General features: G+C 39.6%; 1 protein-coding gene across 3 annotated transcripts; it reads left to right on the top strand.

The window, feature by feature from the left end:
* Positions 1–13,960: 13,960 nt before the first annotated feature.
* On the top strand, positions 13,961–59,991 carry LOC132823744 (glucose-fructose oxidoreductase domain-containing protein 2-like). 3 transcript variants are annotated; one of them, XM_060837743.1, is made up of 3 exons: positions 13,961–14,209; positions 27,426–27,759; positions 58,984–59,991. In XM_060837743.1, exons 2-3 carry the CDS (start codon positions 27,507–27,509, stop codon positions 59,883–59,885), a joined length of 1,155 nt encoding a protein of 384 aa, XP_060693726.1. In that variant the 5' UTR covers positions 13,961–14,209; positions 27,426–27,506; the 3' UTR covers positions 59,886–59,991. The 3 variants fall into 3 exon arrangements, with proteins under 3 accessions (XP_060693726.1, XP_060693727.1, XP_060693728.1); XM_060837744.1 differs by lacking the exon at positions 13,961–14,209 and adding an exon at positions 24,860–25,011; XM_060837745.1 differs by lacking the exons at positions 13,961–14,209; positions 27,426–27,759 and adding an exon at positions 35,138–35,167.
* Positions 59,992–62,324: the final 2,333 nt, after the last annotated feature.

Raw genomic sequence — 62,324 nt, 5'->3', positions numbered from 1 at the left:
TTTCATCACAACTAAGACTGAGTCTATTAATAACTATTTCTTCTTGCTTTTAGTAATGTCATACATACACATTAAAAATAAGAGATGAGTCCAAGAGGATAAAAGATGGGGAAAAAATGCATTTAGATCAATCTCTGATTTGTTCTTTAAGAGCAGACAGTTGAATGTTGCGGACTCTACAGTGGAGATTACCAGTAGAATTGATATTGTTGGTTAGACGGTCAATTCTTGCTTTTGTTGACTATTGACATTCCTTGTACTGATTCCTTTTTATTAACTTGTTTGTGGCAGTCAGAGTGAAAGACGGTCTCCCATTTCTTGCCCCAATAGCTAACTGACTCTTAGCACCCAGAATGAGGAAACATCTCTACCTGCAACACAAGAATGATTCAAAGTAGCTTTTTTGTACAGCACACTAATGCTCCAGAGCAGGCTGGTACAACACCCTGGTGCCCTTTGTTATCTTAGAGTTCTAAGAAATCAGTCCACTTTAATTGATTACCATAATTCTATTAGGTTTGAAATAGTGATGGAAAAGGATAGACCAGATCTAAATGTTGAAGTTCTAAATTGGAGGAAGGCTAATTTTGACGGTATTAGGCATGAACTTTCAAAAGCTGATTGTGGGCAGATGTTCGCAGGTAAAGGGATGACTGGAAAATAGGAAACCTTCAAAAATGAGATAACAAGAGTCCAGAGACAGGATATTCTTGTTAGGGTGAAAGGAAAGAGCTGAAAAATGTGTTGCTGGAAAAGCGCAGCAGGTCAGGCAGCATCCAAGAAGCAGGAGAATCGACATTTCGGGCATAAGTCCTTCTTCAGGAAACGGTGAAAGGAAAGGCTGGTATGTATAGGGAAAGCTGGATGACTAGAACATTGAACATTACAGCACAGTACAGTCCCTTCGGCCCTCGATGTTGTGCTAACCTATGGAACCAATCTGAAACCTATCTATCCTACACTATTCCATTTTCATCCATATGTTTATTCATAGAGAAATTGAGACTTTGGTTAAGAAAAAGAAAGAAGCATATTTCAGGTTCAGACAGCAGAGATCGAGTGACTCCTTAGAAGAGTATAAAGGCAGTAGGAGTACAGGGGAACCTTGATTATCCGAAGGAGATCTCTAGGTCCTGACATAAACATTACATCAAAGGCGTGAGTCCTACACTGATTGCGTCTTTTGTTTACAGTGATTAAAACAGAACAGTACTGGACTGATGGGAGTGCAGGCAATGTCTCTAAATGACTAACCTCCCACCCCCCCTCTCTCCCCACACTTTCCCTTGCGGTCTACACAAGGGTGTACCCTAAACCCCCTTCCCCAGATAATCTCCCTAACATTGTCCTGTAGAGGGTAGAGGTGGAACTTGTCAAAAAGGTGTGTGTGTGTGTGTGCGCGCGCATGCGTGCACATGCGCTATTTGTAGACTCACCTCCCAAAAGGCAGTAACAGCAACTTTGTTGGTATCCAGTCCAGTTGCCCTGGAGAGTAGGTGGGTTTGGGGGCGGGGTTGGATGGGGTTTGCAGGCGCAGGGGCGGGGTTGGATGGAGTTTGGGGTGAGGCCTCGCACGTTCTGTGCTGCCGCTAGTCTCCAGAATGGGGTGCAGATTTAATAGAAAACTCCGAGACCCAGAGGAAAGGCATTGAATCGATTAACTGAATAATCAATTATCTGAACGAAATAGTGCCCCCCCATCTCGTTTGGATAATCGAGGTTTCTCTGTATACTTAAGAGGGAAATCAGGAGGGGAAAAAAAGGGACATGAGATAGCTTTGGCAAGTAGGGTTCAGGAGAATCCAAAGGGTTTTTATAAATACATTAAGGACAAAAGGGTAACTATGGTGACAATACAGCCTTTCAAAGATCAGCAAGGCAGCCTATGTGGGGAGCCGCAGGAGGTGGAGGAGATACTAAACAAGTATTTTGCATCAGTGTTTACTGTGGAGAAGGACACGGAAGATATAGAATGTGGGGACGTTGACTGTAACATCTTGAAAAATGTCCACATTACAGAGAAGGAAGTGCTGGATGTCTTGAAATATATAAAAATGGATAAATCCTCAGGAACTGATCAGGTGTACCCTAAAAGTCTGTGGGAAGCGAGGGAAGTGATTGATGGACCCCTTGCTAAGATATTGGTATCATCGACAGTCACAGGTAAGGTGCCAGAAGACTGGAGATTGGCTAACGTGGTGCCACTATTTACGAAAGCCACTATTTAAGGAACTATACACCGGTGAGCCTGACATCGGTGGTGGGCATGTTTAGATTAGATTAGATTAGATTACTTACAGTGTCGAAACAGGCCCTTCGGCCCAACAAGTCCACACCGACCCGCCGAAGCGCAACCCACCCATACCCCTACATATACCCCTTACCTAACACTACAGGCAATTTAGCATAGCCAATTCACCTGACCCGCACATCTTTGGACTGTGGGAGGAAACCGGAGCACCCGGAGGAAACCCACGCAGACACGGGGAGAACGTGCAAACTCCACACAGTCAGTCGCCTGAGGCGGGAATTGAACCCAGGTCCCTGGTGCTGTGAGGCAGCATGCTAACCACTATGCCACCGTGCCGCCCAATGTTGTTGGAGGGCATCCTGAGGAACAGAATGTACATTTATTTGGAAAGGCAAGGACTGATTAGGAATAGTCAGCATGGCTTTGTGTGTGGGAAATCATGCCTCACGAACTTGATTGTGTTTTTTGAAGAAGTAACAAAGAGATTTGATGAGGGCAGAGTGTAGATGTGATCTCTATGGACTTCAGTAAGGCATTCACAAGGTTCCACATGGGATACTGGTTAGCAAGGTTAGATCTCATGGAATACAGGGAGAACTAGCCATTTGGATACAGAACTGGTTCAAAGGTAGAAGACAGAGTGTGGTGGTGGAGGATTGCTTTTCAGACTGGAGCCGTGGTGTGCCATAAGGATCGGTGCTAGGTCCACTGCTTTTTGTTTTTTATATAAATGATTTGGAAATGAACATAGGAGGTATAGTTAGTAAGCTTGCAGATGACATTGAAATTGGAGGTGTAGTGGACAACGAAGAAAGTTACCTCAGAGTACAACGGGATCTTGATCAGATGGACCAATGGGCTGAGGAGTGGCAGATGGAGTTTAATTTAGATAAATGCCAGGTGCTGCATTTTGGAAAAGCAAATCTTATTAGGACTTATACACTTAATGTTAAGGTCTTGGGGTGAGTTGCTGAACAAACAGACCTTAAAGTGCAGGTTCATAGTTTCTTGAATGTAGAGTCTCCGGTAGATAAGATAGTGAAGAAGCCATTTGGTATGCTTTCTTTTATTGGTCAGAGCATTGAGTATAGGAGTTGGGAGATCATGTTGTGGCTGTACAGGACATTGGTTAGGCCACTTTTGGAATTGCGTGCAGTTCTGTTCTCCTTCCTATCGGAAGGATGTTGTAAAACTTGAAAGGGTTCAGAATTGATTTACGATGATGTTGTTAGGGTTGAAGGATTTGAGCTATAGGGAGAGGCTGAACAGGCTGAGACTGTTTTCCCTGGAGCATCGGAGGCTGAGGGGTGACCTTATAGAGGTTTCTAAAATCACGAGGGGCATGAAAAGGATACATAGACAACATCTTTTCTCTGAGGTAGGAGAGTTCAGAACGAGAGAGCATAGGTTTAGGTTGAGAGGGAAAAGATATAAAAGGGACCTAAGGGGCAATATTTTCTCACAGAGGGTGGTACTTGTATGAAATGAGCTTCCAGAGAAAGTGGTGGAGGCTGGTACAATTACAGCATAAGAGGCATCTGGATGAGTATATGAATAGGAAGAGTTTGAAGGGATATGGGCTGGCAGATGGGACTAGATTGGGTTAGGATATCTGGGTTTAGAGAGAAATTGCCAAGTGCTGGCAAATGGGACTAGACTTATTTAGGATATCTGGTCAGCTTGGACAAGTTGGACCAAAGGGTCTTTTTCTGTGCTATACATCTCTATAACTGAGTTTGTTTAAAACATTTGTTGTATCCCATTGTTCGAACACACAGGAGCTTTTAAAAACTTAAACTATGGATGCTGTAAATGAGAGACAAAAATGGAAAGTGCTGGAAAAGCTCAACAGGTCTGGTATCATATGTGGAGAGAAATCTGCGTGAATGTTTTGGGTCAGGCGACCCTTCCTCAGAACACCTTTTACCTGGTTGTTATTTTGTCTCTGCAGCAGAAGCAATCTCATTTCATTACAAAGGTTGAAAAGCAGTTGAATATATGAAACAGACACACATACACATGTACATTCTTTGTCTTAGCTTTGGTCAATGTTACATTTTCAATTCTAACTGTTAGGTTCTGGGCGAGCCATTTGCCAACTATATTTGAATTTACTGGCAGGTTGGGTCATTTTTAAGTGGTCTACTTGAAGGAATAATTTTCAATGGAATAATCTGGTGCTCTGGGTATAATTTGTTTTCTGTAGAAGTTAATAGATTGTGGTCAATATAGATTTTCATCTCTGTGTCTTTTAGGTCATATATCTCAAACTGTTTGAGAGCCGCTAATAATTTAAGAGTGCCTTTGTCTGTTGTGGAATACCAGTTTGGATGTTTACTTAAATTATTTGGATAAGTATCAGATGTCACTCAGACTGGTTTCTTATATAAAAATCACACAACACCAGGTTATAGTCCATCAGGTTTAATTGGAAGCACACTAGCTTTCGGAGCGACGCTCCTTCATCAGGTGATAGTGGAGGGCTCGATCGTAATGCAGAATTTATAGCAAAAATTTGCAGTGTGATGTAACTGAAGTTATACATTGAAAAACTGATTGTCTATTAAGTCTTTCATCTGTTAGAATACAGATGAAAAAAAGGTTTTGTGATGTACACATGAAAGAAGTGAAACTATCACTGTATTCTAACAGATGAAAGGCTTAACAGACAATCAGTTTTTCAATGTAAAACTTCAGTTACATCACACTGCAAATTTTTGCTATAAATTCTGCATTACGATCGAGCCCTCCACTATCACCTGATGAAGGAGCGTCGCTCCGAAAGCTAGTGTGCTTCCAATTAAACCTGATGGACTATAACTTGGTGTTGTGTGATTTTTAACTTTGTACACCCCAGTCCAACACCGACATCTCCAAATCATGGTTACTTATAGTACTTGTTTAAGGTTTGAAGTTGCATGCTTGTTAAAATGGACTTCAGCTTTTATGAAGCAGTGTAGCATTTCTCAGACTACGTTTTGTTTTCTGTAGTAGGTCTGTCAGCCATGGAGTTACTGTACTGAATTTTTGGTCAAATTTTCGGTAGAACCCACACATTCCCAAGAACCTCACAATTTCCTGTTTTATTGTGGGTAGGAGGAAGTGGACTACTGCTTCTATCTTCGCAACCTTAGGTACTGCTAGTCCTTAAACCACTCTATCCCAGACAGACTACTTGGACCTTAGAACAAGATTGCCATGTCAACTGACTGCATGTTACAGAATAGGGCATTTTTCATATTGCTGTACAATTGGAACTAGCTACCACTAGATGCATCAGCCTTTGAAAGGTAACTGACATTTCAGGGTCTGAATGGCATGATGCAACTCAAAGCCTACCCAAGTTTCTCATTGGTCCCACTAAAGTAAATCTTTTTGTCCTGATATAGGGCTGTACAATCCTTAGAAGAGATGAAATCCTCTTGAGGAATCCTTGTGATATCTAGCAACTCTTGCTGTAGAGGTGAAGACTGTTCAGCAATAAAAGATATGAATTGATCACAGTAATGTTAAAGTCTTGACAGCCGAAACATTCAGTCTTCTCATTATTCAGTTACACATGAAATAAGTCTGTCTGTATCACAGATATTTATAGTCTGTCACAAGCTAACTGCAAACTCTCTGTCTTCTAATGCCTAATTGAGAAGACAAAGATGTGCCAGTTATTTCCATAGCACCATCTGTGTCCTGAAGTGGAGTATTTGTGTGTGTGTGTGAGAGCTTCCAGGTCACACTTGCACCTTATGTTTTGCACTCTTTATAAGAGGCAGACAAAAAAAGGAATAACAAATTCTCTATTCATCTGATGGATGCAGTGCATTTGAAGAAAATGACTTAGAACAAATGTGTCACCCCTTATAAAGAGAGGAGTGGGCAACAGTAGTACATGAAGAAATGGGGAGGTGGTAAAGTGTATTAAACTGAAATTGGATGCTGCTTACAGATGAATGGATATGAGGAGGCATGTGGACAGAGTATCTTAGCAGGGCAGAGCGAAAGAAGTGGTGAGCATGAACAACAGTGAATCAGCATATGCTCTCACTTTTTTAACCCAGGGAGGTTACTAAAGCTCTTCCAAGTCTGGATCACAATGTTCCTGTTGCTTACTTCAACAGCAAAGCTTTCTTAGAAGACGCTTATGTTTATTTCTCTTTTGCTGGGGGAAAGGAATGTTTATTTGAATCTGACTGTAGTTAACAATAATTCCAATGTTACATCATTTACTCTAGATGCTACCCTTACTCTCTGTGCATTCATTTTAAACACCACCCCAGTCCTCCAAATTCCATTTCTCCAATTTCCCTTTTAAATGGGATTGAGAACACCTTAGGACCTGGAGAACTTGGGGATGTGAAACTCAGAAATCAAAAGTTATTGCCTCAAATAAACTGAAATTTAAGACATCATCTTCATTTTAGTTTCTGGGGAAAATGTTTTATATTTTAGCAAAATTATCCAAATCAAAGCCTCCCTGGATCTTAAGGGTTTCACAATCAAACAAACATTGTTAGACACAAACCGAAAATGCTGAAGAACTCGGCTGGTCTGGCAGCATCTGTGGAGAGAAAAAAAATAGTAACATTTCAAATCCAGTATGATGATTGTTCAGATCTGTAGGTTACGAAGAAGTTGCATGAGACTTGTAATGTTAACTTTAAATTGTAGAGTTAAGAAGATGTAGACATAGGTACAGCTGCAGATCACTCAGCCCTTGATTCTGCTTTGCTATTTAATCATGGCTGATTTGATCATCTTTAACTCCACTTTCCTGACTCTTCATCATAATCTTTTACTTTCTCTACTGATTAAACTCTGGCTGCTTTGAATATACTCAGTCTTGACAGCCCTCTGCAGTAAAGAATTCCACAGATTAATACCCTCGGTGAGAAGAGATTCCTTCTTAGTTCTGTCCTAACTAAGCAACCCTTTTTTCTGAGATTGTGCTCTCTGTTTCTAGACTCTCACACAAGAAGAAACCTCTCTGCATCCACCTTGTAAATCCTCCAAAGAATTTTGCATGTTTTGATAAGTTAACCTGTTGTTCTTCTAAACTTCAATGAGTACTGACCCAACATACTCAACCTTCCCTCATCAAATCGTCCCTCCGTCCCCAGGATCAGCCTATTAATTTTCTCTGCACTGCCTCCAATGCCAATATATACCTTTCCTTACATAGTTAAAAATCACACAACACCAGGTTATAGTCCAACAGGTTTAATTGGAAGCACACTAGTACCTGCCATGTACAAGGTGGGAGGTGTTTCCATGCGTAATAGTGGTATCTATGTCCACAATCTGACACATCTTGCAGCGACCACTGTGACAGGGTTGTATGAAGTTGTCCTGAGAGCCAGGCAGTTTGCTACGAACAATGATCTGTTTGAGGTTTGGCGGTTGTTTAAAGGCAAGTAGTGGAGGTGTGGGGAGGTCTTGGTGAGATGCTTATCCTTATTGATAATGTGTTGCAGGTCTCGAAGAACATGGCATAATTTTTCAGCCCCTGGGAAGTATTGAACAACGAAGGGTACCCTGTCCGTTGCAGCAGGTGTCTGTCTCCTGAGGAGGTCATTACGGTTCCTTGCTGTGGCACATCGGAACTGGCAGTTGCAACTTTTTTTAAAAAAAGGGTTTTGTGATTTACACATGAAAGAAGTGAAACTATCACTGTATTCTAACAGATGAAAGGCTTAACAGACAATCAAGTTTTCAATGTATAATTTCAGTTACATTACACTGCAAATTTTTGCTATAAATTCTGTGTTACGATCGAGCTCTCCACAATCACCTGATGAAGGAGCGCCACTCCAAAAGCTAGTGTGCTTCCAAATAAACCTGTTGGACTATAACCTGGTGTTGTGTGATTTTTAACTTTGTACACCCCAGTGCAACACCGGCATCTCCAAATCATTTCCTTACATAAGAGGATCAAACCTCTTCAGTCTTTTACTTGCGGTACAACTAGTACCTTATACTTTTAGAAGGATGTCCCTATTTTGACACTCCATTCCATTTGAAATAAAGCCAACATTCTATTTGCCTTCCCTATTCCCTGCTGAATTTGAATGTTAGCTTTTTATGATTTATGCATGAGGACTCTCAAATCTGTCTGTGCTGTAGCCTTTCTCAATTTAAATAATATTTAGCTCCCCTGTTGTTCCTGCCAAAGTGTGCAGCCTCTCATTTTCCACAATCTTCCGATTTTAAATATGATAATGCTACCAACCAAGCCAGGCTGAGCTAAGGCTGAAACTTACATTTAGTTTTCAGTCAACTCATTTTCTCTCATCACATAAATTATCAGTTTATCAGTTCGCTGAAACAGCTTTAAAAATCCTGTAGAAATGGAAGGTGGACATTTAAACAGCAATGTTTACCCACAAAAAGGGAAGCTGACAACACATAATGTTATTAGTATGTGTTATTAATAATAAAGCCATATTTGTAAAAATAAAAACCTTTGACTCTCATCCCAAATATTCTCTGGCAGTGTTTCACTTTACATTTTATTGTCATAGTAAACTATATTCTTTCCGGTTCTCTAGAGTTCCTATGTGTGCAACATTCCTCAAGACTGAAGAGAGGGAAAGAGGATGTCCTGACATGACATGGCAATACCTCCATTAATGTTAACTATTTAGTTAGATATTAGCTAATGCTCTGGAGTGAGTTACCTGTTAATATTGCCTCAAGAAGTTTCTTAGCTTCACTAAGAAAGTTTCACTATTGCTAAATCATCAGTGTGTGCTCAATCCTATTCAATGTTTTTTTATTATACTAACCTACTACATCACCAAACAGTCTTTCAGTCTGTTAATCCTTATCTGTATGTTTTTAGGTCATGATATGTCACCTGTGATTTGTCAATCAATGCAACATGAAGGACAATTGTAACGTGGTTCTTGGATCTGTTGTCTGAAAGAATGTGGGAGTTGTCTGCATTGCTTTCCAATGTTAATCGAACTCCCTCACCCCACTTACACTTGTCTCCCTCAGGACAGCCCATTTATTCAATTGTAAAATTAAAACTCACAACTTGCCATAAATCTAAGGAGCAATCCATTTTGTTGGCTTGTACTGTACATACAATGAGGTAATGCCATGGACTTTGATAGTACAAAGTACAATTTAATTCAGTGTACAAAACCTTTCTGAATTTATTGAATATTTCTGACTAGAACATCATAAATAGCCAGGATATTTACATTTTAGCTCAAGTTTGGACACATGGCTCATTGTCGTGCACCATATCATATACCTCAATTATTTTCAACCCTAATCGATTTATTCCAACTTTTTTTTGATTGCTTTGCTTTTAACTTCAATTAAATTGAGAAAAGATGGAGGTGTGGAAGTAGGCCATTCAGCCCATCAAGTTTGCTCTGATTTCTAGGAGATCATGGCTGACCTGATAATCTTCAACTCCATTTTCCTGCCTTTTCCCCATAACCCTTTAATCAATAAGGGAATCATAATCTGTCAATCTTGGTCTTTAATATACGTAATAACCCGGCCTCAACAGACCACTGTGGTAAAGAATACCACAACTTCACTACTCAAATAATTGTGATACAGACAGACTTATTTCATGCGTAACTAATTCTGAGATGATGCCCTCTGGTCCTTGATTCTGCTGCAAATTGGGCCCGGGACAAGTGTCAAAGAAAGATCAGGATGTCAGAATGAAATGGTTGGTCACTCAAAGATGCTCTCAGATATCTCTAGCATACAGTGCAGAGCAAAGATGGCAGGGAACACTATTCCTGATAACCATGGCATTGTGGCTCAGTGGTTAGCACTGCTGCCTCACAGCGCCAGGGCCTGGGTTCAATTCCAGCCTCAGGTGACTGTCTGTATGGAGTTTGCACATTCTCACCGTGTCTGCGTGGGTTTCCTTCCCACGGACCAGGTTGGGTGAATTGGCCATGTTAAATTGCCCATAGTGTTGGGTAAATGTAGGGGAATGGGTCTAGGTGGTATGTGCTTCGGCGGGTCGGTGTGGACTTGTTGGACCGAAGAGCCTGTTTCCACACTGTAAGTAATCTAAATCTAACCTTTCTATATCTACCCTTGAGTTCCCTAAGAAACTTGAATATTTCAATAACGTTGCCACTAACTGCTGCTTTTGATTTTACTTCTCTGCTTTTTTTATTCCAGCGAGGGACAGCATAACAGTAGAAATAAAACTTCAACACATCAATCAACTCTCTATCACTGCACCAAAGACCAGTCTGGAGCATACACTTTACAACTGAACACTTGATACCAGTGAATGAATTACACAGTGCTCCATACTCCAAAGGAATTTAAATAAGTGTTGCAGTAACACTTTATGGTGAGGTGTTATATTACTACTACTGTGCTCATTGTAATACCTTTGTTTTTACAAATGTAGGGAATGACAAATTCCAATGTTTGTTTGTTTTAGATTAGATTCCTTACATTAAGGAAACAGGCCATTTGGCCCAAAAGGTCCACGCTAACTCTCTAAACCCCCCTATATTACCCCCGCCTAATGCACCCAGCACTATGGGCAATTTAGCATGGCCAATTCACCAGACCTGCACATCTTTAGATTGTGGGAGGAAACCCATGCAGACACAGGGAGAATGTGCAAACTCCACACAGACAATTGCCCAAGGCAGGAATTGAACCCAGGTCCCTGGTACTGTTAGGCAGCAGTGCCAACCACTGAGCCACCATGCCGTACCTGTGCATGTGCATAGGGTATTTTTATGAAAAAGTATATTTTTACAATAAAAAAGCACAATAGTTGCAATGACATAATTATTCTGTTACTCACTTTGTGTATTCAGGAACAAACATTTCCAATAAATGATTGTTTTCAAGGGAGATCTACTTCATTCTTTGTTCAAAGATGCATTTGTTGACATCCTGGGACATCTTTTACTTAATTTAACAGTGAAAACAGGGCATGTTTAAAATAATCAGAAGGGCAGTCAGCAGAAGTGGAGAAACAGAATCAACATTTCAAATTGAGGACCTTTCATTCAGAACTGAGAAACTTTGAAGATGTAATGGGTTTTGAAGAAGGTGTGGATAGGACAATGACAAGGAAAATATTAGAGTGGAAGAAGGAACAATTGAAATACAGAAGTTAGTCGTATAGAACCAAAAGGAATGATACAAGCAAAGAGAAATGAAGATGTAGCATGAGTACGTCTGCTGGGGTCTGAATAAGCATTAATCAGGGAAAATTTGAAATGGAGTAATTCACACAAACACAAAGATAGTCATCAAAATTGCCATTCTCAGAAGCACAAATGAATACAGTGAGTCAGTTACTGGTGGCAAATGTTTCCTTGACTGAAAAATCTGGAGGGGCGCGGCTGGCAACACCATGTTATCCATATAATAATGTCAGGCCGACTCCACAGGTGCAGATGGCCTGATTGAGGCTAAAATTCTAAGAGCAGTGACGAAGTAGCATTGACCACTTAACTGGGCAGCTTCTCACAGTGGAGGTGAGGGAGAGCGATTTGGGCAGAATTTGGACTTAGTGCAAATGCTGACAGCTTTGTGGTCTTTTCCCATCTTGACAGTCAGCAGTCAACGCTTCACTGAATGCCATTTGGAAGTCATCTATGTCCATCGCTTGTCAGCGGTGCCAGTTCTGCCTGATAAGAGTTTTTGTGCCAGAGGTGCAGTTCCAATGAATTCCAATGGTGGGAGGGGGTAACACTTCCTCACATACTATATCATGTAGAGACCCATTCTATTCGCTAGTATCCTCCATCTTTCGCACATCTGTTCTCAAGTTGCAACCTTACTCGCCAGCATTACTGACATATCTTACTTTTTGAACAATCGAAAATAATTCCCTAGTGTAATCGGCAAGGTTTTCACCTCTCCACTACGCTCTGCACCCTAACCGAAACCACAATAAAGTTTCCCTTGTCTTCACCTTCTATGTGACCAAACTCTACATTCAACAGATAATTTCCCAACATCTCCATTGTGCTGCCATCACCAAATACATCTTATTCAACCCTCGTCTTTCAGTATTCTAAAATGACTGTTCCTTCCTTACTGTGATCTATTCCTTTATTACTCTGTGCTGTACATCTCTATGACTCTATGACTAAATGTTTTCATCTAGATACCAGAAATATAGCATTTGGCCTTTTCACTCCTCTCTCCCAAGCTGCAGGCCCAAAACACTATTTCTAAGAGAAGCAGCAATTTGCTTGCACTTCTTTCAATTCTGTGTGTTGTATTCATTGTTCTACATTGGGAACACAGATGGGGTGACAATTTCTCACCACACTTCCATTCCCTTCACAAGCATGACTCCCTAGCTTCATCGGCCTGTCATTTTGATGCTCCATTTTGCTTGCCTATTGACATTACTATTCTTGATGCTCCATTGAGTCTCAGTGTCAGTTTGAGGAAAAGGACCTCAATATTTGATTAGACACTTTGCAACCTTCCATATTCAACATGGAGTTCACATCATCAACTCTGATAATAAAGCCCCATTTTGTTTCCTTTTGCGAATTTTGTTTTTCATCCTAGTTTTGTTTTCAGACAGTGGTCCACTTGATGTTAGAGACATTAGTTCTGAAGAAGGGTGAGACTCAAAACGTCAACTTCTCTATCTCCTGGTGTGCCTGGCTTGCTGTGTTCTTCCGGCCTCCTGCCTGTCCACTTGATGTGGGCAAAATTCCAACCAACACAGTACAGCAGCGCTTCATAGGAGGCTCAACATTACTGAGGATGTCTTCTAGAAAAGGGAACAAAATGTCAGCAAACCAAATTCCCAGCTTGGCGAACATATCCTCAACAACTGTAACCGGCACCCGAGCTACAAATCTTTACACAAACCTTAAACCTTTCCACCTTTCTGGGCACATCATTATTTCTTTTGGTCCCGTTAGACTGACTCCACTGTCATCGAATCTGTCCAGTTTTCACCTAATGCGCTTGTCCTAACCATCCTATGCTCAAAACTTATATCTCTTAAATTTTCCCAGGGCTGATGAAAGGTCATTGAAACTTGGAGACTTAATTCTTTCTCTCTTCAGAAATGTCTGGCCTTCTGAGCATTTTCAGATTTTTCTCAGGTTTGGCAGCTCTTCAGGTGCAAAAGGAAGATTTGGGACTTGTCTCTTTACTCTAGTGTAGGTTGTGGCGCTTCTTCTCTTCGAGCAGAGAATTCATGAAGATAATTCCATTATCCTCATTCTGCTTTTCATTAGTTGCTCAACACCTTGACCCAAAATAATGGCGCCGTCGCAAGTTTATGGGCATGCAATCTATCTGGTGTTGCACAACATTTACACTTCAATGACCGCCAGGCAATTTACCCAACCTTTTCCCACGTTTTTGAGAGAAACATGACATTTTAAAATAGGTTTTGATTGTTTGCAATGTTTAGACTATGTTTGAATGGGATACGGTGACAAAACGAAAATAAATGAGAAAAGATCCACGCTCAAAACAAAAAGAAATATTTCAACATATTGACCAATCAGGACAGTGCAGGTTGGTGGTGATATGCTAATAAACGCAAACGGGGGCGCGGTCACTAAGCTCTACGAACAGTGGACGGACTCTATGATGCAAATAGTATTAATAAGAGTGGAGTGTTGCTCTGACGTCAGTAGCTGAGCAGCATTGGAGAACACACATGCGCCGTATCATGACAACCCGGTGCTGGTCGTCTGTGACGTCACACAGTGGGCGGATCCGGCACGCCTGCACAATACCGTCAGCCGAGGAGCGTTGACCGGCGCGCGGGGTCAGTCCTGTGTTGCTGGAGCTCGTGGACAGCGGTTTCCTCATGGCGGCGGTTGCAGCGAGCTGAGGCTCAGTCACCTCAGACGGATCCCTTGGTGCCTGTCGGGCCCGTCGCCATTTGACCGAAATGAGGGCGGAGCCTTGACCAGGCAATGAGCCTGAGGCAGCGCTGCGATCGCTGTGATTCACCTCCTGCTGATGGTAACGATTGGAATTGGAAGTGCTCTGCTCGGTATTTGGGTGGTTGGGATTGTTCGGCATCTTGGGTGTAGTCAAGGCCCTGGCGGTTGCCGCGGTGATGGAAACGCGTGAACGGCCGACTTGGCCCCAAGCAAATCTTTTTGCCGCAGCCCTCTGTCCTGCGTCCCGGCGATCGGGACTGCGAGCCCAGGGGCTGGACTTCTGGGCCGGGAACTGCGGTAATGTGGGGCACATGGAGTCCGGGGCTTGTGTTCATGATCACTTCACTGATAGCAACACCTTTTATAAAGGTAGCACTCGGGCTGTGGAACTGGAGAATGAAGAATAACTTCAACCGATACCGGCGGCTGCATTATCATTGTATCTTTATTTAAGGAGATAGGAGTTTTCACTTCACTCGCTAACACGTTCAGTGGATTTCTCTTGAATGATCTGGTAACACTGTTAGTGTGACTAGCAGGAACTTTTAACATTAATGTGTTTGGGAAAGAATTACAAACTCGATCAGTCTAGCTTGTGCGAACTGTAGGAAGAGTGGCTTTGTACTATTTCACAGGAATATTTTTATTGGTCTGCGTCGTGTTATTTTAAAAAAAAATCGATCATAAGGGGTTCTCAGTACAGCTAACCATTGTAGACAGGTAGCTGTCTAAATTTATCCTCTAGTATATATAGGCTAATTGAGAGTTGTCTCTGGGTTGTGGAGCATTGTAGATGCGCTATTATAAATGTTATGTCGGATACAAAATGAACTGCTCGTGCGAGCGACAGCTTGCAATTCAGTGACATTTTTATCTTATGATGGTGTTGAATTGCATAAATCAGTGAATTTAGGTAATGCTGGATGTGAAAGTCAAGTGTTGTTAGACTGTAACATTATTTTCTAAGAAGTGTAAATGACTAATGAAATAATTTAGTTTTCCATTCTCTCAAATCCCATCACTAATTTGTTTGTGTTCCTATTATCTAGAATTCATCACTTCTAAATATGGTGCGATGAAGCATTGATAATGCGCTGAGTTAAGTCATCTTAGCCATGTTGCTAGTTCTGGTTTCAGTCTCCTTGGATTTTTTTTGGAGGGGGTGGGGGAACACTCAGCCACAATTCCTGCTCCTCATTTTTACCGTCTGCTGAAAATTGCATTGAATATATGGTGAGAATGAGATCAGTTGTTTTGTGATGCTCTGTGGTTAAGTCTTCTAGGCTATTCCAGATGAAGAATGACTGACCACTTTTGAAAATGGCTGGAATTTGCTCTGGTTCTTTTCTGTTACCAATCTAAGTCTCTTCCTTCAGGGAAGTGAGATACAAAGCTGAATTGAGAAAAAGAGATCCATTTAAGAAAGAAACACATCAATAAGGTTATCTGACGTAGGTTCAACTTTTTAAAAATCAATTTTTGTTTAATTATAAGATTTTGATGTTAGTGAGTAGAAGTTGGATATATTATTAACCTTTCTATGGTAAAAGGAATTAAACAGGATAAACCACTGAGTGCATGAGGTTGTTAGAATTCTGTGCATTAAACCCTTGTAAGCTGTTTCAATGTGCAAATTTTGAAGGAGAATTTTAAAAGTAATTTGGTCTTTAGAATGGGGGCAGTGATGAAATCTTTAAATGCCTGTTCCTTTGCTCAGTTTTGGTATTGGAGTTTACTTTGGATGTAGGTTTGCTCGCTGAGCTGGAAGGTTCATTTTCAGATGTTTTGTCACCACACTAGGTAACATCTTCAGTGAGCCTCCAGACAAAGCACTGCTGATGATTCCTGCTTTCTGTTTATATGTTTGAGGTTCTTTGGAATGGTGATGTCATTTCCTGTTCTCTTTCTCGAGGGGTGGTAAATCGGGTCCAAGTCGATGTGTTTGTTGATAGAGTTTCTGTTGGAATGCCATGCTTCTAGGAATTTTCGTGCGTGTCTCTGTTTGGTTTGTCCTAGGGTGGATGTGTTGTCCCAGTCGAAGTGGTGTTCTTCCTCATTTATATGTAAGGATACTAGTGAGAGTAGGTCATGTGTTTTTGTGGCTAGTTGATGTTCATCACTTCGATTGGGACAACACATCCAACCTCGGACAAGACAAACCGAGACATGCACGAGAATTTCTAGAAGCTTGGCATTCCAACCAGAATTCTGTCGACAAATACATTGACGTTGATCCCATTTACTGCCCCCAAGAAAAAGAACAGGGAATGGCATCGCTGCAGGAAATGACATCAACAACCCAAGGAGATCTAAACACATAAATAGAAAGCAGGCCATACCACCAGTGCTTCATCCGGAGGCTCACTGATGATGTTACCTATTATATGTCTGAAAACGAACCTTCCAGCTCAGTGATCAAACCTACATCCATATTATATACCTGTCTTTCATTCCTGATCACGTCCAGTTCCAGAAATCAGTTGATAAAATGTAGATACAAACTTTAAATAATCACACACACTAGAGAAAAAGTACTGGGAAAAATAACATGACTAAATGTTGACAAGTCCCTGGGCCTAATGCCCTGTGTAGTAGGGTCCTAAAAAATGTGACTGCAGAGGTAGAGGATACATTGACTACAGAGTTTCCAAAATTCCTCTTGTTTTAAAATTATCTCATTGGATTTAAAAAAATCAGTAAAATATTCATTTTCAAGAAAGGAGGGGGACACATAGCAGCAAACTAAAGGTCAGTTAGCTTAACATCTATCAATGGGAAATTACTGGAATCTGCTATTAAGGAGGTAGCACCATAACATTTAGAATATCCTAATATAATTAAGTGGAACCACCATTCTTTTATTCAAGAAAAATCCTATTTAACAAATTTATGAAAATACTATTAATGATATATAAGGTAGGGTAGTTAAAGGAGAGACACTAGATATAATCTATTGGTTTTGCAAAGGCATTTGATGGTTACTACAAGAGAATCAGAAAGTTGGTACAGTGCAGAAGCAGGCCATCAAGCTCATCGTATGTATTTGCTTTCTGAGCATTTCAATCTGCTGCTAAACACTGCTTTCGTAACCCTCCAAATTGTTTCTACTTAAATAATCATCCATAATAATAATGCCATCTTGAATACCTCATTTGAATCTGCCTCCACAATACCTTGAGGCAGTGCATTCAAATTGTGAGAGATTTTCTCACCTTCCATTTCCTACTTTTGCAAAACGTTTTAAAACTGTACCATCTTTTCTGACTTGTAAACAGTCAGAATCACTTTCTTCCTATCAGCTCTCTCCAGCCCCCTCCATGATTTTGAAAACTATCAAATCTCCTTAGTCTTCTCTCCAAGGAAAACAGTTAGAAATTTTCCAATCTTTCCTCGTAACCGAAGTGTCTCAATCACGGAATCATTCTCACACCTATTCTGTGCTTTCTCCAGTGTATTCACATCCTTCCCATAGTGTGATGCCCAGAACTCTACACAGAATTCCAACTGACGTCTGTCCAGTGTCTTGTGTATGTTCATCACATCTTCGCTGCTATTGTGCATTATGTCCTCATTTAAGAAGCCTAGAATATTTTATGCTAAAGTAGCAGCTCTCTATCTGTCCTGCTACCTTTTAATAACTTGCACACATATACATGCACGTTTCTCTGCACCTGTGTACCCTATATTTTATACAGTATCTTCTTGTAATTTGCACCACCTTGCATTACTTAATACTTCTGTGCAATAACCATTCAAATACCCACTCCATCAATGTGTCAGTATCATTTTGAAGTGCTATCGTGCACTTGTCATAGTTTTGTCATCTGCAAAGTTTGAAATTGTGCCCTGCACACCAAGATCTAGATCATTTATCAGCACCTTTTGGTAGCAGAACATATGGTATCAGAGTGGTATATTCGGGTGGATAGGAGATTGGCTAACTAACATATTATAGTCAAAATAAATGAGACATCTTCAAGCTGGGGAACCACTAGTTGGGTAACACAGACATCAGTGTTGGGACTGCACCTGTTTGCAATTAATATTAATGACTCTGATGTAAAGATAAATGGAAAGGCAAGTTGTGAAGTACATACAAAGATTTCTGCAAAGAGATATCAACACTACAAATGTGTGGGCAAACATTGGTGGAAAATGTGCAGTTATCCACTTTGGTAAAGGGAGTAGCAAAGCAAGATAGACTGCAAAATGCTGCTCTAGAGAGGTTTCTGGTTGCACTCAGCTATGTAATATTAGTCTGCTGGTATATCAAGTAATTAGGAAGGCAATTTGAATGTTGGCTGTTATTGCAAAGTTGGCATTTTTGTTAATTAAGGCTGTGAATATATGGAAGTAGGTTGCAGGTTAGTGATGATATTGACTGGTGAAATAGTTCTGAGCCATTAAATAGCTAACTCCTGTCCTGTTTTGCACCAGTTTTGTTTGTTGACTAGTATTAGCTCTTGGTCCCACCACACTTCTTTTTTTTTTCTCATCCTAGTTTTCAAAAACCTACATGCTTTGCACAGCCTAATTCTCTAACTTCCCTATATTCAACAACTCCTCAAAGTTTGTGCACCCTTCTAATTCTAAGTACCCTATTTTAGTTACTCCACTACTGGTGGCTGTGTCTTTAGCTGCCTGAGCCCTAGTCTATAAAATTCACTCCTTATGCCAGTTACCTATTTCTTCTTCTCCTTTAAGACATTCTTCAAAATCCACCTTTGACCGAGCTTTAATCTGTCTCCATTATGTACCTGATTATCAAACAAAATTGAACAATGTTCCTATGATGCACCTTGGAACATTTTTAAAGTTGTGTGCTTTAAGTATTAGTAGTGATGAAACAAACTTTCAAATTTAACTTGTCTTGGATTTACAGATACCTTTGGTTGAAGATCAAATTGTCACAGCTTTTATAATCCACAACTGAATAGATCTGCAGAATCTCATTCACTTGCTAAGAAATCTAATTTTCAATTGTGTAGATTCTTGTGTTGTTGTATTTGAAATGTATTCTCCATAAAAAAAACTGCACAAGTGGCTGTGTTCATATTTTCTTTATTTGAAGTAGGAACATGGCAAGTGTTTTGACTTGCTTTAGCATTAGCATTATTATGTATTATTAAGGCACATTCCTGCAGGAAAAATTCTTGAGCTTTGTGTACACCCGTCTTGCTCACTGTTCAGGTTTCTAAGGAAATTATGACACCTCCTCTGATGTTAGCAACTCCAACATCAGTTTCTAACTAAAATTCAAGAGGTTAGCCATCATTCCATAAAATTGTAAAAATGATCTATAGTCTCGAGATCAGCTATAGATAAATAGATGAATTAAAATCTGATACCACTTATAATAAAGGAGTAGTTGAAATTGAAGGATATATATTTCCATCTTTATAGGAAAGATAACAATGACTATCCAGAAAATTTAATGAACAATAAAAGATTAATTTTATCCTCTTTATCTCTGAAACATCACTGAACTTTAAGACAGTTGTGCCGTTTGTCCAGCAACTTGATAGATTAACATTGGCAAGATGAAAACCAACTACAGCTACTCACATACTTTAACGATTTGGATGAAGGAACTGAAAGTGTGGTTGCTAAGTTTGAAGATGACACCTTCACAGTACTAAGAGGCCTGGATAGAGTGGACATGAAAGTGATGCCTGCACTAGGAGGAGACACTAGGACCAGATGGCACAGCCTCCGTGAAGATACGACGCTTTAGAATTGAGATGAGGAATTTCTTCAGCCAGAGGGTGCTGAATCTGTGGAACTCATGTCATTGAGTGTATTCAAGACGAAGATAGATAGGTTCTTGCTTAGTAAGGGGATCAGAGGTTACATGGAGAAGGCAAGAAAATGAGGTTGAGAAACATATTCACCATGATCGAATGGCAGAGCAGACTTGATGGACTGTTTGGCTTAATTGTGCTCCAGTACTTTCTGATCTTATGGACATAGTTTCCTGATACCACCCTTTCTCTTATTTAATCTGATGTGGAACTCAGACTTTTCAATCTTTTATTTTTCATCCTGTTCTTTCATGGGCTGGGCATCACTTGTTGGACTGGTATTTATTGCCCTGGAGAAGGTGAGTGAATTGCTGATATCCATTTTGGCACAGGTTGATCCACTCTGTCTTTAGAGTGGGAGTTCTAGGATTTTGACCAGGTTGCAGTGACAGCAATGTATTTCAAAGTAAGCATGGTAAGTGGCTTGAGGAGAATTTGCAGCTGGTAATGTTCTCATGTGTTTTTCCCTCTGTTCCTCTCTAGATAGTAATTGTCACGCATTTGGAAGTTGCTGTTGCTGTTTAGCATGTAAGACAATAATATAGTTCTTTGTGCTTGTATATTTATCCTGAGGTTATCGTGTTTCACATGTAGACTAGATAAGCTGAAAGTGTCAGGTTATATTCAAACGTTGATATATCGTTTTATTTACATCAGTAAGACTACTTTGTGGTCTCTGATTTGCTATATCTGAATTCAGTAATGTTGCTTGCCCTGATTTGATTTGAACACACCAGTCACTTGTTGAATATTGGAATCACTTGTAGCTTTTACCTGACCTAGACCATATCTCATAGCCTACTCTTCAGGAAAGCTACAGGTAGTTCTATAATGCTGTAGTTGTGTTCCAGCGAAATGTCTCTTAATAGAAAATCACTTAATAGAAATAATGACGCCTATGGGAAAAGTAGACCAGCAACAAATACAACTCACAATTGCTCAGAAATCACTTAAAAGTCTAAAACAAAGTATAGCACAGCCTGAATGAAGGTCTAAATCATATTTATCAATGAAACAAAAGTCAATTTAACACAGTGTGTTTAAAAAAAATTATTGTTAATGCAGGGTCATCATGGTGCATAAGGTAGATTCCCTTATTCCTGTTAAGTGAACTATATCACATATTTTGTCCTGATGCTCAAAGTGCTTTATAATATCTAGCTTCTCTTCAGTGTTAGAGCCTTTCTTTTGTGTTCACCACTTGCAATTATATCACCAGGATACATATTACTAACATTCTTGTCACTATGCCCCTCCACCTTTTCAAAAAAAAGGGATAATCTGGGAATAGTGTACCTTTCACAGGAAGCTGCCCCATGTATTTCTCTCAGAAAGCTGCTCTCTGTATAGTATATTTCTCAGAAAGCTGCTGTATTGGCAGCTAAAACTCACACAACACCAGGTTATAGTCCAACAGGTTTAATTGGAAGCACTAGCTTTCAGAGCGCTGCTCCTTCATCAAGTGGTTGGCAGCTGACATCGTTGCATTACAGAACAGCATGAAGACTGGAGCTGACATTAGCATATGCACAGAAAAGTGTGGAGACTTCAGCGCATGCACAGAATGAAGCGTGCAAAACGATCATAGCTGGAATCGTGCTATTGCAAACAGAAAGGTCAGCATTCTTGAAAATATCATTGCTTATTTCCTCAGCAACGTTATCAGCAAATTGCGCTGCTGCAATGCGCATTATCAGAGAACTATCTGCATCTGCTTCAACCCACATGTCAGCATTCATTCCACTCATATCTTTGCCACTGAAATCTGCATTGTGATTTTTATTCACATTTAGGCTAAGGTGTATCCAGCCTGCTGTGATTTTGAGTTGACTCAAACACTGTCATTATTTACCCTGCCCTGCACTAAATTTTCCTTGCATAACTCTTCTTTCACTTGCATGTTATTCTCCAAAGTAATGATTTTAATTAGGGATGTAAAACAGAATCATTAAATCCCTACAGTGTGGAACCAGGCTATTCAACCCATCGAATCCATACCAATCCTCACGATTTGGAGACTCCAGTGTTGAACTGGGGTGTACAAAGTTAAAAATCACACAACACCAGGTTATAGTCCAACAGGTTTATTTGGAAGCACTAGCTTTCGGAGCGCTGATCCTTCATAAATTGGTTGTGGAGAATAAGATTGTAAGACACAGAATTTATAGCAAAAGTTTACAGTGTGATGTAACTGAATTTATATATTGAAAAATACTTTGATTGTTTAAGTCTCTCATCTTTTAGAATGACCATGTTGCTTTCAGTTCTTTCACTTGTAAATCACCAAAACTTTTTTAAAAAGTTACATTCTCAAGTGAACTGTAACAGTTGGTGTCATGTCAGCCCAGATACGATATTGATGGTGTTAACTCCCTGTTAAGCTGTCTGTGCCACAATGGTCAGACTGATTCTAATCTAAGAAACAGATTTACAGAATCTTTCGTGAATTCATGCAGGTTTTGAGCAAAGTACCATGTAATTCTGCAAGTACAAATTCACCACACAAGCGTTTGTGTGTGTGTGTGGTGCAATGGGGTCACCTGTAGTGTGACATGAACCCAGGGTCCCAGTTGAGGCCATCCCCATGGGTACCGAACTTGGCTATCTGTTTCTGCTCTTCCACTTTTTGTTGTTGCCTGTCACGCAGTCCGCCTTGGAGTGTCTCGCTCTCTCTCACTCTCGCCCGCACTCTCTCTTGTTCTCTCTCTCTCTCTCTCTCTCTCACGTTTGTGGGGTGAATTTGTACTTGCAGAATTACATTTTTACTTTGTTCAAAAACTGCATGAATCAATCTAAGAATCTGTAAATCCTTCTTTACATTGTGCCACAGACAGCTAACACCTTCAATACCTTATCTGGGCTGACATGACACCAATTATTAAGTTACATTCTCAAGTGAACTTTATGTAAATCTCAAAACTTTTTTTCAAATGTAAGAACTGAAACCAACATGGTCTTTCTAAAAGATGAGAGACTTAACAAACAATCCAGGTCTTTTCAATATATAATTTCAGTTACATCATAATGTAAACGTTCGCTATAAATTCTGTGTCTTACAATCTTATTCTCCACAACCACCTGATGAAGAAGCAGCGCTCCGAAAGCTACTGCTTCCAAATAAACCTGTTGGACTATAACCTGGTGTTGTGATTTTTTAAAAACCAATTCTCGCAGCATCCAACACTAGACCCACCCCCTTACCCTATCCTTGTAACCCTGAAATTCTCATGGCTAATCCACATGATCTGCGTATCTTTGGACTGTGGAAGGAAACTGGGACACCCAGAGGAAACCCACACAAATGTGGGGAAAAGTGCAAACTCCACACAGTCACCCAAGGATGGAATCGAACAGTGTTTCTGGGGCTATTAGTCACCAGTGCTAACCACTGTCATCATTCCATCCAGAATAATAACTGCTTAATCAATTATCATTGGTTTTGCCATTAACATGTTAATATTTAAAATAGATTGGGTAAATAGTTTTGTTACGTTAAATAAAATCAATAATGCTGGTCAAGTGTTCCTATCCAAAAATCAAAGACCTAAAAACAAATTGAGGGCACTCTCGAAAGCAAATCCAATTGGACCCAAACAGTCCTGTAGAAATCTGAACTTGGAAAATGATTTCACTTCGTCTGAACAGATCTAATAGTAAAACTGTTTTCCAAAGGCCTGAACTCAGCATGCCTACAGATGTGTTTGTGACCTTTTTGGCAAAGATAAAAATTTGCTCTTCAACTCATTTGAGTCTGTTGGAAACAAGCAAAGTTTCTTTTCCCCCCCCCCATTTAGACCTGGAAGGACCTATACATATTTTGGATCTATCCGAAAATCAAAAATATCTTTTATCTGAGAAACAGCTGGTCCTGAGGTTTTCAGGTAAAGGATTCCTTTACAGCAAGTCAAAAAACTGTGATCTTTCTTCACCATGTGAATTGTATCATTGCAGCTACAAGCAAGTTAGTCACATAGTTCTAGCACAGCACTGTGTTGACAAAAGCACTTGAAAGAAAACATACACAACATCAGATGAACGACACTCATTGGAATTCAATACGTGACATTTTCGAAAGACTCATTGAGCAAAGGTGCGCTACAAGAGCTTTAGTTTTAGTCAGCTTGGTAACAACAATCAGATGCCTGAAATGTTCACTCACTATGTGAAATCACAACTAATTGAGGACATCATCTTACCATTGCTTGAGTTCACCCATATTCTGAAGATAGATCAAAAAGGAGACTGGAATAATTTTGCAAAAATGGAGGAAAACACCATTAAATGTAAACTGTTGAGTTCAATGCTGGGGTATATGAACAGCACCAGTGCAGTTCTGAAGTGTTTAAATTTCAAATAGTAATGAAAGAAAAGCTATAAATGCAGTGAAACCGAAAGCATTTTTGTTATGACAAAGAAAGAATTCAACGTGTAATGTGCATACATCACCATGGATATGCTGGTTGTGTCACTGAGGATGCAGGTTTTCATGCGTTGATGAATTTTGTAGAACATGAATGCAATGTGCCTGTGAGACAGACGTCTAGTGATATGTGATGAGAACACTGTGACACCTTTGCGGTAAAATTTAGAATATGCCGTTACTATAGCTTTCCCCACCAATTGCTGGACTGCATTAAGTACAGAAAGCTACATGACTGTTACTTGCTATTATGTTGAGAATTTGGAGCTTTAATCTGCAGTTCTAGAAACTGAAATTATGGCAGAACAACATGCAGCGGAAAATCTGGCTGAAATATTGAATGTGATAGTGAGAAAATGGGACTTTACAGACCACATCTTGGTGTCTATACATGATGACGCAAGCAAAATTATACTAACACATTGCAATATATCACAAGGACATCTGTCATTTGTTTTCCATGCTTTACAGCAAGTCAGAAAACGATGATCTTTCTTCACCATGTGAATTGTACCATTGCAACTACAAGCAAGTTAATCACATAGTTCTAGCACAGCATTGTGTTGACAAAAGCACTTGAAAGAAAACATACACAACATCAGATGAACGACACTCAGTGGAATTCAATACGTGACATTTCAAAAGACTCAATGAGCAAAGGTGAGCTACAAGAGCTTTTAGTTTAAGTCAGCTTGGTAACAGAACAATCGGGTGCCTGAAATGTTCACTCGCTATGTGAAATCGCAACTAATTGAGGACATCATATTACCATTGCTTTCCATTTTAAAATCCACTACAGCTGCAATGAATACTGTACATTCAGTTTAAATTTCAAATACTTTATATAATTTGCATCAGTCTTCTCAAACTCGACTCCAAATTGAAACTCCTTCCAACAGTCGAAAAATGGTTAATTTCCAGGCTGCTGTCTGACACACTCTGAAGTGTTGCATGAAACCAAATGATCCTGTGTCAGACCTGTGCATTTCCTTCTTTGTTAGATCCACATATAAACACATGTGATTTATTTTGTCTGCTATACAAATCACTGCTAAATCAAAGCTTCTGGATGTTACAATGATGGGAGGAATAAAGAACCTTGGATTGTATAGCTGAACTCGATCGACGTATACATTCGTCACCAAAAACAATGCATGAAACTGAAAAAAATTCTATGATGAAGCTTTTAAGTGAATATTACACTGGAAAGAAGAGGAGAATGCGATGGAAAATGAGCTTGAAATTACATCAGCTATCCTTGTCAAATATTGGAAAGAAATGGATATAGGATTGCTCACTGAGTTGGAAGGTTCATTTCCAGACATTTCGTTACCCTACTAGGTAACATCTTCAGTGGGCCTCAGGCAAAGCAATGCTGAAAATTCCTGCTCTCTATTAATGTGTTTGAGTTTCTTTGGGTTGGTGATGTCATTTCCTGTGGTGATGTTATTTCCTGTGGTGAAATTAATTCCTGTTCGTTTTCTCACAGGGTAATAGATGGGATCTACCACATCAGGTTAGACCTCATCTACCACCCCTGAGAAAAGGAACAGGATGTGACTTCACCCCAGGAAATGACATCACCACCAACCCAAAGAAACCCAAACATATAAATAGAAAACAGGAATTTTCAGCATTGCTTCATCTGAGGCCCACTGAAGATGTTACCTAGTAGGGTAACAAAACATCTGGAAATGAACCTTCCAGCTCAGCGAGTAAACCTACATCCAAAACCTCAACCAGAGCTACAACTCTTCTCAAAACTCACTATTGGAAAGAAATCCATGGGAGTGATGGAATATAAATGCACAATGTTTTCCTAAGCTTGTTGAATTGGCAAAGAATTACCTGTGCATTCCAGGATCATCAGTATCTGCAGAACGTATTTTTCAGTGCTGGCTTTACTTTGTCTGCATTTGTATCTACTACACACACCTGTTGCCATTTAAATTGGTAACTGATATGTTTTTAACAGTTTGAAGGTAACTTTTTAAAAACCATATTTAAGTCTGTATTTCAATATTAATTATAAATTTTATTCCCTCACCAGTGGTACTCTGCAGCAGTAAACTGATTTTGTTTTTATCCTTCTTTATTAGTCCTGTTCGATTTGGCAGGCAAACATCTTGGTCTCTTTCTTGCCCTGAGTTGGCTGACATAATGCATGAGGTCAATGTTTTGCAAATTGACTCGTTGCTTCTCATCTTATGTGCCCAAAATTGGGAGTTATAGATAACTGACTTTTTTTTTGACAGGTTGCAAGAGAACCTGTCAGGAGGAGGACAAAACCTATGAGAGCAGGGGAGGGGACTGAGTTATAGGGTGATCATTTCTGCCAGAAAACTGTGATCCCAGACTTTAAGCTTGCAATTCTGCCTGTGGTCCCAACCTCCTTTTCAGAAACCCTGTTCTAGATAATCTTCAATGTGGTCTTGTTTCATGGTGCGATTAACACATTGCACTGCACTGCTATACAGAACTGGATTAAACCTCATCATTCGAAATCCCTGTACCCCATGAAGATAGTTTTAAACCTTTTTAATCACTCGATTTATTTACACTGCAGTACTAATCATAATGCTGTTTGTGCAAAATGTTATGTGAACTATTCATTCCAAAATCATTTTCACCTTTAGTCAATAAAGATTCCAGCTACCATGAGTCCTTACCAGCTTTAATGTGTTTAAGGCACACAGCATATTCAAAACCAACAGTTGGTAATAAGGGAAAACCTTAAGTCAGAAAATGAACTGATGCACCAAACTGAATGATTTTCAATATGACACTTTTAAAGTAATTCCTACAGTTAAGTGGAGGGGCTGTTATTGCGCATATGTCTGAGTGTGAATGTCAGTAACGTGTATATTTTTAAAAATGATTTTTGTACTAAATTTAGATCATCAGTGTTTAATGACCTACACTTAAACCTTTTTCTTGTTCATATGTGACCTAATTTAAGTCAAGAGATTTGGGAAGTGATTTCTGCATCTTAAAGCCTTTGCTCCTAAAGATTTTCTGGATGTTCAGCTTCTGGTGCATGTCACTGACGGACTTGTTTGTTTTTTATTTTACAGCAGAACTGAAGCTTTCTGTAAAGCTGGAGAGGATATTGGCTTGCAATTCCTTATGAAACCTTTTTTCCGATAGAGTGGAAAATGCTCCCAGGGGTCGGTGTGTTTGGGACAGGTACGACTGCACGGGTTTTGGTGCCACTGTTGCGTGCTGAAGGTTTCACCATCGAGGCACTCTGGGGAAGAACAGAGGAAGAGGCCAAGCTGCTGGCAGAGGAAATGAACATTTCATTCTACACGAGTCGGACTGATGATGTTTTGCTCCATCAGGATGTCGATCTTATTTGCATCAATATTCCTCCCCCCCTCACCTGCCAGATTGCTGCTAAAGCATTAGGTACTGTATTGCTTTATTTTGATTACTTTAAGCAAGATCATGTTATGTATAATGCAAAGATGAGATTTTTTTTAAAGTTTCTGAATATTGAGAATTTTGTGTATACTAATTGTAGTGTATGGGTTTCATTTAACTAGTGAATTGAAAAGGTTAAATGAACAAAAGCTCCCCATTGATTCACCTATTCTGTTTAGAAATTGGCAGAAAGTGGATATTTCTTGTACCACATTCTAGCAGTGTTGCTGGTGAGTGTATCTTGGTAAACAAATTTGTTCTTTATCCAAACTCCAAGGGAGCACGTATGGTCTGCACATCTTAACAATCTTGCATAAAAGCTAAATTCCACCTGCCATTTTATGGCATTGGTTTGAGTTCTATTATACTGTTAATTCCAAGTTTGTATGTTTCAGATGATTCTGATACATTAAAGGTGTGATGATATTTATGATGAGCATTAACTTTATTATTCATTGCAGCATTATACACGCAACCATATGCTGTAAAATTCATAGGTTTTTGTTATTCACTGATAAATGCAACTGCACCAGGCCAAGTAAGTATTTTGTTTAAATATTTATGTATGTTTCTAATCAGCTTTTAGATCTTGGTGTAAATTTCACTTAACAGTAAAATGCCTATTTGGACACAGTCATTGCAAGTTTTTCAATTATTCTGCTAGGAGGTAATGTCAGTATTTTCACAGTGAAAGCAGCAAAGAAAGTCAAGCAGTAAAGTTTTTGTGTGGAAAGCAACACTTGTAAAGACACCAGAATCTAGTGAGCTGACCAACTGGTAAAGAATAACTGTAGGGCGGCACGGTGGCACAGTGGTTAGCACTGTTGCCTCACAGCGCCTGAGACCCGGGTTCAATTCCCGACTCAGGCGACTGACTGTGTGGAGTTTGCACGTTCTCCCCGTGTCTGCGTGGGTTTCCTCTGGGTGCTCCGGTTTCCTCCCACAGTCCAAAGATGTGCGGGTCAGGTGAATTGGCCATGCTAAATTGCCTGTAGTGTTAGGTAAGGTGTAAATGTAAGGGTATGGGTGGGTTGCGCTTCGGCGGGTCGGTGTGGACTTGTTGGGCCGAAGGGCCTGTTTCCACACTGTAAGTAATCTAATCTAATCTTAAAAAAAAACATTGACACTGAATCTGGTAAATGGATAATGTTTATATCTTTTAGTCAAATGTACATGTAGGCAATCAACTATCTGAACCAGTGGAAACCCAAATGGAAAACTTCTGTAAGATGAGGACTGCTCATCCATTTGAAATTACAGTTTGTATGCAACTGATTAAGATACGTTGAAAGGCATGAGTTTCCTCGCATTGTTCAGTTTTCCTGCATAAAGGGATCTTAGGAAGCCTGATCTTTCACTGATGCAAAATAATATATACCTGCCTCCTGATAGCTTCAGTTGATTTTATATGAATTTCTGACTGGAAATAAATGATTCCAGGCTATTTTCTGGATGTTCAGCTTCTGGTGCATGTCATTGACAACATTATGATAAATTGCCACCTAGATGAGATACCAAAGAGCTATCAATATCTATGCAACTATCTCCAGTATGAATGACTGACTGATTTTGAAGAAATGGAAATTGGGCAAAGCGAAAGAGAGAAACAGTTATTTTCTCTTTTTCCCACCATTAGTACAGGTGGTTTCTGATATATGAATGTCCAACTTACGAACTCTTGTATTTATGAACGAGATCCTATACAGTGGTGTATAAATATTAGTTTTAAAGATATGACCTGTGAATATTTACTTGTACATAGGAATGGCGTTTTCATATTGTATTGCATTCTAATTTGCATACAAATTGACATTAGACAAATAGAGGAAGTTGTTGTTTAATGTGATTATTCTACTTATGAAAATTTACCTTATTTGGATTGTTTGAGTTATGCAATCCTCTGCACTTCAGAAATAAACTTTGTATTCAATAACTTTCTAAGCAATATCCTCTAAGGATAAGTAATTTCTTTCCTCAAATGGGAGGCTAAAACATTTCTGTAGACTTAGGCTCTTAAAGAAAATACTGGTAAAAATGTTGGGATGGCTGTCTCTGCTAAATTGAAGGCATGTTATTGCAAAATATCAGTACTTCATTGATTTCCCACGCAAAGATTAATCATGTTTCTTTGGCAACAAGTTACATTAAGTTTATTACTAAATTGAGGAAACAGCCAGACAGGAAGCTGGAGTGGCAGGGCATATCCTGAACATAAATGAACTGTGATATTGTGGAGACATAATGTTATCTTTGTATGTGCTGGAGCAATAAAACACACTGGAATTGTAGATATTTTTAAGTCTGATTTAAGCTAAGTATATAGATGCCTCCAGTAAATCAATAGATAGTTTTGTAATTTAGATAATTTTTATATTATCCCCTTCTAATGCTGTTAATGATTTAAATCTATAAATGTCTTTTAAGAGGAGTGTTCAACTGCAGTGATGTGGATGCTTCGGACAGGGTGCATAAAAGGTTTGTCTGCTATGAGGGATTTTAGCTGTGAAGAAAGGTTGGATAGACTTGGGTTTGTTTTCACTGGAATGCAGGAGGGGCGATGTTATAGAATGGAAAGTATGAGGCTTTTTCCCAGGGTGGAGGGGTCAATTACTCGGCGACACAGATTCAAGGTGAGGGGGCTGGGGTGCTTAAAAAAGATGTGCGAGGCCAGCTTTTCACACAGTAGTGAATGCCTGGAATGTGCTGCCAGAGGAGGTGGTGGAAGCAGACACAATAGCAGCATTCAAGAAGCACCTGCACAAATACATGAATAGGAATGGAACAGAGGGATACAGGTCCTGGAAGTGAAGACCATTTTAGCATAGAAGGGCAAAATATGTCAGCACAGGTCTGGAGGATCAAAGAGCCTATTTCTCTGCTGTTTTGTTCTCTTTCTTATTTCACATTTTGAAGTTATCAAGAATAGACCAGAATTTGCTGACAAAATAATGGTGGAAGTGAAAGTGCTTGTTAATATTTAATGTGCAAATGCTTTTTAAAAATTTGTTCATCAGACGTGGAAGCTGTCGAAGGAGTGTTGGTGAGTAGTTACTGTGCATCTCATGGAAGATGCATTCTACTGCCATTATACTTTGGTGAAGGAAGTAAATGTTGAAGGTAGTGATGAGGTGCCAGTCAAGCACTTTTGCTCTTGGTAGTGTCAGGCTGCTTGAGTGTTGCTGGAGCAAGTAAAGATCTTCACTCTTGACTTGGGTTTTGCAGAAAGTGGGCAGTCACTGAGGAGACAGGAGGTGAGTTATTCACTACAGAATTTCTAGCCTCTGACCTGCTGTTGTAGCCATGGTACTCTGTATCTTCTGCAATAGCTTCAGTGTTAAATAGGGGGTCCAAGATCTGCTGCTTCATTTTTAACAAAATCAGCATCTTTCTATTTGCCTCACCATTGAAACCCATTTACAGCATGAAATTACTCTGTTTGCACTATAGTCACAAAATAACCTTACACAAGGAAATTGTTTTCCCCATTTAAGCCTAAGTATCTTGTAAAAATGGGACAAATATTAATTATTGTCAAACAACTGATCAGGCTCCAAAATTAACAGTTACAAAGGGGGAATCTCATTTCCAGTTTTGCATGTTGGAGATTTTTAAAATTTGAATGTGTTTAAAAAAGCATTCCTTTTGTCCTCTTTCCTCTCTCAATGCCCTTGCATTTCACTTTCTGTACCAGATTTTGCAGTTAATTCATCCACTCCATTTCACACACTCTTCTAAGTCCATATGCAAATAGTTTCACAGAGATTCAGTCTGATTGTTGAAGGAGATGTGTAATAATGTTTCCTTTCTAACTAGGATCCCAGGTGCATGGTTTCCCTTGCTATATTATCAGCTCATATCTTCAACTTTATGCATTGATTAAATGGTTATGTCTAACTAATGCCAGAAGCTCTTTGTTGCCCTACATTGTCAAAGATTGTAGACAATCCTTTGCTTTCGCTTCTACAGAAACATTTATTTAATCTCTGTATTTTGTCCACCTGTAGTTTCCCCTTTGTTTTCCCCAATGTGACAGTTCAGCCAATCAGATTTGACTTGCTAATCTACAGACACCCTTTTTCTCCTATAGTGTAAATTATTGTAACTGTTTGAAATTAGGATTTCTTGTGTTTGTCCTGGAGAGTTCAAGACTAAAATCTTCACCAACATGTTGCTGTAAAGGGAGACATGTGTCTTACGTATAACCTCTCTTAACAGCAATTAATTTGAACAGCCTAGAATATGTCCACAAGCTGAAGTGTTTGTACATGTTTTTAATGAAACTATGAAATATCTTCTGACCCCACGGTTCATAAAGGCAGCAGGGTAGAAACGCAGGATTGAGTTGAGCTCTATGTTCATGCCATCAGACCCAATCTCACTGACTGGCAGGCAGGAAAGGAAATATTGTTAATGGTGTAAAATGCCTATGTTGATCATTCTATGTTTCATACGTGTATATCTTTTTAAATGCAAAACATTTTTCATTGTAACTATAGTAGGGTTGAACAGCAAATACTTTAAACCTTCAGAACATTTAATATTTGAGAAATGAAAATTTAAGAACTCGTGATCATGTTAAGCCTTGGATCTGCAGTTGTAATTTCTCATGTCAGCTGTAATCTTACAGCAATAGGTGAACCGCGCTTGCTACAAATTGTTTATTGAAATGAAATAAGACATTGGAGGGCGATGATACTGTCAACCATATCAGGAACGATGTGGAGGGAAAGATTATCATCGTCACAGTCACATGGGATATGAAATTATGAGGGGCATGGATAAGGTTAATAGGCAAAGTCTTTTCCCTGGGGTCGGGGAGTCCCGAACTAGAGGGCATAGATTTAGGGTCAGAGGGGAAAGATATAAAAGAGACCTATGGGGCAACTTTTTCACACAGAGGGTGGTACGTGTATGGAATGAGCTGCCAGAGGAAGTAGTGGAGGCTGGTACAATTACAACATTTAAGAGGCATTTGGATGGGTATATGAATAGGAAGGGTTTGGAGGGATATGGGCCAGGTGCTGGCAGAAGGGATTAGATTGGGTTGGGATATTTGATCGGCATGAACGGGTTGGACCGAAAGGTGTATTTCCATGCTGTATATCTCTATGACTCTAAGAAGTTCTAGCAAAAGTTTAGAAACTGACTCAAAGTGACAGTACTTTCAAATACAGTGGAGACAATTGTGGACATTGGAGAAGGGAAAATGCTTTTCAAAGATGTAATTTCAGCGGTTGCTTTATTGAGATGACAGAAACTTAAAGGAGAAAAGGATAGTATCTGAAAAAAGCTATTTACAACATAGGCTAACATGAGGGCCAAGGTGGGAAGTTTGTGATAAGCAGTTCAGTGGGAATAGAATTGAGGATTTTTAAAAACTAATTTTAAACTAAAACTTTTAGTTTTATGCACTAATCAAAACAGAGCAAAAACCATTTGTGAAATCCTCTCCATAAAGCTTCCTGCCTCACATTTTTCCAATGAGACATTCCTTAAAACCCATCTGGATATAGGTTTGCTCACTGAGGTGGAAGGTTCATTTTTAGATGTTTTGTCACCACACTAAGTAACATCTCCAATGAGCCTCCGGATGAAGCACTGCTGGTGTTTCCTGCTTATTGTTTATATATTTGGGTTTCCTTGGGTTGGTGATGTCATTTCCTGTTCTTTTTCTCAAAGGGTGATAGATGGGGTCCAAGTCAATGTGTTTGTTGACAGAGTACCGGTTGGAATGCCATGCTTCTAGGAAATTTCGTGTGTGTCTCTGTTTGGCTTGTCCTCGGATGGATGTGTTGTCCCAGTCGAAGTGATGTCCTTACTTATCTGTATGTACGAATACTAGTAAGAGAGGATCATGTCGTTTTGTGGCTAGTTGATGCTCATGTATCCTGGTGACTGGTTTTTTTGCCTGTTGGTCCAATGTAGTGTTTGTTACAGTTCTTGCACGGTATTTTGTAAATGACATTAGTTTCGCTTGTTGTCTGTATTGGGTCTTCCAAGTTCATTAGCTGCTTTTTTAGTGTGTTGGTGGGTTTGTGGGCTACCATGATGTCAAGGGGTCTGAGTAATCTGGCAGTCATTTCTGAGATGTCTTTGATGTAGGGTAGAGTGGCTAGGGTTTCTGGATGTGTTTTATCTGCTTAATCACAACATTGACATCAAACCAACAGATAAAGGAGGAGCCATTGTCATTCAGAATAGAACAGATTACTGCAAGGAAGTGTACCGACAACTGAACAACCAGGAACACTACAGGCAACTACCAGCTGATCCGATCAAAGAATATGCCTGTGAATTAAACGCATTGACCAGAACTTTGGATCCAGCCCTTCAGAGTTCCCTATGCGCCCTCATCCCACGTACTTCTCGTGTAGGCGACTTTTACTGCCTTCCAAAGGTACAGAAAGCCAACACACCAGGACGTTCCATCGTTTCAGGCAATGGGACCCTATGTGAGAATCACTCCGGCTGTGTTGAAGGCATCTTGAAACCTATTGTACAGGAGATCCCCAGCTTTTATCACGACACTACAGATTTCTTACAGAAACTCAGCACCCACAGACCAGTTGAACCGGGAACATTCCTCATCACAATGGACGTTTCCGCACTCTACACCAGCATCCCCCGCAATGATGGCATTGCGACAACAGCCTTAGTACTCAACACCAACAGCTGCCAATCTCCAAACACCATCCTACAACTCATCTGCTTTATCTTCGGTCACAACGTCTTCACCTTTGACAACCAGTTCTTCATCCAGACACACGGAACAGCCATGGGGACCAAATTTGCACCCCAATATGCCAACATTTTTAAGCACAGGTTCGAACAAGACTTCTTCTCTATGCAGGATCTCCAACCAATGTTATACACCAGATACACTGACAATATTTTCTTCCTCTGGAACCATGGCGAGGAGTCACTGATAAAACTACACAGTAACATCAACAAGTTTCATCCCACCATCAAACTCACCATGGACCACTCTCAATTATCTGTCTCATTCTTGGACATACGCATCTCCATCAAGGATGGACACTTCAGCACCACACTCTACGGAGCAGAATGAAAACAAAGGGGTCCAGATGGGATAATAATCTGAAGTTGAATTCAATGTTGAGACCGGCAGGCTATAACGTGCCTAGTCGGAAGATGAGATGCTGTTCCTCCAGTTCGCGTTGAGCTTCACTGGAACATTGCAGCAGGCCAAGGACAGACGTGGGCATGGGAGCAGGATTGTGTGTTGAAGTGGCAAGCCACGGGAAGGTCCAGGACCTAATTGCATACAGACCGAAGGTGCTGAGCAAAGCGATCACCCATTCGGCGTTTTGTCTCTCCGATATAGAGGAGACCACATTGGGAACAACGAATGCAATAGACCAAATTGAAAGAGGTACAAGTGATACGCTGCTTAATCTGAAATGAGTGGGGGCCTTGGATGGTGAGCATGGAAGAAGTAAAGGGATAGGTGTTGCACCTTTTGCGATTGCATGGGAAGGTACCGTGTGTGATGGGAGAGGTGTTAGGTGTGATGGAGGAGTGGACTAGGTTGTCCCAGAGGGAACGATCTCTGCGGAATGCAGACAGGGGGAGGGAAGGGAAGATGTGTTTAGTGGTGTCGTCATGTTGGAGTTGGCGAAAATGGCGGAGGATTATTCTTTGCATGTGAAGGCTGGTGGGGTGAAAGGTGAGAACAAGAGGGACCCTATCCTTGTTCTGGGAGGGGAGGGAGGGGGTGAGGGTCGTGGCACGGGAAATGGACTGCATGCTGTCGAGAGCCCTGTCAACAACTGTAGATGGGAAGCCACGGTTGGAGAAGAAGGAGCACATATTAAGAGCACCACTTTGGAAAGTGGCCTCATCGGAACAAATGTGACTGAGGCGAAGGAGCTGAGAGAAAGGGATAGAGTCCTTACAGGACGTAGGGCGAGAAGAGCTGTAGTCCAGATAGCTGTGGGAGTCAGTGGATATTAGTGGATAGACTATTGCCGGAAATGGAGACAAAGGTCAAGGAAAGGAAGGCAAGTGTTGGAGATGGACCAGGTGAAGGTGATGGAGGGGTGGAAACTGGAAGCGAAGTTCATGAATTTTTCCAGGTCAGGATGAGTGCATGAAGCTGCACTGAAATAGTCATCGATGTACTGATAACGCAATTGTGGGAGGGGACCTGGGTGTGCCTGGAACAAGAAATGTTCCACATACCCCATGAAAAGACAGGCATAGCTAGGACCCATGCAGGTACCCATTGCTACACCTTTGATTTGGAGAAAATGGGATGAGTTGAAGGAGAAGTTGTTAAGAGAGAGAACAAATTCAGTCAGGCGGACGAGAGTGATGTTGGATAGAGTTTGTTCAGGCCTCTTTTCGAGAAAGAAGCAAAGAGCTTTCAAGCTGTCTTGGTGTGGGATGGAGGTGTAAAGTGATTGCACGTCCATGGTGAATAGAAGGTGCCTGCGAATTGAAAACTGTCAATGTGTCGCAGGGCATCCGAGGAATCCCGGATGTAAATGGGGAGGGAGTGAACCAGAGGAATAAGGATGGAGTCAAGATAGAAGGAAATAATTTCAGTGGGGCAGGAGCATGCTGATACAATGGGCCTACCGGGACACCCTTCTTGTAGATTTTGGGGAGTAGGTAGAAACAGACTGTCCGGGGTTGGGAGACTGAGGTTGGAAGCTGTGGGGGAGTAGGCATCCGGAGGAAATGAGGTCAGTCACAGTGTTGGAGACAATGGCTTGATGCTCAGTGGTGTGGTCATGCTCCAGGGGGAGGTAGGAGGAGGAATCTGAGAGTTGGCGCTCAGCCTGTACGAGGTAGCGGTCAGTATGCCAGAGGACAACAGCACCCCCTTTGTCAGCAGGTTTGATGACAAGGTTGGGGTTGGACCTAAGGGAGCGAAGGACAGAAAGTTCGGATGGAGAGAGGTTGGAATGGGTAAGAGGGGCAGAGAAATTAAGGCGGCCAATGTCCCGTCGACAATTGTCAATGAAACGATTGAGGGCAGGAAATTGTCCTAGCGGGAGTGTCTAATTAGAGGTGGAATGTTGGAGGGATGTGAAAGGATATGTGGAGCAGGGGGAAGACTCTTGCCCAAAGAAGTGAGCATGAAGGCGGAGGTGACGGAAGAAGAGCTCAGCATCATGTCGAGCCCAGAATTCATTGAGGTAGGGACATAAGGGTACAAAGCTGAGTCCTTTGCTGAGAACAGCACGCTCAGCCTCAGAGAGGGGAAGGTCAGAGGATATGGTGAACACACAGCAAGGGCTGGGGCTGGTAGAGATGGGGTTCGCGGGATTGGGACTGTTGGAAGGTGGAGGGTGGGCAGGGGTGTGGATAAGAAGTTGAAGTTTGCATTCCTTAACATCGGCAAGAAACAGGAAAAGTTTGGAGTTAAGGCGTTGAATAATACGAAGGATGAAATGAAACTGTGGACCAGGACAGCTTTGAAAGAGAGTAAGTCTGTGCTCCTGGAGAGAGGTGTTGAGTGCTTTCATGTGGTGGCGCATGGCCCTGAGTGTGGCTTTTAGGTCTGCAGCGAGAACAGCAGTTGGAAAAATGTTGTATATCATGCAAGTACCTGCAATCCTGGATGCTGCATGCAGGGTGGAATTTGAGTTGAAATCCACGTGGACTAAGTCGGAGGTGAAGACACTCACTGAGGAAGGAAATATGGCCATGGAAGCGAGTCTAAGTAAATTCCTTGTCTAGCACTGGGAGAGTAAAAGAATGCAGTGAAGGTGGACAGGGGAAGAGAGACAAATGAAAATCCTGTCGGAGAGAAGAGCAGTACTTCTTCAGGGTAGGCATTCCTGGAAGAGAGGTGGCAGTGGGTTAAACACTGGATATTTCTCATGGCATTTTGAAGTTAAAGCACTAGCTCGAAGGTAGAAGACAGCAGGTGGTGGTGGAGAATTGCTTGTCAGACTGGAGGCCTATGACCAGTGGTGTGCTACAAGGATCAGCGCTGGGTCCTCTACTTTTCATCATTTTTATAAATGATTTGGATGGGAGCATAGAGGGTATAGTTAGTAAGCTTAACATGACACCAAAATTGGAGATGTAGAGGACAGTGAAGAAGGTTATCTCCGAATACAATGGGATCTTGACCAGATGGGCCAGTGGGCTGAGGACTGGCAGAGACTGCATTTAATTTAGAATAAATGCGAGGTGCTGCATTTTGGAAAAGCAAATCAGAGCAGGCCTTATTTACTTACTGGTAAGGCCCGAGGGAGTGTTCCTGAACAAAGAGACCTTAGAGTTCAGGTTCATAGTTCCTTGAAATAGAGTAGGAGATAGATAGGATAGCACAGAAGGCGTTTGGTATGCTCTCCTTTTATTGGTCAGAGCATTGAATAGAGGGCATAGATTTAGGGTGAGAGGGAAAAGATAAAATGGACCAAAGGGGCAACTTTTTCACACCGAAGATGATGCATTTATGAAATGAGCTGTCAGAGGAAGTGTGGAGGCTGGTACAATTGCAGCACTTAAAAGGCATCTGGATGGGTATATGAAGGAGAAGGGTTTAAAAGGGTCTATTTCCATGCTGTACATCTCTGACTCTAAAATGCCAATTCTGTTTTTTTTTGTTGTTACATTACTGAACCAGATCAATTCTGAAATGTACAATGCATGTTGGTGTGCTGAGTTCAAAACCATAGTCAAGTAAATACAGAACATGACAATCTATTTAATCTGGTGATCACTGAACATTAGTGAAAAGCTACCCCAAAGACTGCTACAATGCTAAAATTATAAATTATAAATATTTTGGGAAGGAAATGAAATACTAAACTGTTGCAAATTAACAAAATAAACTCTAGGAATACATCATTTAATAAAGTAGGTAAATAGTATACCATTATACTTACTGATCTTGCATCTTCCAAAACTGAAAGTGAACATCATTTTAACCTGATCGGTACATATTTAACTTCCAGGTATGAGTGAGCAGCTGCTGCTCATGTTTGACTACACCATCCTCCTCCAGTGAATTTTTCATTTCATTTCAAAGGTTGTTTTTTTTATTGAGCTTGGTTTACAGGGAAATGATGAGTGAGAACAGCTACTGGGAGTTTATTACTTCTGCACACAGGAGAGGGGAAAGAGATTAATCTGCTTTCTCATTGTAACATAGACGTTTCAGTTAATTTGGCCACATATAAGACTGTAGCCACTTGTCCAGAAATTAATCAAGTAGTTGCAGTTGTGAGTCCTTCTAAGTGCACAGCAACAGGTCAATTGAAATACGAATCAAAGCATTGTCTCTAAGCCAAACTACCCTGCATGCTCAGACAGATGTACTGTCTATCATGTGCACACACACACATACCTGAGATGTCTAACATGCTTCTCCAATGTTTCAATACTGTAGATACAACACTGAATGAATTCCAGCAACCTGTTTCTAAAACTGCAACATTATCTTTGCGATTCCTTTGGTTTAAAATGGTACCTTTTTGGGGTTTTTTTGGTCCACAGTCCAAGAAAACAAAAGTATTCTTAATACTTTGGATTATCCAAATTCCCAAAGGAAATGTTCAGTAAGTCTTAACAAGCGCAGCACTCCAATCTAGAGTTAAGTGAAGTAGTCCAATCGATTCAAAGCGTTGGAAGTTCCAGAATGCTGCTATATCAAAACTGGGCTTCTATCAGGAAGTGGTGACGTTCGCACAGATAATAGTACAACCCAAATATCATCAAGAAATATCAAAGGTAGACATAGAAATTTCTATAGCGGGGTATGTCAGAGTCAATAGGGTTCAAGCATATGTAAAGCAATATTTTCACTTGCCACATATGCACAAAGATATGCTGCAGTCTTAAAACATGCCAGAAGTATCAGGTTGTGCTAAAAGTGCAACAGGCAACCAAACTAGCATCTCTAATTCCCATACCAGTTTTTGAGGAACCATTTTGCAGGATACTGGGTGGATTGTGAGAGAATATAAAAGTGGTTCATCAGTGTATTCTTATTATCATGAATATTACCACTTCGATTTCAAGAGGTCATGACCTTGAGAATAATCATGCTAAGTTAGTAAGAGAGGTTAACCCAATTACGGGTTTCTCTATGTAGATTGCCAATGGAGATCCAATTGGATCACAGTCCTAGTTTCACATATAAACCTTTTTTATAAACTTATATAGTCTTCCTGTAACATAGTTAAAAGTCTTCAGAACATCACCCACAGACACGAGGGATTTCTGAAAGGTACTATCAAACAATAATTGGGATATACTGTCATGATTAACATCATGATTGAAAAAAAATGGGAATTTGCTTGCCACATGTGATTCACTTATTGAGGTTTCTAGTTTTAGTCCTTTTGAATTAGTTTACAGCCATGAAGTAAGAGGACCTCTGACCCTAGTCAAGGAAATGTTTTAGGACTGAAGTCCATCCGTGTTAGACCTAAGTATCATTGTTCTGAGAATATTTCACGGGAGCCTGCAAAGTAGATCAGGTACACCTTAGATCATCACAAATAACCATGAAACAATGAGCTGACGAGCATATCAAATCCCCAACATTTTGATGAGGAGATGACGTGTTAATATTACTGCCATGACAAGGTGAATTGTACAAGCATTGTTCAGTGGTCCATACATCATAGATTTTTAAAAAGGTTATCTAATTTATGCACCAGATTTCTGGAAGAAGAATTAATTGTGTTATCAATATATTGATGCATCATCATCGGGAAGAGTCTGTGGCAGGGGTGGGGGACAAAAGTGGGTGTCCAACATTAGCCATACATGACCTGGACCTAGCAGAATCCTCTCCTACAAAACCGTGCCCACTCAGTTCCTCTATAACACGATGGTTCTGTTCTTGCGCAATCCTGCGTTAAAGAAAAATTGCACTTTGGAAACAGTGCTTAAAGTATTGGCACTGTAATCGCATTATAGCCAACGTGTTTTAAAATTTGCGTTGATGAAACACATGTTATTACAGAATGACCTGTATCCTTATTCCTTAGATATACAGAAGCAGTTCAGGTGAAAGCAGAAATCTAACACGTTGGAAAATTGCCAAAATGAACTCAATCAAATCAGTAGAATTCCTAACATGTTCGTACTTAAACCATGGCTCAATCTAATCCTGCGTCAACTACAGAAATGTCAATGAATTAACAAATGCAGACTCTCACCTACTTCCTTGTTTGGAATATTGTATTAATAAGGTTGGCAGTCCCAGATTTCTTAGCAAAATAGACTTGTTAAAAGGATACTGAGTTAAAAATCACACAACACCAGGTTATAGTCCAACAGGTTTAATTGGAAGCACTAGCTTTCGGAGCACCACTCCTCCATCAGATGGTTGTGGAGGACACAATTGTAAGACATAGAATTTATAGCAAAAGTTTACAGTGTGATGTAACTGAAATTATACATTAAAAATGCCTTGATTGTTTGTTGAGTCTCTCGTCCATTGGAATGACCATGATAGTTTCACTTCTTTCATATGTAAATCACAAAACATTTTTAAAAAGCTTCATTCTCAGGTTAACTATAACAATTGGTGTCAGCCAGATAAGATGTTGAAGGTGTTCCCTGTCTGTGCCATAATGTTTAGACTGATTCTAATCTAAAAAGTGAGTTAAGAGTCTTAAATAGATTCATGCAGCTTTTGAGCAAAGTACAATGTAACTCTGCAAGTACAAATTCACCGCACAAAAGTGTGTCTAAGTCTGTGAGAGGATGCATGTATGTGTGTGTGTAAAAGTGTGTGTGTCTATAGGAGTGTGCATGTTTCTGGGGTGGGGGGGTTGTGAGTGTCTGTGGGAGAAAGTGTGTGTGTGTGTAAAATGTTTACGTCTGTGAGAGGATGCATTTGGGAGTGTGTATGTCTGTAGGAGTATGTGGGAGTGTCTGTGTGCTTGTCTGTATATACATGTGTGTGTAGTGCAATGGTGGTCACTTGTAGTGTGACACGAACCCAAGGTCCTGGTTGAAGCCCTCCCTATGGGTATGGAACTTAGCTATCAGCCTCTGCTTGGGCAATTTTCGCTGCTGCCTGTCCTAAAGTCTGTCTTGGAAGATGGTCACCCGAAGGTCCGAGGTCAAATGTCCTGGACCGCTGAAGTGTTCCCCAACGGAGGGAACACTCTTGTCTGTTGATTGTTGTGCGGTGGCCATTGCCGTAGCCTTTGCTCGGTTTCACTGATGTACCATGCCTCAGGGCATCGGGGTATCCTATCTCATATGCTGCAGTCAAGGATGTGAATTTGTACTTGCAGAGGTACATTGTACTTTGCTCAAAAACTGCATGAATCCATGTTAGACTCTGTTAACTCACTTTTTAGATTAGAATCAATCTAAACATTATGGCACAGACAGGGAACACAGGGGGCTAACACCTACAATATCTTATCTGGCTGACGCCAATTATTACAGTTAACATGAGAGTGTAACCTTTAAGAAAAGTTTTGTGATTTACATATGAAAGAAGTGAAACTATAATGGTCATTCCAATAGATGGGAGACTCAACAAACAATCAAGGTATTTTTGAATGTATAATTTCAGTTGGATCACACTGTAATTTTTGCTATAAATTCTGTGTCTTACAATTGTGTTCTCCACAACCACCTGGTGAAGGAGTGGAATTCCGAAAGGTAATGCTTCCAATTAAACCTGTTGGACTATAACCTGGTGTTGTGTGACTTTTAACTTCTACACCCCAGTCCAACACTGGCATCTCCAAATCATAAAAGGATACTAGTTGCTTTTACATCCCAGAGATAAAGAGACATCAGCCTTTGTGACACCAGACCATCTCCTCTAACACCAAATGATAGCATTCAGGCTAAAAGAAAATGCGGCTGCAACTTTCCAGACACTTGTGAATCAAGCAGTGGCCAGTTTTCTAATTTGTGTAGTTTGCATTGATGATGGTGCGGATGTGGGAGGACCACTTGGAACAATTGGAAGCTTTGTTTAGGAAATTACAGTTGGTTGATTTGTTGATAAATCTCACCAAAGTGAATTTGCAGAGACACAAATAACCTACTTACGGCATATTATAGCGTCGGTTAAGTGCTTCCAAGAAAAGCAAAAGTACAGCATTAGCCGAGCTTCCTGCCTCTAAAACTAAATAGGAAATGATAGGCCCAAAAATCTCAGTGTTGATTTAGTCACAAACTTGTACCAAAATATCATCAGGATAGCTTCTTCACTGATGGATTTGCTCCAACAAAAGTCAAGGTAGCGTGCTTAGGCCAGGCATCTTTTGAGAAGTTGAAAGCTATTTTGATCAATGAACCAGTGTTGGTTGTACCAAAATTAAACCCTTCAAGGTAGCAGTTGATGCTAGACACCTGGGAGCAAAAACAGTTCTATTACAAGAAGATGGGATGGGCATAGAGAAACCCATAGCATCCAGCCTTGCAGAGTTTTTACCACCATTCTCCCCCCACCCCCAACCAACCTCCGATTTTCTGAGGATGAGTGATCGGACCTCAGTAAAGGTCTAATCTACATCCCACTATGCTTACAGGTCAACTAATTCCACACCCATTGCAGCATTGAATTTTTCTTTTACCGCCTCTGCCTCCGGGCTTAATTTTTCCATCAGGACTCCCACCCACCCTCCAAGGACCCCATCTCCCGCCTCCAACATACTGTATCCACTTGGACACCCTGTGCTGGTCTGTTATTTGCCCTCGACTTCTTCATCTCTAACTGTCACTGTGACATTGATTTCCTCAACCTGTCCACCCCTCTCACCCTCGCAATGCGCAGCCCTCCACTCCAACCCCAAGCTCACATCAAACTGGGGGGAGTGAATGCAGTGGTAGTTTGGCGCAATGATCTCTCCAGAGTTGAAGCTAGCCACCAACTCACACATGCCCCCTCAACCATGACCTCACCTCCCATCACCAAACCATCATCTTCCAGACCATCCACGACCTCATCACCTCAAGGGATTTCCCATCCAGAGTCTCCAACCTCATAGTCCCAGAACCCCAAACTGCCAGGTTACACCTCTTAACCAAAGTCCACAAACTTGACTGCCCTGGTCAACTCATCATCTCCACCTGCTCCACTGAACTTTCTCCTCATGTCTTGACACTGTCCTTGGTCCAGGAATTCCCCCCTCTCCCAATACATTTGGGATACCATCCACACCCTCCACTACCTCCATGATGCCTCACTATCATCATGGACAACCAAATATGGACAAGTTTTCTGTACTGAATAAGTATTAATATTTATTACAAGTAATTAGACTATAGCTACAGATAAACTGATATAAACCATTTGCATCAACATAACTATTTAAAATTTTACTCCTGTCATTAGTTCCCCCTTTATTGCACACAGGCAAACAAATTAAGAAAGTAGATTATTGGCAAAGTGGAAAGTCAGGGCAGCAGTCTTTGCTTCCTGGTTTTGATCTTCAGATGATCATTCTTTGGCTGACTAGATCCCTTATTATTCCGACGTCTTTCTCCGAATGTTTCCACAGCTTTTTAAGTACAGAGTAACTGATTCACTTTGAAAATGTCTCTAACTATCAATTCAAAATCACAAATCATAACAACTACTGCCAGAAAAAAAATCGCTGGTTTTCTTCAAGTTTAAGCGAAACTCAAATGCAGAGATTAGGTAGCTATGGATGGGGAGCACATTTCTTTTTCTTGCTCTCTGTCTCTGTAACTTCCAGCTCCAAGCTGCTCAGCCAACTGAAAACCAATCATATGGTTGTTGGCAAGTAAAAGGTCACTGCAATTGGTCTGTGGACTAATAACAGTTGTCAATCAACTCCTTGGTGCCATTGAGCTATATCAGTGCACAAAGCTCTTGGCTCCAGGTTGTCTGCAATCTGAAATTAAATTATTGCGTATTCAAACAGTTGTTTACAATGCCTGTCGAAATATCAGATCACTTGCAGCCACTCGTTTACACACTTTTTAAAAAACCAAAAGTAAAAATTACACTGTTCTTGAAACCTCCTATGAAATCATAGTTTCACATGAAGCCACCCAACTCCCCCTCACCATCATTTCTCTCAATTGTTCACTATTACTAAATTATTAGGTTGCTTATCCCACATAGAGTGCTCTATAAGCAGAAATTTATTCCAGATATTGGAATGAATGAACTTGTTTGCTTTGGTACTTATTTTAAAAACCATTGCCTAACTGTCAATTCCATTGGTCTACCTGGCAACAGTCTTAAGATTAAACCAGTCTCTGCAAGCTTGGTTTCACGTTTGCAAAAATGAGTTTCTGATCTCATTCATATCATCTCTAAAGACCACTTTTTCCCACCTCTGTGACATGTTTTCTGCAGCTGAAACGCTCATCCATGTCTTAGTTACCTCAATTTCAATTCTGATCTGCATAGTCTGTCATATTTCACTCTCTGTAACATTGAGACCATTCAAAACCCTGCTACATTATGTCTTAATTTGCAGCAAGTTCTTTTCCCAGCATCCCTCTGTTCTCTAACTATCATTAACCTGTGGTTAAGTACTGCCTTGATTTTAATATTTTACACTCTTGTTTTCAAATCCATCTTGCCAAAGACCTTTCCTTTTCCTAGCTTTGTAATGTTGTCCAACTGCACAATTCTGCGATATCTGCACTTCTATAATTCTGGCCTCGATTGCATCTCTGATCATAATTGTTTAATCAATGATGGCCTTACCTTCAGTTTCCTAAGTCCTGGATTTACAGTAAAATCCTGTCATTTGCAGGGGTTGCATTATTCAAAAACACTGCAAACAGCAAATGTATTTTGTAATGGTTGTCAATTGGATGGGTTCCTACTGTCTGGTATATGTAAAAGATGAAAATTCAAAGCATGTTTTTAATACATATAAAGATATCCTATTAAAAAAAAGTAAGAAGTGTGTAAAATTTGTCACAAATTTAACCAGTATAATGCAATGATGTAACAGTAATGAACATCTACATGCAATCATTCCTGTAAACCATATTGATGCAATGCATGCTTTCTAGTTTAGGAAGTGCAATATAATATGTTATAGACACCTTCCATTATCTCCGTCTTTTTGCAGCCATTTAAGCACTTTGTCCCCAGTTGGCAAAATTGGGCACATAATGTTTTACGTGGATAACAAATTCTCAAGTGGAGGGACTTTACCTCACTACACTTCTCTGCCTTCTTATACTGATTTGTACCTTTAAGACTCTAATTGAAATTTTGATCATTGCTTTTGGTCATCTGACCTTATTATGGCTCAGTACCAAGTTTTGTTTTACAATGCTTCTGAGAAGTGCCTTTGGCTGTTTTCATTCTTTAAAAATGATATATAAATATAAGCTATTATTGAGTGAATGCAACATAATACATTTACTGTTTGCAAGGTTTTTCAAGAATGTAATCTCTGATCTGCAAGACCTTTACTATATATCCAGAGCTTTGGGAGTGGGAAACTGAAGGCCAGGCCACCAATAGAGGGACAGTTGTGATTGCAGGTCCACAAGAGACCAGAATTACAGAAGCACAAATACAGTATAGTTTCCATTATTAGATCTGAAAGTTGTAAATAGCTGAAATACTGAATCGTTATCATGTCTTGTATTGTGAAGAATATGGTAAACATTTGCAGAAAACACCAAATGTGGTAGTGGATTGGGGTGATTTTGCTTTAATTTGCACTTTGGTACAGTTTGTTGTTGAATATAAACCAAACACAACCTTTGGCGATGTTACACCAAGCGAATTTCACATATCAACATGTTTCGTCATGCTAATGAACCTTTTTTTCAGCTATTCCTGAAATAATTGTCCTGCTGATGCAATATTAAAGGTTTGGGAGAGACAGTACCACACCATTTCTGTGACTTGAGGAACTTTAGATCCAGGTTGAGAATCTGGAGTTTGAGCTGCAGGTGTTGTGCCATATCAGGGAGGGGGCTATTTATCCTAACCCCGGACAGTTTACTGCTGAATTTGCATTCTTAAATACCTTACGTTAGATATTTTAAACTTAGTCTGTGAGAAAAGGCAGGAGGGTGTGATTGTAGGTGAACTAGATATAGTTGGCTTTCAAGATACCTAAGTTCCTGTAATTGTCGTACAGTGACAAGGTTCTTTCAACCTGTGTGAATGAAAGTGAGCATTGTGGGGAGAATGAATGACCTGACAATGACACTGTCATGCATGGATCTGGCCAAGTGGTTGGAGGAAACAAGGACATAGTGATAGGGGACAATATCATTTGGAGGGGGGGGGGAAATAGATACTGTTTTCTACAATTGTCAGTGTGACTGTTGCCTGCCTTGTGCAAGGGTTAAATATGTCCTCCCCCAGGTTGGTGGGGAGCTTGGTGCAGGAGGGGAAGGATCCAATTGATATTGTCCACATTGCTCTCAATAACATTGTAATAATAAACATTTAAAAATGGTGAATCTGTGGAATTCTTTACTGCAGAGGACTGCCATGGCTGAATCATTAAATATATTAAAGATAAATTTTTAATGATTAAGGGAATCCAGGGTCATGGGGATAATGTAGGAAAGTGGAGTTGAGGATTATCAAATCAGGTATGATTTCATTGAATGGCAGAATGGATTTGATGAACCAAATTGCCTACTACTTCATTGTTTGGTCACAGGTGTATAGAGCAGAAGGATCTATTGAATAATGATTGTAATGCCTGTGTTTAGATTTTTATCAAATAATCTTTTGAAGGAAGATGCTGTACAGTTTTGTCTTGCTAGTCAGTGTAGGGTAACACTGACAGATTTCAGTTACTTAGCTATAAGATGGTGAAAGAGTTCAGTTTGATGTTAGGTGTTAGTCCCATTTAAAGAACTAATAAAGCAAGTTACACTTCTCCATCTGAACTGCTCAAAGCTTGGAAATGCAGATTTATTGTAGAAAGCAAGTTGTCTGAACCAAGGGAGATGTGAACAGTGTGAGAAAAGGATAAGTCAATGCAAAATCCAGTTTTCGCAAGGATATTTTGTTTTTATCTGTTCGTGGTGAAGTAACATTGCTCATTAGCAGTCTTCAAGAAAGCTGCTAACAAGATCTAGTGAACTCTAGCATGGTTTTCTCTTTGCTTGATGTTCAATAGAAGTCAGTGGGATCTGTCTGCTTCCAAAAGTAGGAAGCAGACAGTAGGTTAAGTAACCAATCACATTCCAGAATACCAAACCAGAATTAAAACACATTGAATTCCTTCACCTTTCAATATGTTAAGTTTTTATCAATCGCAAAACTAATGACTAGAATATGCAAGTGCGATTAAGATGGAAGCTTTAAAATCATAAATTTAAGAAAACTAAAAGATCTGGAACTTTTTAAAATTATAATAGAAAAATGTGACATTCAACAAATATAAAATTATTCTTTCAGGACCAATGAGGCAGCTTAGAAGTAATAATGACTTAGGCAAGCTATTGAAAACTCTTATTCAATGAGGCATAATACTATCAGAATGATTTCTGATAGTATGGGGAAGTGCACTTATGGGAACTGTTGAATCATTAACAGCAACTGCCGAAATTCTAGATTCAATTGGCCTTGTATGGACCCCAGAAATCAGTCAGTAAATACTATGGTTTTCCTGTCATTACTATTGCAGATATCTGGCCAATACTTCAATGTTAAATGGCAATGCTGCAGATACTGTGTTTATCATTGGGAGGAAATGATGGAATTTCTAAGAATTGAGGTAATGTTCAAAATTATCAGAGTTAACTAATTTAGATCAAATTTGTGAATTGATTCAGTGGTAATGTTTTCATAATCTCTGAACAAAGGAGGAGTAGGGGCTGATAAATGTGTAATTCCTTATTAAGGTTTCCCTTCAAATAACACAGTCACGGCATCCTAGTGATTAAGCTAGTGTATGCTATCAATAGACTAGGCAATTGTCAGAATCCAAAAGGTTGTTTCAAAGAATCTGCATTTTATCACTATGTAGTAACTCAAGAAGCAGCTGGCTTTCCATTCCACAACCAGATTTTTTAAAAAATGAATGGGCCAGTGTAAGTATGAGCTTCTTACACTTTTGGGGGGGGGGGAATAGACTTACTGATGTCTGATACTGATACATTTATCTCTCTGTATTGACGGCCTTTTTCCTGCTCCTTAGCAATCACCAGATGTACATCTATGAGAAAGGGATATTATGTACAAACCAGGTTCTTATGGCAATCAATATCAGTTTCCTGTTGAATAAAATTCCTGTGTATAAAGATGGTGGTTTCATTGATATCATCTCTATTCTCATACATGTTGGACTGTCTGATCCATTGACTGCTGAGATTCAGTTTCTTTGCTAAATAAAGTACCTTAGCTGGTGAAGATTCAGTAGACTAACAAAACCACAGTCTGGTGTTAAGTATTGTTGTATATGGATGTGATTCACTGTTAGAAAGGTAATGACTTAGCAAAATTGTGTTATAATAGACCTCTGATTTCAGTTATGGTTTGTCCAGTAATCTAGTTGCCAGTAACAGATTTGTGGCTCCATTGAAGAGAAACAGTAATTGTTACTATTAAGAATAATAGGAAATTCTACGGAACGCATCATTTGTGGCTTAATTCCAGTTGGACAGTCATAGATTAGTGTTTCTTTCTAGTACAAGCTCTTCCATCTGTCAGTTTTAGTTGATCCTGTATGAGGCAAAGCTCCCTGCATCATGGGCCAGAGGGTCTCCATTTGACTCTTCATTGTCAAATATAAAATTTACATTATTTGCACAATATTTCTAAATCAGCTGTTTGTTCCAAGCTAAATAGAAAATGGAGGAAAGGCATTAGAAGATGATGGTAAGATCAACTGTTAGAAGCATTGCAGAGAAATTGAAAGTATATTGACAGTAATTGTCCTGAAAGGCTAGTTTTCAAGTTCGTAGTCACAAGGATGTCATTTGTGTTGCATACTTTTCTAAGTTACTTGAATTTTCTTAAATTATATAAGAGTTGCACAGAATGTTACAGCTGAGAATTGGGCCATTCTGTCCAGTCTATATGTGGGTATGTATGTTTCACAAATTTCTTCTAACCCTTTCAATATAATTTATTCCATTCGCCTTGTACTTTAAATGCATCTATACACTTTATATATAAACATTCTCAAAAAAGGTTTACCACAACTCAGACTGTCAGTCTTCTAGATTCAGTAACTTGCATAACTTGTTTAGACAATTATAATTTATAGAATGACGTTAGCTTCAGGGAAGTGACAACTTTCACAGCTAAATCTGAATTAAGTTCTCTGTACAGTAATTTAGTTTCTCTGTTAGTTGTTGTCATTTGTTTTGCCTCTCCAGAAGTTATTACACTTGTCATGCTTTGATTAAAGAACAATTTCAGGATATTATTAAAATATGTTGAAATTTTAAGGAATTAGGTTCTAAATAAACCTACATCTCCCTATTTGGAGGAAAGAAGTGCCTAGTATGGGTGCACATTGTCATTATTATGTCCTCCCAATCCTTCTTACTGAGCGCCATAGTTTTGTCGAAACAGTTAAGAAATTTAAAGTGAGGGGCTATTCAATAATATGTATTAGTTTCACTGTGAAACTGCATGTTAATGGGATCTGATCTGCTGTACAAAATCATGTCACCAGTTCAGAGCACAAGTCAGGTACAACTTGGAAATGAGCGAGAGAAGGGGACACCAGAAGAGCTTTTTCATTCTGCCACTTATTGAACTGTAAGTACATTTTGGGAACAAATGGCTTAATTGCATTAACGGTCAGCTTGATTAACAAATAGTATGCTACTGTCTTGCCTTCCCTTTATCGATATCTGTTTTTACTCTTTTTTTTAATGTGACTGTAGTCACATTACTTTTTCAAAAGAATGAATAGAATGCAGTACAGAGCATAAAATGGGTTATAAATTCCAAACCTGAAATAGTGGATTAATTCTTCTTAGAACTGTGTTTTTATTATAATTTAGAATTTTTTTTTCAGCTACAGTGATCTGGACCTTGGGATCATTGTTCCGTGTTTATCAATTTAAAATTAAAAGTTGAGACAATTAAGTTTTAAATGTGTTTGCTATGTGAAGGCATTTGTCACTGTACTGTAAAGTACAATTCTTAATTGAGAAACTGTAAATTTGCAGTTTCAGAATACAGCAGAAAAATTCATATCAAATGAATTTTCATTTTGGTTTCAGCTGGAGTTATAGAAATGTACAGCATGGAAACAGACCCTTCGGTCCAACTTGTCCATGCCAACCAGATACCCAACCCAATCTAGTCCCACCTGCCAGTACCTGGCCCATATCCCTCCAAACCCTTCCTACTCCAAATGCCTTTTAAATGTTGCAATTGTACTAGCCTCCACATTTCCTCTGGCCACTCATTCTGTACATGTACCACCCTCTGCGGGAAAAGGTTGCCCCTTGGGTCTCTTTCATATCTTTTCCCTCTCACCCTAAACCTATGCCCTCTAGTTCTGGGTTCCCCCAACCCCGGGAAGAGACTTTGTCTATTTATCCTATCCATGCCCCTCATGATTTTATAAACATCTATACGGTCATCCCTCCGCCTCTGACGCTCCAGGGAAAACAGCCCCAGCCTATTCAACCTCTCCCCATAGCTCAAATCCTCCAACCCTGGCAACATCCTTGTAAATCCTTTCTGAACCCTTTCAAGTTTCATAACATCCTTCTAATAGGAAGGAGACCACAACTGCATACAATATTCCAACAGTAGCCTAACCAAAGTCCTGTACAGCTGCAACATGACCTCCCAAATCTTGTTCTCAATACTCTGACCAATAAAGGAAATAATACCAACGCTGTCTGCACTATCCCATCCACCTGCGACTCCACTTTCAAGTCTACACTCCAAGGTCTCTTTGTTCAGCAATATTCCCGAGGACCTTACCATTAAGTGTTGGTAAGTCCTGCTAAGGTTTGCTTTCCCAAACAGCAGCACCTCGCATTTATCTCAATTAAACTCCATCTGCCACTTCTTAGTCCTTTGGTCCATCTGATCACGATCCCGTTGTATTCTGAGGTAATCTTCTTCGCTGTCCACTACACCTCCAATTTTGGTGTCATCTGCAAACTTACTAACTATACCTCTTATGCTCAAATCCAAATCATTTATATAAATGACGAAAAGTAGTGGACCCAGCACCGATCCTTGTGGCACTCCACTGGCCACAGGCCTCCAGTCTGAAAAATGACTGTTCACCACTACCCTCTGTTTTCTACCTTTTGAGCTAGTTTTGTATCTAAATGGCGAGTTCTCCCTGTATTCCATGAGATCTAACCTTGCTCACTAGTCTTCCATGGGGAACCTTGTCGAATGCCTTACTGAAGTCCACATAGATCAAATCTACTGCTCTGCCCTCATCAATCCTCTTTGTTACTTCTTCAAAAAACTCAATCAAGTTTATGAGACATGATTTCCCATGCATAAAGCCATGCTGACTATCCCTAATCAGTGCTTGCCTTTCCAAATACATGTACATTCTGTCCCTCAGGATTCCCTCCAACAATATGCCCACCACCGACGTCAGGCTCACTGGTCCATAGTTCCCTGGCTTGTCCTTACCACCTTTTCTTAAACGGTGGCACCACATTATCCAACTTCCAGTTTTCCAGCACCTCACCTGTGACTATCGATGATACAAATATCTCAGTAAGAGGTCCAGCAATCACTTCCCTGGCTTCCCATAGAGTTCTAGGTACACCTGATCAGGTCTTGGGGAAATCCTGGGGATTTATCCACTTTGTGTTTCAAGACATCCAGCACTTCCTCCTCTGTAATATGGACATTTTTCAAGATGTCACCATCTATTTCCCTACATTCAATATCTTCCATGTCCTTTTTGTTTCATATCTGCCCCATCTCTTGCGGCTCCACACTTAAGGCCGATCTTTGAGGGGCCCTATTCTTTCCCTAGTTACCCTTTTGTCCTTAATGTATTTGTAAAAACCTCTTTGGATTCTCCTGAACCCTATTTGCCAAAGTTGTCTCATGTCCCCTTTTTGCCCTCCTGATTTCCCTCTTAAGTATATATACTCCTACTGCCTTTATACTTTTCTAAGGATTCACTCAATCTATCCTGTCTATACCTGACATATGCTTCCTTCTTTTTCTTAACCAAACCTTCAATTTCTTTAGACATCCAGCATTCCCTATACCTAAAAATCTATTGGAATTCTGTGAAGGCCTTACAAGCAACGTGGAAAACAGAGACTCCGTGGATGTGGTGTACCTAGATTTCCAAAAGCATTCGACAAGGTGCTGCACAAGATACTGCTGCATAAGATAAGGATGCAGGGCGCTACGGGTAGACTATTAGCATGGATAGGGGGTTGGTCGAACTAACCGGAAGTAAAGAGTGGGGATAAATGAGTGCTATTCTGGCTGACAATCAGTGACTAAGTGTGTGCCTCAGGGATCAGTGTTGGGACCGTAATTATTCACAATTTATATAGATGATTTGAAGTTGGGGACCACATGTAGTATGTCAAAGTTTGCATATGGCATTAAATTGAGTGGCAGAGCAAAGTGTGCAGAGGAATAGGAAACTTTGCAGAGGAACATAGTTATTTTGAGTGAGTGGGCAAAGGTCTGGTAGATGGAATACGATGTTAATAAGTGTGAAGTCATCCATTTTGGTAGGAGTAAGTGGAACGGATTATTACTTGAGTGGTAATGCTGCTGTACAGAGACACTTGGGTGTCCTTATGCATGAATCACTGAAGGTTGGTCTGCAGGTACAACAAATAATAAGGAAGGCAAATGGAATTTTGTCCTTTATTATTAAACGGATTGAGTTGACAAACAGGGATGTTATGTTGCATCCGTACAGGGTGCTGGTGAGGCCATACCTGGATTACTGCAAGCAGTTTTGATCTCCTTACTTGAGAAAGGATGTACTGGCTGGAGGGGGGTTGCAGAGGAGGTTCACTAGATTGATTCTATAGACGAAGAGTTTGGCTTATGAGGAGAGACTGAGTAGACTGGGATTATAATCATCGGAAATCAGGAGAATGAGGGGGTTTCTTATAGAAACATGGCTCGACAGGACATTGGTTGGGCCACTGTTGGAACATTGCATGCAATTCTGGTCTTCCTATCGGAAAGATGTTGTGAAACTTGAAAGGGTTCAGAAAAGGTTTACGAGGATATTGCCAGGGTTAGACGACTTGAGCTATAGGGAAAGGTTGAATAGGCTGGGGGTGTTTTCTGTGGGGCATTCGGGGGCTGAGGGGTGACCTTAGAGGTTTATAAAATCTTGAGGGGCATGGATAGGATAAATAGACAAAGTCTTTTCCCTGGGTGAGTCCAGAACTAGAGGGCATAGGTTTAGGGTGAGAGGGGAAAGATCTAAAAGAGACCAAAGGGGCAGCTTTTTCACGCAGAGAGTGGTACGAGTATGGAATGAGCTTCCAGAGGAAGTGGTGAAGGTTAGTACAATTGTAACATTTAAAAGACATCTGGATGGCTATATGAATAGGAAGGGTTTGGAGGGATATGGGCCAGGTGTTGGCAGGTGGGACTAGATTGGATTGAGATATCTTCTCGGCATGGACGAGTTGGACCGAAGGATCTGTTTCCATGCTGTACATTTCTATGACTCTATGAATAGAAAAAATAGAAATAGAGAGGATGTTTCCACTGGCAGGTGAAACTAGGACATGAGGGCATAACCTCAAGATTAGAGAGAGCAGATTTCGGACTGAACTGAGAAGGAGCTTCTTCACTCAGAGGGTTGTAAATCTCGAATTCCTTGCCCAATGAAGTAGTTGATGCTATTACAGTAAACATTTTTAAAGCTAAGATAGTTTTTTTTTGAACAATAATGAAGGGATAAGGTGAGAGCACTGGTAAGTGGATCTGAATTCTCAAAGATCAGCCATGATCTTATTGAATGGCAGAGAAGGCTCAAAGGACCAGATTGCCTATTCATGCTCCTAGTTCTTATGTTCTTATATATGTTTTGATAGACAGTCTTTATTATTTTGAGAGCAAGATATTAGATGGGCAGTTAGCTGTCTGGCTCTGCAACTGTTGCTCTGCTATTTGGTGGCAGTTGCTCTGATCAGTTTTCAAAATGATCTGCTTTTATGGCCCTCCCCGCCCACCCTGCCCCTGCAAACATCATGCCCTATCATTGGTCCAATGTCAATACGATAACTTCAAACTCAATTGGGTTTAGTATCCTGGGCATAATTTAAATTAATGGGTTAAATTTGAATTCTTGTCAAAACAGTAACCAAAACTCAAGTACCTATTTAACAGCCATTTGCTACATGTTTCTATTTTGGAACAGCCTGTCTCTTAGCTGTTCTGTTCTGCAGCTGTGACCATACTTTAAATTTACTTTAAAAATTCAGGAAACACTTTCTATCTTAAAGTGAACATGCACAGGAACACTATCAAGATGATATAGATGTGAAGTTCTTCATGGAAGCTAAATTTTGTTCAATTTTCAAACCAGTGCTTTCACCTTTTCCCTGTGAGAAGGAAAAGCACCGGAAGGAGAAAATAAAAAAATTAGTTTATTGTCTTCTTCTGAGTTTTTGATATGTGGTTTTTGATGGTAGGTAACACACTTGGGTTTAAAAAGGAAATAGTTAAAGTATGAAACAAAAGACTTGGGGGAGACGTCAGTTTTACTCATTATGAAGGTGCTCAATCTTTGAGCTAAATGCATGCTTACTGCAAAGTTTCACAAGCATGGATTTTGCAGTGGTAATTACACTGAAACTGTAAGTGTTCACTGCTTTACCTTCACTGAAACTACCCTGCTACAGCCAAACAGGGATCAGCTCTGATCTCCAGCATCTGCAGTCCACACTTTCTCCTAGCCTGTAGAAATGCCAAACAAAGCTGAAAGCCATGAGTTGTCAGTGATGTTGTCTCTTCGAGCCCCACCCCAAGTCCAACCTTCTAACAACTGGTTAACTGTTGGCATTTGCTAATACTTGAGGAGTGTTAGTTTGCATTGGTAGAATTGTGAGACTTTGGACTAGGTAACTGTTGTTGGCTATATAAATGTTTGAAAGAGCACTTGAACTATAGTTTCTAAATGGCCTCCCTTTTATCCTTTTTGTTGAAACAAAAAGATAAACCAGTCATTTTTGGGAGTTGATAAAACTGTAAGAAAAATGTCACTGCAGTTATGCAAAAAGTATGGTATTTGTGTCTCTGCTTATTAAGAAGAGAATGCTTTGGCAATTTAGTGGAGATGTGTGATTTCCCCTTTAAAGGTTCGTGGGAACTTCATAATTAACTTTCATGGACAAATGTCATTTGCTTACATCTGATATTTGTCTGAACAGCAATATTTTTACTTTTGTTTTAAGATTCAAATTCTGATATGCTGTGAGAGGATGTATTTATGAGCATTTTATCTATTGACTGCAGTTTCTTTAGATTTTAAAATTTAGCAATCATTTGCAGTACCATTTACTTCTATTTTCTGAATTGACCCCACTTTAATGCTTGAAAACTAAGTGACTCAGATGTCAACAAAAATCAAATAGCAATAAATTAGTACAGTATATAATTATCAGTATGTAATTGTATTAAAGTGTGCATTTACAGATCATCACATAAATATGAAAATCCATGATAAAATCTTGGGCTCTCTGACTAGGCTGATTTTGGACGTACCTTCGAATATGTATGGATTTTATTCTTTCTCTCATCAAGAAGGACAAGGGCAGCAGATAAATAGGAAAACCATCACATACAAGTTCCCCTCTCAAGGCACTCACCATACATATCGCTGTTCCTTCAGTGTCGTTGGGTTAAAATCCTGGAACTCCTTCCCTAACAGCTTTGTGGGTGTACCTACACCAAATGGGCTTCAGTAGTTTAATAAAGCAGTTCACCCCCATCTTAAGGGCAACTTGAATGGGTAATAAATGCCAGCCTAGCTAGTGATGTCCACATCCTATGATTGAATAAAAAATGTTAATTTAGTTCTGACATTAAGTGACCTCCATGTTTAGCAATAGTGATATTATCAAACAGGCTAGGCAGCCAATCATATTGAAGAATTCTCCCACAATGGACCAGAAAACAAAAATGAATGATTATCATTCATTATTTAATCATTTTAGAGATAACAAATGCAGTTATGATAGGGCAATGGTAATGTGACTTGACTAGTAATTCAGAGGCCTAGGCTAAAGCTGTAAGGACACAACAGCTAGTCAAATTTAAATTCAACTAATAAATATATCCAGAATTGAAAGCTGGTCATTCTAACGGTGCCATGAAATTATAATTATTGTAAAAACCCATCTGGTTCACTATAAAAGGAAATTTCCCATTATTCTGGCCTAAATGTTATTCAAGACCCACAATAAAATGATTAACTTATGACTGCCCTCTGAAGTGGCCTAGCAAGCTACTTAGTTTATGAGCAGTTGGGGATGGGGAACAAATGATGGCCATCACATTGCTGTGGGTCTTGAATCCCATTCAAGCCAAAAGGAATGAAAACAGGATGGGGTGTTAGGAGAAGGGGAGCACAAGAGATGCAGGGGTGGGGAGAAGTGACATTTTGCAACTTTCATTCTTCCTCATCGCAGATCCCTTGATTGGGCTAGCTTGCCTGATGAGGAACCCACAGGTGTTTGTTGGCAAAGCTGAGGCATCACTAAATTGCGATGGGCACTGAGATAATGGATGTTCATTGGATCACTAAAGAGCCTGAATGACATCCTGCTGTTAACAACTAGGAATTCCACATCAGCCCCTTCTAGCTTCTATTTAATCAGTGCAGCTTCTGCTGTATCCAGGGATTGATGAAGGACCTCTTCCATGAATAAGTAGACTTAGTCTCTCTGGCTAAATCCAGCTCTTTCTAAGTTTCCCATCAGAAATACTGATTCAAAACAGGTATTCAATAATTTTATAATTCCTGGTCCTTACCTCTAAATTATATTTAATTTAATGGTTATTTGTACTATTGCAGAATACTATTTATTTTTATATTCCTCCGCTTAATTTTGTATATCCTTTGAACTTTTTAATTTTTTGACTTATTTTCTGACACTTTCATGATCTCTCCTGTCTCAAACTTACAGAATACATAACTAATGAGTTATTTCTAATATATCTATTGATTGGTAAGATAAAAAGTTTAATTTCAAGCGTTCTGAGCTGCTTGTATTACCTTCTCAAAGTCATCAGGCCATACTCTCAAAGTCATCAGGCAAATCTCCAAGTGATAGTGATAGTTTCTCTCAGGATCTCGAGACTGATGAGCATACTGACATTATCTGTCTCAATGAAGCCCAATCTTGCACTCCAAACAAAGAAACATTCAATCCTTGTGCTGCTTCTGTTGTACTTTATTGTTGATTAGCAGTTGACATTTTAACTATTTTGTAAATTCAGGTAGAAGCGACATTTGTTTGGATTTGGCAAAGCCAGAGGAAAACTATTATTTGTAAGCTAATGAGAGATGCACAGGACTGGTGATATGTTACAACTGGCATTAGTGCCTGATCTCTGCTATGTCACTGTTCGTAGTTAATAAAGAAGGGGAAGATTGATTTTGTTAAATGTGTTCCCACAGCTGTGAATCGTGTGTACATGGAAACCAACTGTGAAAGTAATTTATTATTTATTTGGAGAAAACTGCCAGTAAATGTTTTAAGTTATTCTCAGGAATTCTGTACTTTTAATGTGTGAATGAGCTCTACAAATTGTAGCCATATAATTAATATAAAATTTCATGCTTTATTACAGACTGAATTCAGATTAGTGGCCCAATAAACAGTGAGCTACATTGTATTTGCAATGTATAACATTCTAATTTTGTGAAATGTATAAAAAAAGTTTTAGAAGATGAGTGGTAACTGCATAAAATCAGGTATTTCTCCAGATTACTTCAGATGGAAAAAAATGGATGACATTTTTACTTCAAATCCATCGGACTTTGTTGGTGGAGAAGTGGGAATAAGCTTATATTAGCAAGTTGCATTGATAATTTGCTGGAACTTTAATTAAATTGCCTGACGTGTTTCTGCGTCCTGTTAGATTCATTTGTTATCAATGTGGTTTTTTTTTGAACATTTTGTGGATAGAAAGATTTAACACATCAATTGTGGCATTAGTGTTGGCATCAGGTATAATTTAATGTCTGCAATCATTATTATTAAGGTTGTTTGCACATTTTTATAGTACTATGCAATATTGAGAACTCGAGTTAATTGAATGGAAATAGAATGCTTCATTTTGCATGATTTTCTAATTTTCTTTCCTTCTTGCCCAAATAAAAGGTATTGGAAAGAATGTGATTTGTGAGAAAGCAGCAACTGCAGGAGATGCCTTCAAGATGGTGAAAGCAGCTCGTTACTATCCTAAACTCATGAGTATTGTCGATAATGTACTTCGGTTTCTACCAGCATTTGTGAAGATGAAGCAGTTAATTGAAGAAGGCTACATTGGTAATGTCATGATCTGTGATGTACGTGTATATTGGGGCAGTCTTCTCAGCAACAAATATAACTGGATTTGTGATGAACTAATGGGTGGTGGCGGGCTTCACACAATGGGCACTTATATTGTAGATCTGCTGACTCACTTGACCAATAAGAAAGCTGAGAAGGTCCATGGCCTCCTGAAAACTTTCGTGAAACAAAACAATAACATACATGGAATCCGACACGTCACTAGTGATGATTTCTGCTTCTTCCAGATGTTAATGAATGGTGGTGTGTGTAGCACTGTTACACTCAACTTCAACATGCCTGGCCCTTTTATCCATGAAGTCATGATTGTGGGATCCATGGGCCGTTTGATTGCTCGAGGTACAGACTTGTATGGGCAAAAAAATACTTCCTTCAAGGAGGAGCTGCTGCTTGCTGATACCATGTCTGTAAACACACCTGGGCTGCTAGAGAAAGCATTCAGCGATATTCCCCTTATATATTTAAAGGGCACTGTTTACATGGTGCAAGCCTTGAGCAAATCCTTTAAGGATCAAGAGGATCGGCGCACCTGGGCCCACAGGCCAGTTTCAATGGCTGCATCCTTTGAAGATGGCCTTTATATGCAAAGTGTTGTGGATGCTATTAAGAGATCGAGCAGGTCTGGGGAATGGGAAGTTATTGCTATGATAACAGAAGAACCAGATTCTAATCAGAACCTATGTGATGCCTTGCAACGTAATAACCTGTAATAACATTATGGAGTAATAGCACAGTAGATACATTTCACCAAAAACAGAACCTTATTCCAATTCAAAGATCATATTTAAAGTAACAAAGCAATTTCAGGTTAGTTCTTGTAAGTACATTATAGATACTGTGTTTATTTGAATTGTTTCTGCCTATGCAGTTATAACTGCGCAAGTGTCAATAAACCATCCTATTCCATTCTTAAGCTCTTAAAAAAAATTCTAAATTTTAACCTTTGTCTGTTAACAGGCTATTTCAACAAACTCTCAATAACAGTAGTTCATGAGCAAAGAGTGAGAACAGTGCAAGTGTTGAAATTGTGCTTGGTCAATCCTAAAGCCACCCTGGAGGCAAAATGGATGTATTCAATATTTCAAAATCAATTCTTACAGGCAGAAAACACATTTATTGATAGAAATTTAAATAAGGATTCTAATACAGCATGGAAAATCGTAGGCTGTCTGTAAATTGTACATTTTCCTGTTTTGTATTGCTCCTTGTCTAGGAACATTCCTTTAAAATTTCAAAAGAAACCTAGTATGATCCTGAAAATTTTCCCTTTTCCCAAAGGTTAAGTTGCATATTTAATGGCAGTTAAACCTACTTCATTTTGTGACTTGGAAATTTGTTGCAACCTGGATAATTCTCTCCGTATGGTTTTCAGACTTCAATGCACTCACTAATCCTGACCTTGACGAGGGTATAGTTCCTTCTGTACAATCCAGTGTAATCACTGTAAGAGTACCCATGACCTATTTTCAAAGGGAGAACCAGGTGAGCAGATTCAGTTAGGAAACAGAAATCACAAGCAATTTTGTATAAGTTTTAATGCCGTTAAGCCTTTTGAATTCACCAGGTTTGCTTAAGGTTTTGTACATAAAATAGAAAAATCTGTGAGGATATGAACTATATGGAATGAAGGTACATTGTTATCTGTAGTGCCTTATTTAGGCCAGCCTCTACACTCTGCCTTGCCTTTACGTGCATAAATATCCAAACACACTAACCTGATTAATTGGCAGACTTCATTTTTTGACAATGTTATTAATGATCATGACATGGTATGCAACTATTGTTTCGTACTTAAGTAATTAACTTCCGATTTTTTTTATTTTCCTTTGGTATATTGTTTACAAACTGACAGTTCTGATAAAAACAAAAATTTATTTTAGTAAATTGGCTATTGATGAGAAAAACAAATGTTAAGCACCAGTTTATTTATATGAATATGTATTCATATAATTGGAAAAATTGTTTTCCAATTTTTGAAAAACAAATACTCTGATTTATGAAAATCTCATTAAAATTGGGGTGGGGGAAATATGTTGGTGATGCAGGGAAAGGATTCTAGTTGACAAATAATTTCAGAGTGTGTGTACCGTATTTGAAATAGCATGGCAAAAAATGGCTGGAATATTTTTGTAATGTGCTGCATTTGTTTTCCATTTTGAATTTTGATTATGTGAAAAGCTGATTACTGTAATAACTGTAAACATGTTTTTGGACCTGTAGATCTTAAGTTTTAAGTAAATCCAAGTTGTGTATTTTTGTCATTAGTTTTTAAAAAGAAAATTTAATTTTTTTTCAAACTCTATGTATATATTGACTCCAAAGAGATATTTATTACAGTCTTAAATGTTTTTATTAAAAATTGTTTGCCTTGCAAGACTGTTCAGGATGGGGGCTGAATTAGTGTTCAAAATACAGCTAGACTGTTTCATAGAAATAGTCGAACTGTAAAGAGAATTGGGTGACTATAGATATTTATTTTTCATTAAATTCAAATAAATGGGTTATTTATATTGAACTTTATTTTCCATTGATAGGGGTCCAAGCATTAAACTTGATAAATTTCCTGTGTAAAATGCTTAAAATAAAAATGTTTATTTAAGATGTTTTGTTTTTAAAGTATTAGTATCATCGTATTATAAAGGTGGAGCTTTTGGAAGTAGACTTGTGTCCATATGTCATAATGTGTTTTACATGTATGGATTTACTATACAAAACACAGATTCATATTTTACTTGATAATGTGATTAAATTTTATTTATGGACACAGATCTATTAATTCTTAGCAGGTGGTTTTTGAGCAGTTCAAATAAAGCATGAAAAATAACACTGAAACAATGCCTGCCTTTGATTTAAATACTGTCCTTTTCCATACAGAGGAAATGCAAGTTTTGCTGTATCGGGGAATATACCTGTTATGTGTTCTGTCTTTGAGGTCTAGTATGTCGTTAAAACTGTTAAAAGTTTCTGGGCCAGTAAATTATTTACTGTGTTTCAGAAATAAAAAATGCAATTTTAAAACTGACTTTTTGGTTTCTATGTAATTTTTAAAAATTCTATAAACTGACCAAATATGTTCCATGCAGTTTACTTCACGGGATGATGTGTAGCTTATTTAGTAGCATGATTCTATCCAGTGGCTTTGATGAATC

This window comes from Hemiscyllium ocellatum, chromosome 17 (genome assembly GCF_020745735.1).
Source record: "Hemiscyllium ocellatum isolate sHemOce1 chromosome 17, sHemOce1.pat.X.cur, whole genome shotgun sequence".
NCBI classification, from domain to species: domain Eukaryota; kingdom Metazoa; phylum Chordata; class Chondrichthyes; order Orectolobiformes; family Hemiscylliidae; genus Hemiscyllium; species Hemiscyllium ocellatum.
This window is presented reverse-complemented; position numbering and strand designations above follow the sequence as displayed.

Excerpts from the sequence above, each read along its gene's own strand:
- LOC132823744 (XM_060837743.1), top strand. The coding sequence starts at position 27,507 with ATGCTCCCAGGGGTCGGTGTGTTTGGGACAGGTACGACTGCACGGGTT. Across the intron at positions 27,760-58,983 it reads GATTGCTGCTAAAGCATTAG|GTATTGGAAAGAATGTGATT; the intron begins GTACTGTATTGC and ends CCCAAATAAAAG.